We start from the raw sequence: 71326 nt of genomic DNA on the forward strand, positions 1-71326 counted from the left end.
AGAACTCAGAGGGCTTCCATAGCCTTGGAAACTCATGACTGGAGCATAGGGAGATTACTGATGCCATAGACAGGAGTGTCAATTGGTAAAGTCAACAACAGGAGTCACTGTGCACTTACTCCTCATGTAGGATCTCTGTCCCTAATATGCTGTACATTGAGATTTAATGCTATAACGAGTACTCAAACAGTATATTTCACTTTGTGTTTCTATGGGGGTGCAAACTGTTGAAATCTTTACTTAATGCATACTAAACTGATCTTCTGTTAAAAAAAAAAAAAGAAATTATCAATTCCCAGCTTGACTCTCATTGAGATTAAACATGACAATAGGTCTGATCTGATTTCATCATCATTTAAAAAATCATCTATTATTTTTCACTTTATGTTTCTGTGTGGGAGAAAACTGTTGAAATCCTTACTTAATGTATACTAAGCTGATCTTCTGTATATTAAGAGAATCGAAAATGAATCTTGATGTGAATGGAAGGGGAGAGGGAGTGGGAAAGGGGAGGGTTGCGGGTGGGAGGGACGTTATGGGGGGGAAGCCACTGTAATCCATAAGCCGTACTTTGGAAATTTATATTCATTAAAAGTTAAAAAAATCTAAGATTCTTCAATTCTTTGAAACATTATAAAATGAGTTTCTCCAATGTTCAATCCAAGTAAAGGTTTGAAATTGTGCAATATCTTTTTTTGATGTAACCAATAAAAACTTGACACCACCTGGCCTTGTAAAAAAAAAAAAAAGAGCTAGGAGATAGGTGAGCCTGGAACATCCCTTGCTGAGTGTCCCTTTGCTACATTGCATATCTGGGGACCCCAAAAGGATGGCAGTTATTAGGCATCAAAGACCCCTTTGAAGGACACATTTTCTCTAACTCAAGTCTATTGTGATCCTGCAGGAGGCTGGGCACTCCTGTTGCTGATCCTCTAACAATATATATATTTCATGCTACCCAAAGCTTATCATGTATCTCTAAAACCTAATAAATTGTACTTACAATGTATGCATCTCCCTAGAATTTGTCAAGTATTTCTTGCAGTAAGTATCGTGATTGTTAAATGTTCAGTAATTGGCCTTATGTCCTTCTGGCTCAGTAATCAAATGAAATTTGAACTCTCCATAAAAGAAAAGAAATATGTTGCAGGGATCATGTGGGTCAATGACACTAGCTAATATGATAACTATTGACTCAGTGCCTGGGGAGAGCTGAGACAGGTTCTGTGCAAAGTGTGCAGGTCTGGACAACTTCACAACAGGTGCATCAGAGGCTGTCAACCAGGTGTTTTGGCAGCCGTTCCTCTAGGGTCTGTAAACCCAAGGACATGTGCTGCCGAAAAGCATGTCGAGTGGAGTGTGTGGTGAAGTGTGGCAGCCCCCATTGGAACAGGGCTCCCTGCTACACTCTGTTAGGGATGAAGCTACTGGCACTTGTGCAGACCTGGGTCTTAGAAAGGAGTGCCAGACCCCACTACACCCAGGACTCCCCATTCTGCCTGAGACCCCTCAGACCTAAGGACAGACTTGGACATCAAGCAGATTTCCCATTGCCATGGCCTTAGAACACTCCTCCCTGAGGGTGCTTGGGCTTGGCTGACTGAAAACTCATCCCAATAAATACTGATGCATCCACTAGGTGGCAGCAGTGACCTAGCCCATGAGAAGTTTGTGTGAAGTGACTGAATAAAAGCTTACAGTTGGCCGGCACTGCGGCTCACTAGGCTAATCCTCTGCCTTGAGGCGCCGGCACAGCGGGTTCTAGTCCCAGTCGGGGCGCCAGATTCTGTCCAGGTTGCCCCTCTTCCAGGCCAGCTCTCTGCTGTGGCCAGGGAGTGCAGTGGAGGATGGTCCAAGTGCTTGTGCCCTGCACCCCATGGGAGACCAGGATAAGTACTTGGCTCCTACCTTCGGATCAGCGCAGTGCACAGGCCACAGTGCGCTGGCCAAGACGGCCATTGGAGAATGAACCAATGGCAAAGGAAGACCTCTCTCTCTCTCTCACTGCCCACTCTGCCTGTCCAAAAAAAAAAAAAAATTCTTACAGCTTACAGTCCATGAGCTAGACAGACAGCCAGTGCTCCTGCCTTGGGTCACACTCCTGAGGGATAGGCTGCCCCCTTCACCTTCTCTTGTGAATGACTAGGTGTCACTGGGAGATGACTGCTGTGTTGGGGACACTCTACAGTGGGGCTGCAAGCCATGGCTGTCCATCACTACTGCAGCCTGTCAAGCCTTTCTTTGTACCTTATGTGGATGCCCATGGGAATAGTGATACCACCAGAAGATTGAATGGGACAATGAAGATGATTGGGCCTGCATATCCTGGAGATTATCATCGTTACTTCAGTCCACTGTGGGACTGGGTAAGAGCATTTCTGCCAATAACATATGGATGCCTAATAGGGCATCCAGCTGTGTGTTGTGGCGATTGTAACGGCCTAACATGACTGTGCCCCTCTTTTCAGCTGATAGGTCTGTGGTTGGCTGAAGGGGTAGGCCTGACCCTCCCTGCGAAATACATGTTGTTCTTGGGTTGCCATCTGGTGGCACCAAGTCCTGTAGGGTACTTGACTCAGTGTCATAATGGAGTTGCTCTCTGTGATGTGGCAGAATCTGGCCATATTACAGGTGCATTGAGAACCTGCTCCACCATAGTTTTGACTACCTGGTTCACTCAGAGTTAGATGATGGTATACTGTGCACTTAAAATGGCCCCTATAGTGGCTCACAGCCAGGACACTCAGGGGCCACTTCAAGCCCCTTGTCATTACCGGGTAGGTGGCATCCCCAGGCCATGGAGTGGACTTTTAATGACTTGACTGCCCTATTGGCTGTGACTGCCATCTCACAGTAATTCACCAAGATGACCAACACCACGGGAAGCAGGAGGGACACCAGATCCATGTTCCCCCGGCCTTTTAGAGAATATGGTGCTGTGTCCCAGGCCACATACACATGATCTACAAGGAACGTGATATTGCAGATAGCTGGGGAGCAGGAACCCTGTGCACTGCAATGCCATGTACATGTTCCCATGGTGAATGCAGTGGTGAACCTGAAGAGTCTACAGTGATTCCCAGCTTGCTGCAGGCATCGTTGTAAAGAAACAATCAAGGACAAGATTCTGAACAAGAGAATTAATGTGGCTTTTGAGCATATTGAGCACTCCAAGAACTGAGCTAGCTTCCTGAAGTGTTGAAGGAAAACGATCAGAAAGAGAAGGAAGCAGAGAGCAAGGTACCAGCTTCTATGAGCCCCAGCCTGCTCCACTCAGAGAAGCCACTTTGTCAGGAGCAGTGGAAAGGACCCAAGCTGCCGAGACCTGTTCCCTGAGATTCATGGTGTGATATCTGTAAGATTAAAAAAGACCTCTGGATTACTAAAGAAAAGCTTGACTGAAAAATAAGCTGACCTACGGTGTTGTTAGCACTGTGGCTTGGGTCTCAGTCAGAGTGCATGAGCATTAATGCAGCTGGACTCTGAGAGAGGACTCCCATTGTTGAAACTGGAACAGAAAAGGTTGCATTTCAGAAAGACCTGCTCTCTGTATCCCTCTCAGCCCAGAATCCCTCAACCATTGCTCTGTTTTGTTTTGTTGTGTTGTGTTTCTTGATCCTATTGGTAACATATGAAGGGACATACTGGGTGACTCCAAGGAGTTGTAGACTCAAATGGGTTTCTTCTACCAGTACCTGGTTTTGGTTATTGGATATGAAAGATTTCAGAGCATGAGATAATGATGATTTGATAGAATCTGTCAACTCGGGTGGACTCCCACAGCGGTTCCACTGGGAAGTAAGAGGGGACAACATTGAACTTGGCACGTTCTCCCATTACATCTGTCTATGAATACTGACCTCTCTATAAGGGAGGTTTGGCTGTGGGTGGGTAGTTGAGTGGCAAAGGGAGGTTCAGTGATAGGGCATTTGAACAAACAGGCTAGGTTACCATGCAAGGAAAGTCAGATTCCCAAAACCTACAGAGTTGTGTTTAGATATATAGTCCAATTTCAGGTTACTTTTTGTACAGAATGAAGTAATGGTTGGTTGTCTTGTTTTCTTTTGGATGTTCAGTTATGCTGCCATCATTTGAGGAAAAGATTTTTTAAACTTTCTTTGAAATTGTAGTAAAAGGCACGTAATTTTTATCATTATCGCCTTTTTTAGATAGATTAGAACTATCAACTTTTTGCATATTATTATATAAATATCACTCCCATCATCCTGCATAACTTCTAATATCATACAATGATGAACGTATAACTGTATAAATGCTAATGTTAAATTTCACTTCACCCAAGTCCCTGGCAACCAGCATTCAACTTCCTGTCTCTAACAGTTCCCTCTGGTTACACATGTAGGTGGCATGGTACAATATTATTCTCTGTGAAGGCTTCTTTCACTGTGTGTAACATCCTCTTAGTTGTCATCTGTGCCATGGATGTCAGAATCTCCTTTTCAGAAGACCTGAATAATACTCTAGAATTTCTGTACCATGTGTTACCTGTCCTTTCACCACCAGTGCACACGAGGGTGCTTCTCTGAGCTACAGCTCCTGAGAACACACTGCTGTGCGTGTGAAGTGCTAATACCTAGTAGGGACTGTGCCTTCTGACTTGTGGGGTGTACATCACTAGCAGAATCCCAACACAAAATTGCAGTTCATGGTGAATTAATCAAAGTGCCCACAGTCTCAACAACACAGTGTTTCTGCAGAGCTTCCATACAAATGGTTTTGAGGTTGTCTCTCAATGAGAGTTTGAATTCTATTTCTTTAGAGGGAGGGAGAGAGGGAGTGAATGCCTGGTCCCTGGGAAGAACTCAGCACAGTACCTGGTACACAGCAAGTGAGAGACAGATGTTGGTGTCAGTGGAGGTGGTGTGATACCCAAATGTCCCTGTGAGGCTGTCACCCTGCTCATTGACCCCTATAAACCTCAGGGTGGGCTGGTGAGTGCACAGTGTATCCCTGTCCCCCACCTGCCCATCCTCCTGGCTCCTATCAGAGGCACCAAAAGCAGCAGTGTTACTACCCTGCTTCCTCAGGTTTCCTTCTTGGTGGTGTGGTGACAAGGGCCTGACAGCAGTTCTTCTGCTCCTCCCAACTCTTCAGTTAAAACACAGCAGATCTATTATACTAGTGTGTGAATGACTACAGGCACCCCTGCGCCCCTCCCTCTTGACCTCGCCCAGCTTCTGCCACTCTCACATCCCTTGGCTGCCCTGTGCCAGCTTGGTTCCCGTTACCCCATTCCATTCCTGAGATGCTCAGGAGGGCGGCTCCAGTCTGTTTCTGTTCATCTCAGCCCCAAGTCTCCCAGCACTTTCTGCCTGCACTGCCCATATGTTTGCTCAGGTTTTTTTTTTTTTTTAATTATTGATTGGGAGAGAGAAATAGATTGAGCTCTGCTTCCACAGGTTAACTCCCCAAATACCTGCTGTACAGCAAATGGGGGTCAAACATGGAGCTGGAAACTCAACCAACTTCTCCCACATGGGGGTTGGGAACCCAGTTCCATTAGTCACCGCCACTGCACACCAGGGCCTGGATGGGCAGGAATTGAGAAGGAGCAGAGCCAGTGTTGGACCCAGGCGCTGTGACTGAGCCCTGGGCATCTTGGCCTCTAGGACAAATGCCTGCAGCTCCCTCCTCCTTCCATTACAGCCTCCTCGCAGGCTGCTGTGTGTACCCAGGCCTCTCTCCTACTGCCCAGGAAGGAGCTCTGCAAGTCGGGGGCCATGCATATGGCAGGGCTTGGCTGGACTAACTTGAGTGAGGACAGGGGGTCCTCTAGCTGGTGGTCTCGGCTGCCAGATTTCCTGGGTCACTCTTGCTTCTCCCATACAAACGATGCAACCTTGACCATATCAAAACCCCGCAGTACACTGGGTTCCCCTCCTGGAATCTGCACACTGTATACCATTCAAACACCACAGTCCAGTGGACCAATTTATGAAGACAGGGACATAAGACCGGGTCACATCAGGGGACCACTGAGGATGGGTGGGGAGGTCCCACCCTGGCTGTTCCACCCACTGATATTCTGGTTTAGGTTGATGAGATCATGTGGGACCAGACAAAGACACACACAGAATGAACGTATTTTGAAATAGCACCTGAGTTTATTACGCTTGTGAATTCAGCGGGAATGTACCATCCGCTGATACTCCGGTTTTTTGATGAGATAAGGGAGGAACAGACACAGAGACACAAATACTGGGTGAACGTATTTTGAAAGAGCTCCTGAGTTTATTATGCTTGTGAATTCAGCAGGAAGTGCAGGTGTCTCCCTAAAATCACCACGCTGACTCCTTCAGCTCAGAGACAGCACTGGGGGCCCAGGGGCAGGCGCCCAGGTCACAGCCTCTGCCAACCACACCTCAGGAAGTGAGCATCAGCAAAGGGCAGGACACAGACTCTGTCCCAACACCGCCCTGCGCTCTCCTAGCACAGACGTCCCTGCCTGATGGGAACCTGGGAGCTGCACACACACAGAGGAGCCTAAGACACCACCTGCCTGAAGCACCTGCTCTTCTCACCCAGGAGGAAGACTGGGGCTGAGGGCGACGCTGTAGCACAAGCTGCGGGAGGCCCGTCACTCCCGGGTCATCTACTGGAACTTCTGCTGGAACCAGTGCTCGCCCTCCTGCTGGGGTGGCTGTGTCTGGTGCTGCTGTTCCTGCAGGCCCTAGTGCTGACCTGTCTTCTGGGATGCAGTCTTGGATTGATGGGCGTGGCTTATGTTGTTTTGACTTGTGGTGGGGGCGGGCCTTTTGCTCTGCATTGCCTCCATGGAGAACTCTTAATGTGTGTCTTTGGATGGCTCTGCCTGGGATGGCTGCTTCCCCTTGACTGACACCGTGGGGGTGGGCTCCCTGACAGACGTCTTGGAAGCCAGAGTGGAGCTCAGCAGCGTGAGACTGGATTCTGGATACTTGGTACCACACACCCTGGTATTCAAGATGGCCTTGGAGTCCTCACAGATGCGGTTCAAATGGCGCAGGCGCCAGCCAATTTGTCTCCAGTAGACCTTGTCGTTGTTCAAGCAGTGCAGGCACGCCGTGGGGTTGCCCGCAAAGACACAGGAGAACTCGTGGTGCAGTCGAACACAATGGGCCTGCAGATGGACTCCTTCCTCCTGCCTGGTCACGGTCACATTGCATTTGGCCTGGTCTCTGCTGACAAAGCTGCCAGTGACAATGACCTGGGTTGGCGGGCTTGTGGACACTATCACAGGCTTCTCCAGAGGAACCCACCCATCCTGCTCCGCCTCCAAATTCACGTCATCCTGTTCTCCACTTTGGGCCTCTGTCAGGAGTCCCTGAGCAGCCAGCAGGAGGACGGAGAGCAGGGTGAGAGTGCGGGTCCACATGGCTCACACCTGTGGACAAAAGGCAGGGTCAGTGTCAGGTCAGTGGTGCAGGGTTCAGGGTTCAAGGTCAGTGGTGCAAACTTTAGTGGCTCAGGGTCATGTACATGTCAGGGTTACAGGGGTCTGGGTCAGGGTCAGGATCAGGGTACATGGTCAGTGGTGCAGGGTCAGGGGTGCAGTGTCAGTGGTGCAGGGTCCAGGTACAGGGTCAGGGTTCAGGGTCACTAGTACTGGGTCAGTCGTGCAGAGTGAGTGTGCAGGGTTTGGATGGGGGTCAGTAGTGCACGGTCAAGGTGCAGGTTTCCATTGTGCAGGGTCAGAACAATGGAGGTGAAGAGTTATAGGGTGGCCTCCCTCCTCCCTGCAAAAGTCCTGCCTGATATAGGAGGAGACAAGCATCCTCTGGCTCTGGGATGCAGGGCAAGCAGCCCAACCTCTCCCACGTGCACCTGACCTGAGACTGCAGTGACCGAGGCTGCCAGTCCTCACCTGCCCTCTGCACTCACTGAGCCTTGTTAGCTCTCAGTCCCTCGTCCCCTCACTCACCCACTCCTGCTCCTCTCACCCACTCGTCCTGCAGCACTCACTCAGCAAGCACTTACTGAGCACCTACTGCATGCCGTGCACTAGTTAGGTTGTCTACACACTGAGGTGAACGAAAAAGTCTTGGGTGCTGCTCACCATAGACCAGGTCTCCTGCAGTGGATAAATGGGGAGAGGAAATCTATGTGTTCACATGGACATAGACATAGACATACAGGGAAGCATGACCAGGGCAAAATAAATAACAAATTCTGTCATTTGTGGCAATGTAGATAGAAATAACGGAGGTATATTAAGAGAAACAAGATAGACACAGAAAGATTAATACCACATGTTCTCCGCTAACAGTGGAAGCTGAAAAAGTTGATCTGAAAGAGAAGTGGAGAGTAAACAGTGGTCCCCAGGGACTGAGAAGATGGAGAGAGGAGTGGGGAAGGGGTGAGGAGCGAGCACAAAATGACAGCGCACTTGAGGGCTCAGCTCTAACGCCCTGTAGCACAGTGGGGGGACTGCTGTGGACAATAATTTATTTCTAAATATTGGAAGAGAGGATTTGAATGCTCCCAAAACAAATATTTTTGAAGTGATGCATTGGCTAATACCCTGGTTTTACAACTGCATATTTATGTGCTAAACTACTCATTTTATCCCTATATGAGTACAATTCTCAATGGTGAGCTAAATTTTTAAAATATATTAACTCAATCATCTGACAGAATTCAATGAGATAATTAATCTTAGAATCAGAACTTAAACCATCCAAAATTTGAACTAGTTTTCCTATCTAACTGTTACGATCCTGCTGATTAGTTTTACTTCCTTCCCAGACTGATGAAGGACACCTGCTGTAGTTTCCAGAGGAATTGGTGACTCCATGGTGACATCGTGCACTGACCTCATCCCGAGAGACAAGCCCTGGGGTGAGCAGAGTTGGCTCCTTGCCCTTGGTCGGGAGATCTCCTTCCAGCTGACTGATAAGCACACCACCTGCACAGCACAGGGCATCTGCAAGTCTTTCCCAGCCTGGTCACAGCAGATCTTTATGGCCTCTGTGCTGGTGTGGCCATTGCTATCCCCTGCAATGCAAGAGTGCTTCAAAATCATGGGAAAAGAATGCAATTAAGAGATCAATTTGTTTTGGTTCAAAAAAGCTTGAGGGTCAGGCATTGTGTCATCGTGGGAAAAACTTTTCCCTGGAACCTCAGCATCCCTCATGGGGGTCAGTTTGAGTCCCAGCTGTTCCACTTCCAATGCTGCTCCCTGCTAATGGCCTGGGAAAGCAACCGAAAAACCCCAAGTAGGATGGTCCCTCCACCATTTGGAGACCCTGAGAAGTCTCTTGGATCCTGGCTTCAGCCTGGGACAGACATGGCCATTGTGGTTATTTAGTTAGTGAACTGGCAGAAGGAAGATCTCGCTCTGTCTCTCCTGCTCTCTCTATAATTCTGACTTTCAAATCAATAAATAAGTCATTAAAAAGTTGTGAATCCATGTGTAAATTTTTTCACAGCACGCATTTTCTATGAATTTTTTGACAGTCCAATTCATCCTTTGAATAAAAGAGTTAGGAGATAGGTGAGTCTGGAACAGCCCTTCTTGAGTGTCCCTTTGCTACATTGCATATCTGGGGACCCCAGAACAATGGCAGTAATTCAGCATCAAAGACCCCTTTGAAGGACACATTTTTCTCTAACTCAAGTCTATTGCCAAGTTGTAGGAGGCTGGGCACTCCAGTTGCTGATTCTCTAACAATATATATATTTCATGCTACACAAAGGATATCATATATCTCCTAAAACGTAATAAATTATACTTACACTATATGCATCTCCCTAGAATTTGTCAAGTATTTCTTGCAGTAAGTATCGTGATTTTTTAATGTTCAGTCATTTGCCCAATGTCCTTTTGGCTCAGTAATCAAATGAAATTTGAACTCTGCATGTAAAAACAGGAATATGTAGCAGGGATTATGTGGGTCGATGCCACTAGTTAATATGATAACTATTGGCTCAGTGCCTGGATAGAGCTGAGACAGATTCTGTGCAAAATGTGCAGGTCTGGACAACTTCACAACAGGTGCATCAGAGGCTGTCAAACAGGTGTTTTGGCTGCCGTACCTCCAGGGTCTGTAAACCCAATGACATGTTCTGCTGAAAACATGTAGAGTGGAGTGTGTGGTGAAGTGTGGCAGCCCCCATTGGAACAGGGCTCCTGCTACACTCTGTTAGGGACGAAGGTACGGGCACTTAATGGAGACTTGGGGTCTTAGAAAGGAGTGCCAGACCCCCACTGCACCCAGGTGTCCCCATCTGCCTGGGACCCCTCAGACCTAAGGACAGACTTGGACATCAAGCAGATTTCCCATTCCCAAGGCCTTAGAACACTCCTCCCTGAGGATGCCTGGGCTTGGTTGACTGAAAACTCAGCTCAATAATACTGATGCTTCCACTAGGTGGCAGCAGTGACCTAGCCCATGAGAAGTCTGTGAGAAGAGACTGAGTAAAAGCTTGCAGTCCATGAGCTAGACAGACAGCCAGTGCTCCTGCCTCGGGTCACTCTCCTGAGGGACAGGCTGCCCTTTCACCTTCTCCTGTGAATGACTAGGTGTCGCTGGGTTCTATGATCCCCAGCCTGCTCCACTCAGAGAAGCCACTTTGTCAGGAGCAGTGGAAAGGACCCAAGCTGCCGAGACCTGTTCCCTGAGATTCATGGTGTGATATCTGGAAGATTAAAAATGACCTCTGGACTATTAACAAAACTTGACTGAAAAATAAGCTGACCTACGGTGTTATTAGCACTGTGGCTTGGGTCTCAGTCAGAGTGCATGAGCATTAATGCAGCTGGACTCTGAGAGAGGACTCCCATTGTTGAAACTGGAACAGAAAAGTTTGCATTTCAGAAAGACCTGCTCTCTATATCCCTCTCAGCCCAGAATCCCTCAACCATTGCTCTGTTTTTTTTTTGTTGTTGTTGTTGTTGTGTTTCTTGATCCTATTGGTGACATGCAAGGGGACATATGGGGACAAGAAGGAGTCGTGGGCTAAAATTGGTTTCTTCTAGCTCCACGACCTTCTACCTATTGGAAAAAGGTTGCAGATCATGAACTCAGGATGAGTTATTAGAATTTCTACACTCTGGAGGACTTTCACTGCAGCTCTACTGGGAAGTGAGAGGGGACATTGAGCTTGGCAAGTTCTCCCATTACATCCATCCATGAATACTGGCCTCTCTATAAGTGACGTCTGCCTGTGGGTGGGTGGTTGAGTGGCAAAAGGAGATTCAGTGACTACTGGATTTGAACAAACAGTCTAGACCACCATGGGAGGGAAGTCACACCCCCAAAACCTACAGAATAAACCCCTGTTGTGTTTAGATATATAATCCACTTTCAGTTTACTTTTTGTACAGAATGAAGTAATGCTTTGTTCTCATGTTTTCTTTTGGATATTCAGTTATGCTAGTCTCATTTGAGGAAAAGATTTATAAATGTCATTGAAATTACAGTAAAACACATATCATCTTAGCCATTTTTAGACAGATTAGTCCTATCAAAATTTTCCATATAGTTTCATAAATATTACTATCATCCACCTCATAACTCATAGTCTCACACAATGATGAACATATAAATGTATAAATGCTAATGTTCAATTTCACCTCACCCAAGTCCCTGGCAGCCAGTATTCACCTTGCTGTCTCTAACAGTTCCCTCTAGGTCTCTCATGAGGTGGCTGGTACAATATTAGTCTCTGTGAAGGCTTCTTTCACTGTGTGTAACATCCTCATAGCTGTTCTCTGTGCCATGAATGTCAGAATCTCCTTTTCAGAAGACCTGAATACTACTCTAGAATTTCTGTACCATGTGCTACCTGTCCATTCACCACCAGTGCACACGAGGGTGCTTCTCTGAGTTACAGCTCCTGAGAATACACTGCTGTGCGTGTGAAGTGCTAATACCTAGTAGGGACTGTGCCCTCTGTCATATGGGGTGTATGCCACCAGCAGAATTCCCACACCAAATCCTAGTTCATTTCAAATTGCTCAAAGTCCCCACAGCCTCATAACACTGTGTTTTTCAGAGCTTCCATACAAACGGTTTTGAGTTGTCTCTCAATGAGATTGTGAATTCTATTTCCTTAGAGGGAGGGAGAGAGGGAGTGAATGCCTGGTCCTGGGAAGAACTCAGCACAGTACCTGGTACGTAGCAAGTGAGAGACAGATGTTGGTTTCTGTGGAGTTGGTATGATACCCAAATGTCCCTGTGAGGCTGTCACCATGTGCATTGACCCCTCAAACCTCAGTGTGTCCTGGTGTTCTGGTGAGTGCACAGTGCTGTCCTGTCCCCCACCTGCCCATCCTCCTGGCTCCTGTCAGAGGCACCAAAAGCAGCAGTTACTACCCTGCTTCCTCACATTTCCTTCTTGGTGGTGTGGTGACAAGGGCCTGACAACAGTTCTTCTGCTCCTCCCAACTCTTCAGTTAAAACACAGCAGATCTATTGTACTAGTGTGTGAATGACTACAGTCACCCCTGCACCCCTCCCTCTTGACCTCGCCCAGCTTCTGCCACTCTCATATCCCTTGGCTGCCCTGTGCCAGCTTGGTTCCCGTTACCCCATTCCATTCCTGAGATGCACAGGAGGGCGGCTCCAGTCTGTTTCTGTTCATCTCAGCCCCAAGTCTCCCAGCACTTTCTGATTGCACTGCCCATGTGTTTAATTTTTTTGAATTATTCATTGGGAGAGAAAAAGATTGAGCTCATTCTACTGCTTAACTACAATACCTGCCATGCCTCAAACAAGAGTCAATCATGAAGCTGGAAACTGAACCAAGGTCTCCCACATGGGTGGTGGAAATCCAATTTCTTTACTCACGACCACTGCACACCAGGGCTTGCATAGGCAGGAAGCTGATTAAGGAGAAGAGCCAGGTATTGAACCCAGGCACTGTGACTGAGCCCTGGGCATCTTGGCCCCTAGGAAAATGCCTTCAGCTTCCTCCTCCTTTGCTAACAGCCTCCTCTCAGGCTGCTGTGTGTACCCAGGCCTCTCTCCCCCTGCCCAGGAAGGAGCTCTGCAAAGTGGGAGCCATGCCTATGGCAGGGGTGGGCTGCTCTGACTTGAGTGAGGACAGGGAGTTCCTCTAGTTTGTAGACACAGCTACCAGAACTCCTGGGTTCCAGTCGTGCTTCTCCCTTACGAGCTATGCAACCCTGACCATGACCAAACCCCACAGTATTCTGGGTTCCCTTCCTGAAATCACCACACTCTATACAGTTCAAACACCACAGTCTAGTGGACGACTCTATGAAGAAAGGGAAAATGGAATGGGTCCCATCAGGGGACCACTGAGGATGGCTGGGGAAGGCCCACCCTGGCTGTTCCATCCACTGACACTCTGGTTTAGGTTGATGAGATCATGTGGGACCAGATACAGAGACACAAACACCGAGAGAACATATTTTGAAACAGCACCTGAGTTTATTATGCTTGTGAATTCAGCAGGAAGTGCAGGTGTCTCCCTGAAATCACCAGGCTGACTCCTTCAGCTCAGAGACAGCACTGGGGGCCCAGGGGCAGGCGCCCAGGTCACAGCCTCTGCCATCCACACCTCAGGAAGTGAGCATCAGCAAAGGGCAGGACACAGACTCTGTCCCAACACCGCCCTGCACTCTCCTAGCACAGACGTCCCTGCCTGATGGGAACCTGGGAGCTGCACACACACAGAGGAGCCTAAGACACCACCTGCCTGAAGCCCCAGCTCTTCTCCCCCAGGAGGAAGACTGGGGCCGAGGGCGACGCTGCAGCACAAGCTGCGGGAGGCCCGTCACTCCCGGGTCATCTACTGGAACTTCTGCTGGGACCAGTGCTCGTCCTCCTGCTGGGCTGGCTGTGTCTGGTGCTGCTGTTCCTGCTGGCCCTCGTGCTGACTTGTCTTCTGGGATGCAGTCTTGGATTTGATGACTGTTGTACTCACAAAGGTGAGTTTAGTGGTGCTGGAGGCTTGTGTCTGGGCTTGGCTGGTGGTGGTCACTGATGGCCCTTTTGTCTGAGTATGGTGGTCTCCCGATCCAGCTGTGTGTTGTCTGGTTGTTTCAATCTTGACCTGCTCTGTGGGAGTGGTTGTGTTGTTTTAACTTGACTGGTGATGGTGGGCCTGTTACTCTTGGTTGCCTCTTAGGAGAAGACGTGCTATTTGCCTTTGGATGGCTCTGTCTGGGATGGCTGCTTCCCCTTGACTGACGCTGTGGGGGTGGGCTCCCTGACAGACGTCTTGGAAGCCAGAGTGGAGCTCAGCAGCGTGAGACTGGATTCTGGATACTTGGTACCACACACCCTGGTCTCCAGGATGGCCTTGGAGTCCTCACAGATGTGGTTCAAGCGGCGCAGGTGCCAGCCAATTTGTCTCCAGTAGACCTTGTCACTGCTCAAATAGAGTAGGCACTCAGTAGGGTCACCGCCAAAGACACAGGAGAACTCGTGGTCCAGTCGAACACAATCAATCTGGAGATGGACTCCTTTCTCCTGCCTGGTCACGGTCACATTGCATTTGGCTTGGTCTCTGCTCACAAAGCTGCCAGTGACAATGACCTGGGTTGGCGGGTTTGTGGACACTATCACGGGCTTCTCCAGAGGAACCCACCCATCCTGCTCCGCCTCCAAATTCACTTCATCCTGTTCTCCACTTTGGGCCTCTGTCAGGAGCCCCTGAGCAGCCAGCAGGAGGACGGAGAGCAGGGTGAGAGTGCGGGTCCACATGGCTCAGCTGGGTGGGCACCTGTTGGACACAAGGCAGGCTCAGTGGTGCAGGGTCAGGGTGCAGGTGTCAGAGTGCAGGTTAAGTTTGCAGGGTCAGTGGTGCAGGTTCAGGGTGAAGGGTCAGTGGTGCAATGTCGAGGTATATGGTCAGGTTGCAGGGTCAATAGTACTGGGTCAGCATTGCAGGGTCATGGTGAAGGGTCAGTGGTGCAGTGGTCAGGGTGAAGGGTCAGGAGAAAGTGGAGGTGAAGAGTTACAGGGTGGCCTCCCTCCTCCCTGCCACAGTCCTGCCTGATTTAGGAGGAGACAAGCATCCTCTGGCTCTGGGATGCCAGGGCAAGCAGCCCAACCTCTCCCACGTGCACCTGACCTGAGACTGCAGTGACCCAGGCTGCCAGTCCTCACCTGCCCTCTGCACTCACTGAGCCTTGTGAGCGCTCAGTCCCTCGTCCCCTCACTCACCCACTCGGTCCTGCAGCACTCACTCAGCAAGCACTTACTGAGCACCTACTGCATGCCATGCACTAGTGAGGATTTCCACACACTGAGGTGAATGAGAAAGCCTTGGGTCTTTAAGAATTTGAGACTGATCCCTGGGATATGTAAATAGCACTGACCAGGGATTCTATCCCATCTGTGTCCTCAATCTCTTCCTGGAAATGTCACTTTCTCCTCTGTGCCTCAGTTCCTGCACCTGGCACTCAAGGTCTGCATGAATTCATCACCAACTCCTCCTGCTGCCCCACACTTGGTCTCTATCTCATTGTTCCACAGACATCCAGGACCCAAGATGCAAAGGGGGCAGGGAGAGTGCTGAAGGTGCCAGGAGGTGACCCAGAGGCTGAACCCCACGGAGGCTGACACAGGGGCTGTGGGTGGGGAAGCTGTCTGGGGGGAAGTAAGAGCTCAGGAAGTGCATGAATGTGTGAGCTCATCTGATCCCAGCAGGGTAAGAGAAAAGGGAGGGGAGCAGCCAGTTTCAGACAGCGTTTGGAGTGCAGGTGGAAAACAAGAATGCTACCTGATTGGGTTCTGTGACCTGAGTGCTGAGCATACAAACACCCTTAACCAATCCTTGAAAAAATTGCAGAATTCATAGCAAGGCTTTCAGCTCAATAGAAACCATGCATAAATGCATGTCCCTTCCCTACTTCACATCGTAACTAACCAGAACCAACTACCAGGCTGGTGACTCCTCCCTTACTAGTCCTGGACTTCAACTGTTCTCCAGGACTTAAGGACCCATTGTCCCCCCTGTCCTCCACAGCTGCCCTGTCTCCCTTACAATCATCCTGCAGGCTTGCACAGGGGAACAGCTTGTTCTGGACTAAGGCACCTGCTTCATCCCGGGCCACTCTGTAACACCTCGTCTCCCTGCCCATCTCCTCTCTGCCCAGTGTGGAGCAAGTGGTCTACTTCCTTCCCAGGAACATCAGTTACTGCACAGATTACTTGAATCAATCCACACTGGGAGGAAGAAGAGAAGTCCAATTCTATCAGACACCTACTGCACGCTGAGCACTGGTGCAGCGTTCCAGTCTCACCTTGTTTAATCCACAGAAAACCCTGCAACCAGGCTGATTATAGGAACAGCCCCAAGAAGGAGTCCTGGCAGTGAGGCCCGGCCAGGTAAGTAACTGTGCTGGTCCCGTGTGTGCAGGAACAGAGACCCGCAGGGAGTGAACCCATCTCCCCACCCCTTCCTGCCACCTCTTGTAGTCACCCCTGCTCTGCACTGCTCACCTAACTTTGAGACAATGCTGGCAAAAGGAAGACAACTGTGAACCAAGCAGGATTTAGCACTGATAAGTTGATTCACGTAAGCTGAGATCTTTTCCCAAAATGAAAGAATTGTGGAGCTCGTGCAGTGGCGCAATGGGTTAATCCTCCTCTTGTGGCGCCAGTATCCCATATGGCACTGGTTCTAGTCCCGGCTGCTCCTCTTCCAATCCAGCTCTCTGCTGTGGCCTGGGAAAGCAGTTTAAGATGGCCCAAGTGCTTGCGTCCCTGTACCCACATGGGAAACCAGGAAGGAGAACCTGGCTCCTGGCTTCGGATCAGCACAGTTCCAGCCCTTGAACCATTGGGGGAGCGAACCAAAGGAAGGAAGACCTTCCTCTCTGTCTCTGCCTCTCACTATCTGTAACTCTACCTGTCAAATATAATAAATAAAATCTTAAAAAAGATGGAAATTTGTTTATAAAGGGGGCAGGCCCAGAAAATGGCACTGTCCACATTTCCTCCTTGGTTTGGGCCGCGTCCAGGGATTGGGAGTGGGCCAGAGCCACGGTGGGTGGGACAGAAAGACTAATACTCCAGCTGATGGCTCACTCATGTCCCACAGCCTCCTCCTACCCCACTGGGATCCTCAATCTGGGATGTGGGGCAGGAAATGAAGCTCTGGAGAGAGAGAGAGAGAGAGAGAGAGAGAGAGAGAGAGAGAGAGAGGCTCTTACCAGTCCTGCGTCTGCAGATCCAGCGCAATCCCCGAAGCCAGGCGAGGTGCAGGTTGCTCTGTCTCAGGGGAAGTGCAGGGCAGGGTCTGCTATTTGTACAGGAGCCAAAGCCCACAGGGGTTACAGCTCACATACCTGAGGAGCTGAGCTCACACTGCCCCCGGGCCATGTCCCTTCTCCTTAGGAACCAGGCAGGTCCTGCAGGAAAGTGCTTAGGGGCATACTATCCACTGTTACCTGAAATGAGCTTCACATTGATCTAACACACATGTTGCTAATTGAATGGCTTTTGTATCCCAAAGAGCACATCTGCTTCTGCTCCTATGCCCTGCACATTCTCCCACCACTGCCATTTCTCAGATCTGAGGTCCTTGGGGACACTGATTAGAAAATCTTGGGATAACAACACTATACTATAAATGACAAGGAACAGGAATTCCACTAGAGGACTGGATTAGGGCACAGGGTGGACCCAGCAGGTTGAGGACCTGGCAGAGCCCATCACTGACATTGACAGTTCACGCGGGTCTCTGGGTGTGACACTGGGAGGAATGGAGGATCTGACTCCAGCCAACAGGGCTCAGCTTTGCTGGGAAGCAGGCCCCCCTCTTTACCTTCACAGGGACTAAAACGTCTTTCAGGTTCTCTCTGAAGCAATCATCTGACCGATGTCTGGCAGATTTCTCAAAAGAATGCATAGACAGGACCTCCAGGTACATAGGGAAATGCTCACCATCACCATCCTCAGGGAAAGGTCAGTCAAAGCCCCAGTCAGTTCTCATCCCACCCCAGTCAGAATAACGATTATCAGAAAGACACAGAGTCACAGCTGTGGCAGGGTCGCAGTGGAAGGAGGACTTCACACACGGCTGGTGGAAATGTAAACTAGCATGGCCACTATGGAGAGCAGTGTGAGGGCTGTTCAGACCCTGAAGACAGATCTACCCCAGATCCAGCAACCCCACCCCTGGGTGTGTGTGCACAGCACCGGACGTGAGCTGGGGAAGAGATGTGAGTGCAGCACTTACTGCTCAGCATAGACCAGGGCCCTTCATTGGATGAACAGGGAGAGGAAATCTGATGTGTTCACAGGGACATAGACATAGACATAGAGTGAATCATGATCAGGGCTAAAATAAATAATGAAATACTGTCATTGGTGGAATGTGGGTGGAATTAAAGGACAGCATATTAGGAGAAACAAGACAGACACAGAAAGAAAGATACCACATGTTCTCCTCTAACAGTGGAAGCTGAAATTTTTGATCTGAAAGAGAAGTGGAGAGTAAAGAGTGGTCCCCAGGGACTGAGAAGATAGAGATAGGAAGGGGTGGGGCAGGGGTGAGGAGTGAGCACAAAATGGCAGTGCACTTGAGGCCTCAGCTCTAACGTCCTGCAGCACAGTGGGGGGACTGCTGTGGACTATAATTTATTGTTTGTATCTAAATATTGGAAAAGAGGATTTGAATGCTCCCCAAAAAAGAAAATATTTTTGAAATGACCCATTTGACAATACGCTGGTTTACAACTGCATATTATATCTATGTGTCAAACTACTCATATACCCAATATAAGTAAAATTCTCAAGTGTCAGTTAAAATTCTCAAATATATTAACTCAATCATATGAAGAATTCAATGAGCTAATTAATCTTAGACTCAGAACTTAAACCATCCTAAACTTGAACAAGTGTTCCTATCCAGCAGTTAGATTCCAGCTCAGTTGGTTTTACTTCCTCCCAGACTGATGAAGGACACCTGCTGTAGCTTCCAGAGGAATTGGTGACTCCATGGTGACATCGTGCACTGACCTCATCCCCAGAGACAAGCCCTGGGGTGAGCAGAGTTGGCTCCTTGCCCTTGAGCGAGGAGATCTCCTTCCAGCTGACTGATAAGCACACCACCTGCACAGCACAGGGCATCTGCAAGTCTTTCCCAGCCTGGTCACAGCAGATCTTTATGGCCTCTGTGCTGGTGTGGCCATTGCTATCCCCTGCAATGCAAGAGTGCTTCAGAAGTCATGGGAGAAGAATGCAATTAAGAGATCAATTGATTTTGGTTCAACAATGTTTGAGAGTCTGGGATTGTGTTGTCCTGGGAAAGACTTTCCCCTGGGACCTCAGCATCCTACATGGGGGCCAGTCTGAGTCCCAGCTGTTCCACTTCCAATGCTGCTCCCTGCTAATGGCCTGGGAAAGCAGCAGAAATAGCCCAAGTACGAGGGTCCCTCCTCCCATTTGGAGACCCTGAGAAGGCTCCTGGCTCCTGGCTTCAGAGTGGGCCAGCCATGGCCATTGTTGACTTTTAGTTAGTGAACTGGCAGAAGGAAGATTTCTCTCTGTCTCTCCTGCTCTCTCTATAATTCTGATTTTCAAAGCAATAAATAAGTATTTAAAAAATTTTATAATCCATGTGAACATTTTTCATAGCATGCATTTTCTATGAATTTTTTAACTATCAGTCCAATTCATACTTTGAATAAAAGAGCTAGGAGAAAGGTGAGCCTGGAGCATCCCTTGCTGAGTGTCCCTTTGCTGATATTGCAGATCTGGGTGCCCCAAAACGATGGCAGTTTGGCAGCATCAAAGACCCCCTTGAAGGACATATTTTCTCTAACTCAAGTCTATTGCCAACCTGTAGGAGGCGGGGCACTCCTGTTGCTGATCCTCTAACAATAAATCTTTCTTGCTACCCAAAGCTTATCATAGATCTCCTAAAACCTAATAAATTATACCTATAGTGTGTGCTTTTTTTGTTTTTTGACAGGTAGAGTGGACAGTGAGAGAGAGAGACAGAGAGAAAGGTCTTCCTTTTGCTGTTGGTTCACTCTCCAGTGGCCGCCGCGGCCGGTGCGCAGCGGCTGGCGCACCACGCTGATCTGAAGTCAGGAGCCAGGTGCTTCTCCTGGTCTCCCATACGGGAGCAGGGCCCAAGAACTTGGACCATCCTCCACTGCACTCCCGGGCCACAGAAGAGAGCTGGCCTGGAAGAGGGGCAACCAGGACAGAATCCGGCGCCCCGACCAGGACTAAAACATGGTGTGCTGGTGCCACAGGTGGAGGATTAGCCTATGGAGCCGCGGGGCCGGCCAACCTGCATAACTTCTAATCTCACACAATGATGAACATATAAATGTATAAATGCTAACGTTCAGTTTCACCTCACCCACGTCCCTGGCAGCCATAATTCAACTTGCTGTCTCTAACAGTTCCCTCTAGGTCTCTCAGGTAGGTGGCATGGTACAACATGAATGTATGTGATGGCATTTTTCACTGTGTGTAACATCCTCATAGTTGTTCTCTGTACCATGAATGAAAGAATCTCCTTTTTTGGAAGACCTGAATAATACTCTAGAATTTCTGTACCATGTGTTACCTGTCCTTTCACCCACCAGTGCACACGAGGATGCTTCTCTGAGTTACAGCTCCTGAGAATACACTGCTGTGCGTGTGAAGTGCTAATACCTAGTAGGGACTGTGCCCTCAGTCAAATGGGGTGTACACCAGCAGCAGAATTCCCACACCAAATCCTAGTTCAGTTTTGAATTGCTCAAAGTTCCCAATTTTCCCGCAGTCTCAACAACACTGTGTTTTTACAGATTTTCCCTAGAAATGGTTTTCTCTCAAGGAGAGAGGTTGTCTCTCAATGAGATTTTGAATTCTATTTCCTTAGAGGGAGGGAGAGAGGGAGTGAATGCATGGTCCTGGGAAGAACTCAGCACAGTACCTGGTACATAGCAAGTGAGAGACAGATGTTGGTGTCAGTGGAGGTGGTGTGATACCCAAATGTCCCTGTGAGGTTGTCACCTTGTCATTGGCCCCTACAAACCTCAGTGTATGTCCTGGTGTTCTGGTGAGTGCACAATGCTTTCCTGTCCCCCCACCTGCCCATCCTCCCAGCTCCTGTCAGAGGCACCAAAAGCAGCAGTTACTACCCTGCTTCCTCACGTTTCCTTCTTGGTGGTGTGGTGACAAGGGACTGACAACAGTTCTTCTGCTACTCCCAACTCTTAAGTAAAAACACCTCAGATCTATTATACTAGTGTGTGAATGACTACAGTCACCCCTGCACCCCTCCCTCTTGACCTCGCCCAGCTTCTGCCACTCTCACATCCCTTGGCTGCCCTGTGCCAGCTTGGTTCCCGTTACCCCATTCCATTCCTGAGATGCTCAGGAGGGCGGCTCCAGTCTGTTTCTGTTCATCTCAGCCCCAAGTCTCCCAGCACTTTCTGCCTGCACTGCCCATGTGTTTGCTCAGTTTATTTGTTTATTTCTTAAATTTTTTCACTGGGAAAGAGAAAGAGATTGAGCTCTGTTTCAACAGGTTAACTCCTAATCTGGCCATGCCTCAAACTGGAGTCTATTATGGAGCTGGAAACTCAACCAACTTCTCCCACGTTGGTTGGGGGAACCCAGTTACTTTAGTCACCACCACTGTACACCAGGGCCTGGATGGGCAGGAACTGAGAAGGAGCAGAGCCAGTGTTGGACCCAGGCGCTGTGACTGAGCCCTGGGCATCTTGGCCACTAGGACAAATGCCTGCAGCTCTTCCTGCTCCCCTTACAGCCTCCTCTCAGGCTGCTGTGTGTAGCCAGGCCTCTCTCCCACTGCCCAGGAAGGAGCTCTGCAAGTCGGGGGACCTGCACATGGTAGGGGCTGAGCAGCTCTGACTTGCGTGAGGAGAGGGGGTTCCTCTAGCTTGTGTCTCAGCTGCCAGAACTCCTGGGATCCCCCAGTCTTGCTTCTCCCTTAAAGCTATGCAACCCTGACCATGACCAAATACACAGTACACTGGGTTCCCCTCCTGAAATCACCACAGTGCATACCAATCAAACACCATAGTCCAGTGGATGACTTTATGAAGCAAGGTCCCTGGATTGGATCATAACAGGGGACCACTGAGGATGGGTGGGGAAGTCCCACCCTGGCTGTTCTACCCACTGATATTCTGGTTTAGGTTGATGAGAGCCTGTTGAACCAGAAACAAAGAGACACAAACACGGGTTGAATCCCTATGAGCATGCCTCCTTCTACTCTAAACTCTGCACATTTTCCCACCGTTGCACTTTCTCAGCTCTGGGGTCTTTTGGGGCCACTGATTAGAAAATTTTGAGATAACAACACTGCCACTGTAAATGGCAAAGCCATAGGAATTCCACTGCGGAACGGAAAGAGGGCACAGGTAGGACCCAGAGTTTGAGGACGTGGCAGAGCCCAGCACTGACATTGACAGTTCACGTGGGTCTCTGGGTGTGACACTGGGATAAACGGAGGATCTGAGTCCAGCCAACAGGGCTCAGCTTTGCTGGGAAGCAGGACCCCTTCTTTCACCTTCAGAGGGACTAAATCCTCTTTCAGTTTCTCTCTGAAGAAATCATTTGTCCGATTTCTTAAAAGAAGGCATAGACGTGGCCACCAGGCACATTGGAAAATGCTCACCATCACCATCTCCAGGGAAGAGCAATCAAAGCCACAGTCAGTTCTCATCCCACCCCAGTCAGAATAATGATTATCACAAAGACACAGAGTCACCGCTGTGGCAGGGTCGCAGTGGAAGGAGGACTTCACACACTGCTGGTGGAAATGTAAACTAGCATGGCCACTATGGAGAGCAGCATGGGGGCCTTTCAGACCCTGAAGACAGATCTACCCCAGATCCAGCAACCCCACCCCTGGGTGTGTGCACAGGACAGGACGTGAGCTGGGGAAGAGATGTGAGTGCAGCACTCACTGCTCACCATAGACCAGGTGTCCTGCAGTGGATGAACGGGGAGAGGAAATCTATGTGTTCACAAGGACATAGACATAGAGTGAAGCATGATCAGGGCAAAATAAATAATGAGAAACTGTCATTGGTGGAATGTGGGTGGAATTAAAGGACAGTATATTAAGAGAAACAAGACAGACAGATAAAGACAAATACTACACATTCTCCCCTAACAGTGGAAGCTAAAAATTTTGATCTGAAAGAGAAGTGGAGAGTAAAGAGTGGTCCCCAGGGACTGAGAAGATAGAGAGAGGAAGGGGTGTGGAAGGGGTGAGGAGGGAGCACAAAATGACAGCAGCACACTTGAGGGCTCAGCTCTAACGCCCTGCAGCACAGTGGGGGGACTGCTGTGGGCAATAATTTATTGTCCATTTCTAAATTTGGAGAGAGGATTTGAATGTACCCAACCAAAGAAAACTCTATCAGGTGATGCATTTGCTAATAACCATGTATTACCACTTCATATTACATCTGTGTGTCAAAATACCAGTTTTAATCTATAAATACATACAATTCTCATGTGTAGGCTAAGATTTTACAATATATTTCTTTTTTTTTTTTTTTTGACAGACAGAGTGGACAGTGAGAGAGAGAGACAGAGAGAAAGGTCTTCCCTTGCCGTTGGTTCACCTCCAATGGCCGCCGAAGCCGGCGTGCTGCGGCCAGCGCACCGCGCTGATCCAATAGCAGGAGCCAGGTACTTATCCTGGTCTCCCATGAGGTGCAGGGCCCAAGACTTGGGCCATCCTCCACTGCACTCCCTGGCCACAGCAGAGAGCTGGCCTGGAAGAGGGGCAACCGGGACAGAATCTGGTACCCGACCAGGACTAGAACCCAGTGTGCCGGCGCCGTAAGGCTGGGATTAGCCTAGTGAGCCGCGGCGCTGGCTAGATTTTACAATATATTTCTAAACTCAATCATTTGACAGAATTCAATGAGCTAATTAATCCTAGACTCATAACATAAGCCATCCAAAACTTGAACAAGTGTTCCTATCCAGCAGTTAGGAGCCAGCTCAGTTGGTTTTACTTCCTTCCCAGACTGATGAAGGACACCTGCTGTAGCTTCCAGTGGAATTGGTGACTCCATGGTGACATCGTGCACTGACCTCATCCCCAGAGACAAGCCCTGGGGTGAGCAGAGTTGGCTCCTTGCCCTTGGTCGGGAGATCTCCTTCCAGCTGACTGATAAGCACACCACCTGCACAGCACAGGGCATCTGCAAGTCTTTCCCAGCCTGGTCACAGCAGATCTTTATGGCCTCTGTGCTGGTGTGGCCATTGCTATCACCTGCAATGCAAGAGTGCTTCAGAAGTCATGGGAAAAGAATGCAATCAAGAGATAAATTGATTTTGGTTCAACAATGTTTGAGAGTCTGGGATTGTGTTGTCCTGGGAAAGACTTTCCCCTGGGACCTCAGCATCCCACATGGGGGCCAGTTTGAATCCCAGCTGTTCCACTTCCAATGTTGCTCCCTCCTAATGGCCTTGGAAAGCAGCAGTAATGGCCCAAGTACGAGGGTCCCTCCTCCCATTTGGAGACGCTTGATTAGGCTTCTGGCTGCTGGCTTCATCTTGGGCCAGACATGGCCATTGTAGATCTTTAGATAGTGAACTGGCAGGTGGAAGATCTCTTTCCCTGTCTCTGCTGCTCTCTCTATAATTCTGATTTTTCAAAGCAATAAATTAATCTCTAAAAAATTTTTATAATCCATGTGTAGATTTTTCACAGCATGCATTTTCCATGAATTTTTTGATAATCAGCCGAATTCCTACTTTGAATAAAATTCCTGAGAGAAAGATGAGCCTGACACACCCCTTGCTGAGTGTCCCTTTGCTAATATGCGGATCTGGTTGCCCCAGAACAGTTGCAGTTATCAGCATTAAAGACCCCTTTGAAGGACACATTTTCTCTAACTCAAGTCTACTGCCATCCAGAAGGAGGCTGGGCACTCTTGTTGCTGATCTTATTTCAATGTATCTTTTATATTATATACCAACTGAAACCTAATAAATTATGCTTGCAGTCTATACTTCTCTCTAGACTTTGCCATATCCTTTCTGCAGAAAGTAATTTGATTGTTAAATGTTCAATAATTGACCAAATATCCTCTTGACTCAGTGATCCAATGACATTTGAATATTGCATGTGAAGACAGGAATATGTACCAGAGATCTTGTGGGTCAATGCCACTAGTTAATATGATAACTATTGACTCAGTGCCTGGGTAGAGCTGAGACAGGTTCTGTGCAAACTGTGCAGGTCTGGACAACTTCACAACAGGTGTATCAGAGGTGGTCAAACAGGCATTTCAGCAGCTGTAACTCTAGGATCGATAAACCCCAGGACATGTTCTGCTGAAAAGCATGTTGAGTGGAGTGTGTGGTGAGGTGTGATAGGGGGCCCCAAATCCCCATTGCAGCAGGGCTCCCTGCTACACTGTTAGGGAGGAAGCTACTGGCACTTGTGCAGACCTGGGGTCTTAGAAAGGAGTGCCAGACCCCACTGCACCCAGGACTCCCCATCCTGCCTGGGACCCCACAGACCTAAGGACAGACTTGGACATCAAGCAGATTTCCCCTTCCCAAGGCCTTAGAACACTCCTTCCTGAGGATGCTTGCCTTGGTTGACTGAAAACTCAGCTCAATAAATACTGATGCATCCACTAGGTGGCAGAAGTGACCTAGCCCATGAGAAGTCTGTGTGAAGTGAGTAAAAGCTTGCAGTCCATGAGCTATATAGACAGCCAGGGCTCCTGCCTCGGGTCACTCTCCTGAAGCACAGGCTGCCCCTTTCACCTTCTCTTGTGAATGACTAGGTGTCACTGTGAGATGACTGCTGTGTTGGGGACACTCTACAGTGGGGCTGCAAGCCATGGCTGTCCATCACTACTGCAGCCTGTCAAGCCTTTCTTTGTACCTTATGTGGATGCCCATGAGAATAGTGATACCACCAGAAGATTGAATGGGACAATGAAGATGATTGGGCCTGCATATCCTGGAGATTATCATCATTACCTCAGTCCACTGTGGGACTGGGTAAGAGCATTTCTGCCAGTAACATCTGGATGCCTAATAGTGCCTCTAGCTATGTACTGTGGTGACTGTAATGGCCTACCACGACTGTGCACCTGTCAGCACTTGATAGGTCTGTGTTCGGCTGAGGGGTAGACCTGACCCTCCCTGTCAAATACGTGTTGTTCTTGGGTTACCATCTGGTGACACGAAGTCCTGTAGGGTACTTGACACAGTTCATCAAAGAATTGCTTTCTGTGATGTGGCAGAATCTGGCCATATTACAGGTGCATTGAGAACCTGCTCCACCATAGTTTTGACTACCTGGATCACTCAGAGTTAGATGATGCCACACTTAAAAGGGGCCCCTATAGTGGCTCACAGCCAGGACACTCAGGGGCCACTTCATGCCCCTTGTCATTCCCAGGTAGGTGGCATCCCCCAGCAGTGGAGTGGACTTTTCATGACTTGACTGCCCTATTGGCTGTGACTACCATCTCATAGTAATTCACCAAGATGACCAACACCAAGGGAAGCAGGAGAGACACCAGATCCACGATCTTCCGGCCTTTTAGAGAATATGGTGCTGTGTCCCAGGCCACATACACATGATCTACAAGGAACGTGATATTCCAGATAGCTGGGGAGCAGGGACTCTGTGCACTGCAATGCCATGTACATGTTCCCATGGTGAATGCAGTGGTGAACCTGAAGGGTCTACAGTGATGCCCAGCTTGCTGCAGGCATATTGTAGAGAAACAGTCAAGGACAAGATTCTGAACAAGAGAATTAATGTGGCTTTTGAGCATATTGAGCACTCCAAGAACTGAGCTAGCTTCCTGAAATGTTGAAGGAAAACGATCAGAAAGAGAAGGAAGCAGAGAGCAAGGTACCAGCTTCTATGAGCCCCAGCCTGCTCCACTCAGAGAAGCCACTTTGTCAGGAGCAGTGGAAAGGACCCAAGCTGCCGAGACCTGTTCCCTGAGATTCATGGTGTGATATCTGCAAGATTAAAAAAGACCTCTGGATTACTAAAGAAAAGCTTGACTGAAAAATAAGCTGGACCTACGGTGTTGTTAGCACTGTGGCTTGGGTGTCAGTCAGAGTGCATGAGCATTAATGCAGCTGGACTCTGAGAGAGGACTCCCATTGTTGAAACTGAAGCAGAAAAGGTTGCATTTCAGAAAGACCTGCTCTCTGTATCCCTCTCAGCCCAGAATCCCTCAACCATTGCTCTGTTCTGTTTTGTTGTGTTGTGTTTCTTGATCCTATTGGTAACATATGAAGGGACATACTGGGTGATCCAAGGAGACATAGACTCAAATGGGTTTCTTCTACCAGTACCTGGTTTTAGTTATTGGATATGAAAGATTCCAGAGCATGAGATCATGATGATTTGATAGAATCTGTCAACTCTTGTGGACTCCCACAGCGGTTCCACTAGGAAGTTAGAGGGGACAACATTGAACTTGGCACGTTCTCCCATTACATCTGTCCATGAATACTGACCTCCCTATAAGGGAGGTTTGCTGTGGGTGGGTAGTTGAGTGGCAAAGAGAGATTCAGTGCTAGGGCATTTGAACAAACAGGCTACACCACCATGCAAGGAAAGTCAGATTCCCAAAACCTACAGAGTTGTGTTTAGATATATAGTCCAATTTCAGGTTACTTTTTGTACAGAATGAAGTGATGGTTGGTTGTCTTGTTTTCTTTTGGATATTCAGTTATGCTGCCATCATTTGAGGAAAAGATTTTTTAAACTTTCTTTGAAATTACAGTAAAAGGCATGTAATTTTTATCATCATCGCCTTTTTTAGATAGATTAGTCCTATCAACTTTTTGCATATTATTGTATAAATATCACTCCCATCATCCTGCATAACTTCTAATCTCATAGGATGATGAACGTGTAACTGTATAAATGCTAATGTTAAATTTCACTTCACCCAAGTCCCTGGCAACCAGCATTCAACTTCCTGTCTCAAACAGTTTCCTCTAGGTCTCACATGTAGGTGGCATGGTACAACATGAATCTATGTGAAGGCTTCTTTCACTGTGTGTAACATCCTCATAGTTGTCATCTGTGCCATGGATGTCAGAATCTACATTCTCTGAAGACCTGAATAATACTCTAGAATTTCTGTACCATGTGTTACCTGTCCTTTCACCACCAGAGCACACGAGGGTGCTTCTCTGAGTTACAGCTCCTGAGAACACACTGCTGTGCGTGTGAAGTGCTAATACCTAGTAGGGACTGTGCCCTCTGTCATGTGGGGTGTACACCAGCAGCAGAATTCCCACACCAAATCCTAGTTCATTTTGAATTGCTCAAAGTTCCCACAGCCTCAACAACACTGTGTTTTTTCAGAGCTTCCATACAACTGGTTTTGAGGTTGTCTCTCAAATAGATTTGGAATTCCATTTCCTTAGATGGAGGGAGAGAGGGAGTGAATGCCTGGTCCCTGGGAAGAACTCAGCACAGTACCTGGTTCACGGCAAGGGAGAGACAGATGCTGGTTTCTGTGGAATTGGTGTGATACCCAAATGTCCCTGTGAGGCTGTCACTATGTGCATTGACCCCTCAAACCTCAGTGTGTCCTGGTGTTTTGGTGAGTACACAGTGTTGTCCTGTCCCTCACCTGCCTTCCCCCCCAGCTCCTGTCAGAGGCACCAAAAAGCAGCAGTGTTGCTACCCTGCTTCCACTCGTTTCCTTCTTGGTGGTGTGGTGACAAGGGACTGACAACAGTTCTTCTGCTCCTCCCAACTCCCAAGTTAAAACACAAGATCTATTATACTAGTGTGTGAATGTCTACAGTCACTCCTGTGCCCCTCCCTCTTGACCTCGCCCAGCCCTGCCACTCTCACATCCCTTTGCTGCCCTGTGCCAGCTTGGTTCCTGTTACCCCATTCCATTCCTGAGATGCTCAGGAGGGCGGCTCCAGTCTGTTTCTGTTTATCTCAGCCCCAGTCTCCCAGCACTTTCTGCCTGCACTGCCCATGTGTTTAATTTTTTTTTAATTATTCTTTGGGGGAGAAAAAGATTGAGCTCATTCTACTGCTTAACTTCAATACCTGCCAGGCCTCAAACGAGAGTCAATCATGAAGCTGGAAACTCAATCAAGTTCTCCCACGTGGGTTGGGGGAACCCAGTTTCTTTAGTCACCACCACTGCACACCAGGGCTTGCATGGGCAGGAAGCTGATTAAGGAGAAGGGCCAGGTATTGAACCCAGGCACTGTGACTGAGCCCTGGGCATCTTGGCCCCTAGGAAAATGCCTGCAGCTCCCTCCTCCTTTGCTAACAGCCTCCTCTCAGGCTGCTGTGTGTACCCAGGCCTCTTCCCACTGCCCAGGAAGGATCTCTGCAAAGTGGGAGCCATGCCTATGGCAGGGGTGGGCTGCTCTGACTTGAGTGAGGACAGGGAGTTCCTCTAGTTTGTAGACACAGCAACCAGAACTCCTGGGGTCCAGTCGTGCTTCTCTCTGACTATGACCAAACCCCACAGTATTCTGGGTTCGCCTCCTGAAATCACCACACTCTATATAGGTCAAACACAAAGTTCAGTGGATGACTCTATGAAGACAGGGAAAATGGAATGGGTCCCATCAGGAGACCACTGAGGATGGCTGGGGAAGGCCCACCCTGGCTTTTCCATCCACTGACACTCTGGTTTAGGTTGATGAGATCATGTGGGACCAGACACAGAGACAGAAACACTGAGAGAACATATTTTGAAACAGCACCTGAGTTTAATTTGCTTTTAATTCAATAGGAAATGTAAGTATCTCGAAGAAATCACCAGGCTGACTCCTTCAACTCAGAGACAGCACTGGGGGCCCAGGGGCAGGCGCCCAGGTCACAGCCTCTGCCAACCACACCTCAGGAAGTGAGCATCAGCAAAGGGCAGGACACAGACTCTGTCCAACAGCACCCTGCACTCTCCTAGCACAGGCGTCCCTGCCTGATGGGAACCTGGGAACTGCACACACACAGAGGAGCCTAAGACACCACCTGCCTAAAGGACCTTCTCTTCTCACCCAGGAGGAAGACTGGGGCCGAGGGCGACGCTGCAGAACAAGCTGCGGGAGGCCCCGTCACTCCCGGGTCATCTACTGGAACTTCTGCTGGAACCAGTGCTCATCCTCCTGCTGGGCTGGCTGTGTCTGGTGCTGCTGTTCCTGCTGGCCCTCGTGCTGACTTGTCTTCTGGGATGCAGTCTTGGATTTGATGACTGTTGTAGTCACAAAGGTGAGTTTAGTGGTGCTGGAGGCTTGTGTCTGGGCTTGCCTGTGGTGCTCACTGATGGCCCTTTTGTCTGAGTATGGTGGTCTCCTGGGCCAGCTGTGGTGTTGTCTGGTTGTTTCAGTCTTGACCTGCTCTGTGGGAGTGGTTGTGTTGTTTTAACTTGACTGTGATGGTGGGCCTTTCACTCTTGGTTGCCTCTTAGGAGAAGACGTGCTGTTTGCCTTTGGATGGCTCTGTCTGGGATGGCTGCTTCCCCTTGACTGACACCGTGGGGGTGGGGTCCCTGGACAGACGTCTTGGAAGCCAGAGTGGAACTCAGCAGCGTGAGACTGGATTCTGGATACTTGGTACCACACACCCTGGTATTCAAGATGGCCTTGGAGTCCTCACAGATGTGGTTCAAATGGCGCAGGCGCCAGCCAATTTGTCTCCAGTAGACCTTGTCGTTGTTCAGGCAGTGCAGGCACGCCGTGGGGTTGCCCACAAAGACACAGGAGAACTCGTGGTGCAGTCGAGCACAATGGACCTGCAGATGGACTCCTTCCTCCTGCCTGGTCACGGTCACATTGCATTTGGCCTGGTCTCTGCTGACAAAGCTGCCAGTGACAATGACCTGGGTTGGCGGGCTTGTGGACACTATCACGGGCTTCTCCAGAGGAACCCACCCATCCTGCTCCGCCTCCAAATTCACTTCATCCTGTTCTCCACTTTGGGCCTCTGTCAGGAGCCCCTGAGCAGCCAGCAGGAGGACGGAGAGCAGGGTGAGAGTGCGGGTCCACATGGCTCAGCTGGGCGGGCACCTGTTGGACACAAGGCAGGGTCAGTGTGCAGGTTCAGTATTGCATGGTCAGTGGTGCAGGTCAGGGTGCAGGGTCCATGGTTCAGGGTCAGGGGTGCTGGATTCCGTTATGTAGGGTCAGAACAAATGGTGGTGAAGAGTTTCAGTGTGCACTCCCTTCTCTGTACCACAGCCCTGCCTACTTAAGGAGGAGACAAGCATCCTCTGGCTCTGGGATGCCAGGGCAAGCAGCCCAACCTCTCCCACGTGCACCTGCCCTGAGACTGCAGTGACCCAGGCTGCCAGTCCTCACCTGCCCTCGGCACTCACTGAGCCTTGTGAGCGCTCAGTCCCTCCTCCCCTCACTCACCCACTCCTGCTCCTCTCACCCACTCGTCCTGCAGCACTCACTCAGCAAGCACTTACTGAGCACCTACTGCATGCCATGCACTAGTTAGGTTGTCTACACACTGAGGTGAATGAGAGAGCCTTGGGTCTTTAAGAATATGAGACTGATCCCTGGGACCTATAAATAGCACTGACCAGGGATTCTGTCCCATCAGTGTCCTAATCTCTTCTAGGAAATGTCATTTCCTCCTCTGTGCCTCAGTTCCTGCACCTGGCATTCAAGGTGTACACAGATTCATCACCAACTCCTCCTGCTGCCCTGTGCTTGGTCTCTATCTCATTGTTCCACAGACACCCAGGACCCAAGATGGAAAGGGGGCAGGAAGAGTCCTGAAGGTGCCAGGAGGTGTCCCAGACACTGAACTATGGAGCCTGACACAGGGGCTGGGTGGGGTAGGGGTCACGTTAGAGCTGTTTGGGAGGAGTAAGAGCTCAGGAAAGGCATGTAGGGGGAGATCTTCTGACCACAGTGGGGAAGAGAAAAAGGAAGGGGAGCGGCGATTTTTCAGACAGTGTTTAGAGTGCAGGTGACAAGAAACGGACCTGATTGGGTTCTGGACCTGGGTGCTGAGCATACAGATGTTGTTACTGATCCTTGACAAAAATCACTTAATGAATATCAAGGCTGTCAGTGCCAACAGAAACGATATGCAAATGCATTTCTCTTCCCTCTTCACATCATAACTAACCAGAACCAACTAGTAGGCTGGTGACTCCTCCCTTACTAGTCCTGGACTTCAACTGTTCTCCTAAGAACTTCAGGACCCATTGTCCCCCCGTCCTCCCACAACTGCCCTTTCTCCCTTAAAAATCATCCTGCAGGCTTGCACAGGGGGTACATTTCATTCTGGACCAAGGCACCTGCTTCCCCCGGCCCACTGTGTAAACACCTTATCTCACTGCTCAGTCTCCTCTCTGCCCTAGTCACTGTACAGTGTGGAGCAGGGGGCCTGACTCCATACGGGCACAGCAGTTAATGCACCAAGTTTACCAGGTGAACTATCAAGCCACACTGGGCAGAAGAAAAGTCCAATTCTATGTAACACTGACTACACGCTGAGCACTGGTCCAGCGTTCCAGTCTCACCTTGTTTAATCCACACAAGAACCCTACAACCAGGCTGATTACAGGAACAGCCCCAAGGAAGAGCCCGACCGTGATGCCCCGCCAGGTAAGTATGTGTGCTGGTCCTGTTGTGTGGAGGAACAGAGCCCTGCTGGGAAAGACCCCAGTGCCTTGTCCCTTTCTGCCACCTCTTCTAGATCACCCTGCTCTGCACCACCAGAAAATACTGGCAAAAAGATAACAACATCGAAGCAGGTTGGAATTAGCACTGAGGATAAGATGATTCACAATGGCTGTGAACTTACCCAGAAAGAAAGTAGTTTGTTTGAAAATGGGGCAGGCCATGAAAATGGCCCTGTCCACAATTCCACCTAGGTGTTGGAGCAACTCCAGGGATTGGGAGTGGACCAGAGCCACGGAGGATGGGACAGAAAGACTAATATACCAGATGATGGCCCAGTCATGACCCACAGCCTCCTCCTACCACACTGGGGCCCCTCAGAGCCTGGGAAGTGGGGCAGGAAATGAAGCTCTGGAGAGAGAGAGAGAGAGCGAGGCTCCTACCAGTCCTGCGTCTGCAGATCCAGCACAATCCCCGATGCCAGGCGAGGTGCAGGTTGCAGCTGTCTCAGGGGAGGTGCAGGGCAGGGTCTGCTATTTGTGTGGGAGCCCAAGCCCACAGGGGTTACAGCTCACATACTTGAGGAGCTGAGCTCACACTGCCCCGGGCCATGTCCCTTCCCCTTCCCAGGCAGCCAGGTCCTTTAGGTAAAGTGCTGTGTGGAACATTATCCACTGTTACCTGAAATGAACGTCACATGGATTCAACACACATGTTGCTAATTGAATGGCTTTAAAATCCCTACTAGCACTCCTCCTTCTACTCCTAAGCCCTGCACATTCTCCCACAACTGCCCTTTCTCAGCTCTGGGGTCCTTTGGGAACATTGATTAGAAAATTTTGAGAAAACAACACTGCCACTGTAAATGACAAAGGCACAGGAATTCCACTGAGGAACAGGAAGAGGGCACAGGGTGGACCCAGCAGGTTGAGGACCTGGCAGAGCCCAGCACTGACATTGACAGTTCACGCGGGTCTCTGGGTGTGACTCTGGGAGGAACGGAGGATCTGACTCCAGCCAACAGGGCTCAGCTTTGCTGGGAAGCAGGCCCCCCTCTTTCACCTTCACAGGGACTAAAACGTCCTTCAGGTTCTCTCTGAAGCAATCATCTGACCGATGTCTGGCACATTTCTCAAAAGAAGGCATGGACATGGCCTCCTTGTACATAGGGAAATGCTCACCATCACCATCCTCATGGAAAGAGCAATCAAAGCCACAGTCAGTTCTCATCCCACCCCAGTCAGAATAATGATTATCACAAAGACACAGAGTCACTGCTGTGTCAGGGTCACAGTGGAAGGAGGACTTCACACACTGCTGGTGGAAGTATAAACTAGCATGGCCACTATGGAGAGCAGCATGGGGGCTGTTCAGACCCTGAAGACTGATCTACCCCAGATCCAGCAACCCCACCCCTGGGTGTGTGTGCACAGCACCGGACGTGAGCTGGGGAAGAGATGTGAGTGCAGCACTCACTGCTCAGCATAGACCAGGTGTCCTGCAGTGGATGAACGGGGAGAGGAAATCTGATGTGTTCACAGGGACATAGACCTAGACATAGAGTGAAGCATGACCAGGGCAAAAATAAATAATGAGAAACTGTCATTGGTGGAATGTGTGTTGAATTAAAGGACAGTATATTAAGAGAAACAAGACAGACACAGAAAGAAAGATACCACATGTTCTCCTCTAACAGTGGAAGCTGAAAATTTTGATCTGAAAGAGAAGTGGAGAGTAAACAGTGGTCCCCAGGGACTGAGAAGATAGAGAGAGGAAGGGGTGGGGAAGGGGTGAGGAGTGAGCACAAAATGAGAGTGCACTTGAGGGCTCAGCTCTAACGCCCTGCAGCACAGTGGGGGACTGCTGGGGACAATAATTTATTGTCGATTTCTAAATATTGGAAGAGAGGATTTGAATGCTCCCCAAAAAGAAAATATTTTTGAAGTATTGCATTTGCTAATACCCTGGTTTTACAACTGCATATTATATCTATGTCAAACTACTCATCTTACCCAATATAAGTATAATTCTCAAGTGTCAGTTAAAATTCTCAAATATATTAACTCAATCATCTGAAGAATTCAATGACTAATTAATCTTAGACTCATAACATAAGCCATCCTAAACTTGAACAAGTGTTCCTATCCAGCAGTTAGGAGCCAGATGAGTTGGTTTTACTTCCTTCCCAGACTGATGAAGGACACCTGCTGTAGTTTCCAGAGGAATTGGTGACTCCATGGTGACATCGTGCACTGACCTCATCCCCAGAGACAAGCCCTGGGGTGAGCAGAGTTGGCTCCTTGCCCTTGGTCGGGAGATCTCCTTCCAGCTGACTGATAAGCACACCACCTGCACAGCACAGGGCATCTGCAAGTCTTTCCCAGCCTGGTCACAGCAGATCTTTATGGCCTCTGTGCTGGTGTGGCCATTGCTATCCCCTGCAATGCAAGAGTGCTTCAGAAGCCATGGGAAAAGAATGCAATTAAGAGATAAATATATTTTGGTTCTCGAAAGTTTGAGAGTCAGGCGTTGTAACATTCTGGGAAAGACTTCCCACTAGGACCTCAGCATCCCACATGGGGGCTAGTTTGAGTCCCAGCTGTTCCACTTCCAATGCTGCTCCCTGCTAATGGCCTGGGAAAGCAGCAAAAATGGCCCAAGTACGAGGGTCCCTCCACCATTTGGAGACCCTGAGAAGGCTCTTGGATCCTGGCTTCAGCCTGGGACAGACATGGCCATTGTGGATATTTAGTTAGTGAACTGGCAGAAGGAAGATCTCTCTCTGTCTCTCCTGCTCTCTCTATAATTCTGACTTTCAAATCAATAAATAAGTCATTAAAAGTTGTGAATCCATGTGTAAATTTTTTCACAGCATGCATTTTCTATGAATTTTTTACAGTCAAATTCATCCTTTGAATAAAAGAGTTAGGAGATAGGTGAGCCTGGAACATCCCTTGCTGAGTGTCCCTTTGCTACATTGCATATCTGGGGACCCCAGAACAATGGCAGTAATTCAGCATCAAAGACCCCTTTGAAGGACACATTTTTCTCTAACTCAAGTCTATTGCCAAGTTGTAGGAGGCTGGGCACTCCAGTTGCTGATCCTCTAACAATATATATATTTCATGCTACCCAAAGGATATCATAGATCTCCTAAAACCTAATAAATTATACTTACAATGTATGCATCTCCCTAGAATTTGTCAAGTATTTCTTGCAGTAAGTATCGTGATTTTTTTATTGTTCAGTCATTTGCCCAATATCCTTTTGGCTCAGTAATCAAATGAAATTTGAACTCTGCATGTAAAAACAGGAATATGTAGCAGGGATTCTGTGGGTCGATGCCACTAGTTAATATGATAACTATTGGCTCAGTGCCTGGATAGAGCTGAGACAGATTCTGTGCAAAATGTGCAGGTCTGGACAACTTCACAACAGGTGCATCAGAGGCTGTCAAACAGGTGTTTTGGCAGCTGTACCTCCAGGGTCTGTAAACCCAATGACCTGTTCTGCCGAAAGCATGTAGTGTGTGATGGTGTGTGTGATGAAGTGTGGCATGTGGGCCCCGAGCCCCCATTGGAACAGGGCTCCTGCTACACTCTGTTAGGGACGAAGGTACGGGCACTTAATGGAGACTTGGGGTCTTAGAAAGGAGTGCCAGACCCCCACTGCACCCAGGTGTCCCCATCTGCCTGGGACCCCTCAGACCTAAGGACAGACTTGGACATCAAGCAGATTTCCCCTTCCCAAGGCCTTAGAACACTCCTCCCTGAGGATGCCTGGGCTTGGTTGACTGAAAACTGAGCTCAATAATACTGATGCTTCTACTAGGTGGCAGCAGTCATCTAGCCCATGAGAAGTCTGTGTGAAGAGTCTGAGCAAAAGCTTGCAGTCCATGAGCAAGACAGCCAGCCAGTGCTCCTGCCTCAGGTCACTCTCCTGAGGGACAGGCTGCCCTTTCACCTTCTCCTGTGAATGACTAGGTGTCTCTGGGTTCTATGAGCCCCAGCCTGCTCCACTCAGAGAAGCCACTTTGTCAGGAGCAGTGGAAAGGACCCAAGCTGCCGAGACCTGTTCCCTGAGATTCATGGTGTGATATCTGGAAGATTAAAAAAAGACCTCTGAACTATTAAAGAAAAACTTGACTGAAAAATAAGCTGACGTATGGTGTTGTTAGCACTGTGGCTTGGGTCTCAGTCAGAGCTCATGAGCATTAATGCAGCTGGACTCTGAGAGAGGACTCCCATTGTTGAAACTGGAACAGAAAAGGTTGCACTTCAGAAAGACCAGCTCTCTGTATCCCTCTCAGCCCAGAATCCCTCAACCATTGCTCTGTTCTGTTTTGTTCTGTTGTGTTTCTTGATCCTATTGGTAACATATGAAGGGACATACTGGGTGATCCAAGGAGACATAGACTCAAATGGGTTTCTTCTACCAGTACCTGGTTTTGGTTATTGGATATGAAAGGTTTCAGAGCATGAGATCATGATGATTTGATAGAATCTTCAAGTCTTGTGGACTCCCACAGCGGTTCCACTGGGAAGTAAGAAGGGACAACATTGAACTTGGCACGTTCTCCCATTACATCTGTCCATGAATACTGACCTCTCTATAAGGGAGGTTTTGCTGTGGGTGGGTAGTTGAGTGGCAAAGGGAGGTTCAGTGATAGGGCATTTGAACAAAGAGGCTAGGTTACCATGCAAGGAAAGTCAGATTCCCAAAACCTACAGAGTTGTGTTTAGATATATAGTCCAATTTCAGGTTACTTTTTGTACAGAATGAAGTAATGGTTGGTTGTCTTGTTTTCTTTTGGATATTCAGTTATGCTGCCATCATTTGAGGAAAAGATTTTTTAAACTTTCTTTGAAATTACAGTAAAAGGCATGTAATTTTTATCATCATAGCCTTTTTAGATAGATTAGTCCTATCAACTTTTTGCATATTATTGTATAAATATCACTCCCATCATCCTGCATAACTTCTAATATCATACAATGATAACGTATAACTGTATAAATGCTAATGTTAAATTTCACTTCACCCAAATCCCTGGTAACCAGCACTCAACTTCCTGTCTCTGACAGTTTCCTCTAGGTCTCACATAGGTGGCATGGTACAATATTACTCTCTGTGATGGCTTCTTTCACTGTGTGTAACATCCTCATAGTTGCTCTCTGTGCCATGGATGTCAGAGTCTGCTCTTTCTGAAGACCTGAATAATACTCTAGAATTTCTGTACCATGTGTTACCTGTCCTTTCACCACCAGTGCACACCAGGGTGCTTCTCTGAGTTACAGCTCCTGAGAACACACTGCTGTGCGTGTGAAGTGCTAATACCTAGTAGGGACTGTGCCCTCTGTCTTGTGGGGTGTACATCACTAGCAGAATCCCAACACAAATTTGTAGTTCATGGTGAATTAATCAAAGTGTCCACAGTCTCAACAACACAGTGTTTCTGCAGAGGTTCCATTAAATGGTTTTGCGGTTGTCTCTCAATGAGAGTTTGAATTCTATTTCCTTAGAGGGAGGGAGAGAGGGAGCGAATGCCTGGTCCCTGGGAAGAACTCAGCACAGTACCTGGTACATAGCAAGTGAGAGACAGATGTTGGTGTCAATGGAGTTGGTGTGATACCCAAATGTCCCTGTGAGGTTGTCACCCTGCTCACTGATCCCTATAAACCTCAGGGTGGGCTGGTGAGTGCACAGTGTTGTCCTGTCCCCCACCTGCCCATCCTCCTGGCTCCTATCAGAGGCACCAAAATCAACAGTGTTGCTACCCTGCTTCCTCACGTTTCCTTCTTGGTGGTGTGGTGACAAGGGACTGACAACAGTTCTTCTGCTCCTCCCAACTCTTCAGTTAAAACACGTCAGATCTATTATACTAGTGTGTGAATGACTACAGTCTCCCCTGCACCCCTCCCTCTTGACCTCGCCCAGCTTCTGCCACTCTCACATCCCTTGGCTGCCCTGTGCCAGCTTGGTTCCCGTTACCCCATTCCATTCCTGAGATGCTCAGGAGGGCGGCTCCAGTCTGTTTCTGTTCATCTCAGCCCTAATTTCCCAGCACTTTCTGCCTGCACTGCCCATGTGTTTGCTCAGGTTTTTTTTTAATTATTGATTGGGAGAGAGAGATTGAGCCTGTTTCAGCAGGTTAACTCCAAATACCTGCCGTGCCTCAAATGGGGTTCAAACATGGAGCTGAAACTCAACCAAGTTCTCCCACGTGGGTGGGGGGAACCCAGTTCCTTTAGTCACCACCATTGCACACCAGGGCCTGGATGGGCAGGAACTGAGAAGGAGTAGAGCCAGTGTTGGACCCAGGCGCTGTGACTGAGCCCTGGGCATCTTGGCCTCTAGGACAAATGCCTGCAGCTCTTCCTGCTCCCCTTACAGCCTCCTCTCAGGCTGCTGTGTGTAGCCAGGCCTCTCTCCCACTGCCCAGGAAGGAGCTCTGCAAGTCGGGGGACCTGCTCATGGTAGGGGGTGGCTGGACTAACTTGAGTGAGGACAGCGGGTTCCTCTAGCTTGTGGTCTCGACTGCCAGATCTCCTGGGTCAGTCTTATTTCTCCCATACAAACGATGCAACCTTGACCATATCCAAACCCCGCAGTACACTGGGTTCCCCTCCTGAAATCACCACACTGCATACCATTCAAACACCACAGTCCAGTGGACGACTCTATGAAGACAGGGGCACAAGACCGGGTCATATCAGGGGACCACTGAGGATGGGTGGGGAGTTCCCACCCTGGCTGTTCCACCCACTGATATTCTGGTTTAGGTTGATGAGATCATGTGGGACCAGACACAGACACACAAACACTGGTTGAATGTATTTTGAAACAGCACCTGAGTTTATTATGCTTGTGAATTCAGCAGGATGTGCAGGTGTCTCCCTGAAATCACCAGGCTGACTCCTTCAGCTCAGAGACAGCACTGGGGGCCCAGGGGCAGGCGCCAGGTCACAGCCTCTGCCAACCACACCTCAGGAAGTGAGCATTAGCAAAGGGCGGGACACAGACTCTGTCCCAACACCGCCCTGCACTCTCCTAGCACAGACGTCCCTGCCTGATGGGAACCTGGGAGCTGCACACACACACAGAGGAGCCTAAGACACCACCTGCCTGAAGCCCCTGCTCTTCTCACCCAGGAGGAAGACTGGGGCCGAGGGCGACGCTGCAGAACAATCTGCGGGAGGCCCCGTCACTCCCGGGTCATCTACTGGAACTTCTGCTGGAACCTGTGCTCGTCCTCCTGCTGGGCTGGCTGTGTCTGGTGCTGCTGTTCCTGCTGGCCCTCGTGCTGACTTGTCTTCTGGGATGCAGTCTTGGATTGGTGGGCGTGGCTCATCTTGTTTTGACTTGTGGTGGGGGTGGGCCTTTTGCTCTGCCATGCCTCCATGGAGAACTCTTAATGTGTGTCTTTGGATGGCTCTGTCTGGGATGGCTGCTTCCCCTTGACTGACACCGTGGGGGTGGGCTTAAGTCCCTGCACAGATGTCTTGGAAGCCAGAGTGGAGCTCACCAGCGTGAGACTGGATTCTGGATACTTGGTACCACACACCCTGGTATTCAAGATGGCCTTGGAGTCCTCACAGATGCGGTTCAAATGGCGCAGGCGCCAGCCAATTTGTCTCCAGTAGACCTTGTCGTTGTTCAAGCAGTGCAGGCACGCCGTGGGGTTGCCCGCAAAGACACAGGAGAACTCGTGGTGCAGTCGAACACAATGGACCTGCAGATGGACTCCTTCCTCCTGCCTGGTCACGGTCACATTGCATTTGGCCTGGTCTCTGCTGACAAAGCTGCCAGTGACAATGACCTGGGTTGGCGGGCTTGTGGACACTATCACGGGCTTCTCCAGAGGAACCCACCCATCCTGCTCCGCCTCCAAATTCACGTCATCCTGTTCTCCACTTTGGGCCTCTGTCAGGAGCCCCTGAGCAGCCAGCAAGAGGACGGAGAGCAGGGTGAGAGTGCGGGTCCACATGGCTCAGCTGGGCGGGGACCTATGGACAAAAGGCAGGGTCAGTTGTGCAGGGGTCAGGTTGCAGGTTAAGTGTGCAGGGTCAGGGTGAAGGGTCAGTGTGCAGGGTCAGCTGTGCAGGGGTCAGGGTGCAGGTTAAGTGTGCAGGGTCAGGGTGAAGGGTCAGTGTGCAGGGTCAGTGGTGCAGTGGTCAGGGTGCAGGTTAAGTTTGCAGGGTCAGTGTGCAGGTTCAGGGTGAAGGGTCAATGGTACAATGTCGAGGTATAGGGTCAGGTTCCAGGGTCAATAGTACTGGGTCAGTAGTGCAGGGTCAGGGTGTAGGTTGTGTGGTGCAGGGTCAAAGATGCAGGTTTCCATTAAGCAGGGAAATAACAAGTGGAAGTGAAGAGATACAGGGTGGCCTCCCTCCTCCCTGTCTTAGTCTTGCCTGATTTAGGAGGAGACCAAACATCCTCTGGCTCTGGGATGCCAGGGCAAGCAGCCCAACCTCTCCCACGTGCACCTGCCCTGAGACTGCAGTGACCCAGGCTGCCAGTCCCCACCTGCCCTCGGCACTCACTGAGCCTTGTTAGCTCTCAGTCCCTCGTGCGCTCACTCACCCACTCCTGCTCCTCCCACCCACTCCGTCCTGCAGCACTCACTCAGCAAGCACTTACTGAGCACCTACTGCATGCCGTGCACTAGTTAGGTTGTCCACACACTGAGGTGAATGAGAAAGCCTTGGGTCTTTAAGAATATGAGACTGATCCCTGGGAACTGTAAATAGCACTGACCAGGGATTCTATCCCATCTGTGTCCTAATCTCTTCTAGGAAATGTCATTTCCTCCTCTGTGCCCCAGTTCCTGCACCTGGCACTCAAGGTGTGCATGAATTCATCACCAACTCCTCCTGCTGCCCTGTGCATGGTCTGTATCTGATTGTTTCACAGACACCCAGGACCCAAGATGGAAAGAGGGCAGGGACAGTCCTGAAGGTGCCAGGAGGTGTCCCAGACATTGAACTCCTTGGAGCCTGACTCAGGGGCTGGGTGGGGTGGGGGTCACGTTAGAGCTGTTTGGGAGGAGTGAGAGCTCAGGAAAGGCATGAAGAGGGGAGATCTTCTAACCACAGTGGGGAAGAGAAACAGGAAGGGGAGCGGCGATTTTCAGACAGTGTTTAGAGTGCAGGTGACTAGAAACGGACCTGATTGAGTTCTGGACCTGAGTGCTGAGCATACAAATGTTGTTACTGACCCTTGACAAAAATTACTGAATGAATATCAAGGCTGTCAGTGCCAACAGAAACGATGTGCAAATGCATTTCCCTTCCCTCTTCACATCGTAACTAACCAGAACCAACTACCAGGCTGGTGCCTCCTCCCTTACTAGTCCTGGACTTAACTGTTCTCCTAAGAACTTCAGGACCCATTGTCCCCCCGTCCTCCCACAACTGCCCTTTCTCCCTTAAAAATCATCCTGCAGGCTTGCACAGGGGGTACATTTCATTCTGGACCAAGGCACCTGCTTCCCCCGGCCCACTGTGTAAACACCTTATCTCACTGCTCAGTCTCCTCTCTGCCCTAGTCACTGTACAGTGTGGAGCAGGGGGCCTGACTCCATACGGGCACAGCAGTTAATGCACCAAGTTCACCAGGTGAACTATCAAGCCACACTGGGCAGAAGAAAAGTCCAATTCTATGCAACACTGACTACACGCTGAGCACTGGTCCAGCGTTCCAGTCTCACCTTGTGTAAACCACACAAGAACCCTACAACCAGACTGATTACAGGAACAGCCCCAAAGAAGAGCCCGATCGTGACGCCCCGCCAGGTAAGTAAGTGTGCTGGTCCTGTTGTGTGGAGGAACAGAGCCCTGCTGGGAAAGACCCCAGTGCCTTGTCTCTTTCTGCCACCTCTTCTAGATCACCCCTGTTCTGCACCACCAGAAAATACTGGCAAAAAGATAACAACATCGAAGCAGGTTGGAATTAGCACTGAGGATAAGATGATTCACAATGGCTGTGAACTTACCCAGAAAGAAAGTAGTTTGTTTGAAAATGGGGCAGGCCATGAAAATGGCCCTGTCCACAATCCCACCTAGGTGTTGCAGCAACTCCAGGGATTGGGAGTGGACCAGAGCCACGGAGGGTGGGACAGAAAAACTAATACACCAGCTGATGGCTCACTCATGTCCCACGGCCTCCTCCTACCACACTGGGGCCCCTCAGAGCCTGGGAAGTGGGGCAGGAAATGAAGCTCTGGAGAGAGAGAGAGAGAGCGAGGCTCCTACCAGTCCTGCGTCTGCAGATCCAGCGCAATCCCCGAAGCCAGGCGAGGTGCAGGTTGCAGCTGTCTCAGGGGAGGTGCAGGGCAGGGTCTGCTATTTGTACAGGAGCCCAAGCCCACAGGGGTTACAGCTCACATACCTGAGGAGCTGAGCTCACACTGCCCCCGGGCCATGTCCCTTCTCCTTCCCAGCCAGCCAGGTCCTTTAGGTAAAGTGCTGTGTGGAACATTATCCACTGTTACCTGAAATGAACGTCACACGGATTCAACACACATGTTGCTAATTGAATGGCTTTAAAATCCCTACTAGCACTCCTCCTTCTACTCCTAAGCCCTGCACATTCTCCCACCACTGCCCTTTCTCAGCTCTGGGGTCCTTTGGGAGCACTGATTAGAAAATTTTCAGAAAACAGTGCTGACAGTGAAAATGACAAAGGCACAGGAATTCCACTGAGGGACTGGAAGAGGGCACAGGGTGGACTCAGCAGGTTGAGGACCTGGCAGAGCCCAGCACTGACATTGACAGTTCATGCGGGTCTCTGGGTGTGACACTGGGAGGAACGGAGGATCTGAGTCCAGCCAATAGGGCTCAGCTTTGCTGGGAAGCAGGCCCCCCTCTTTACCTTCACAGGGACTAAAACGTCTTTCAGGTTCTCTCTGAAGCAATCATCTGACCGATGTCTGGCAGATTTCTCAAAAGAAGGCATGGACATGGCCTCCAAGTATATAAGGAATAGCTCACCATCACCATCATAAGGGAAACGTGAGTCAAAGCCACAGAAAGATCTCATCCCACCCCAGTCAGAATAATGATTATCAGAAAGACCCAGAGCCACAGCTGTGGCAGGGTTGCAGTGGAAGGAGGACTTCACACACTGCTGGTGGAAATGTAAACTAGCATGGCCACTATGGAGAGCAGCATGGGGGCTGTTCAGACCCTGAAGACAGATCTACCCCAGATCCAGCAACCCCACCCCTGGGTGTGTGTGCACAGCACCGGACGTGAGCTGGGGAAGAGATGTGAGTGCAGCACTCACTGCTCAGCATAGACCAGGTGTCCTTCAGTGGATGAACGGGGAGAGGAAATCTGATGTGTTCACAGGGACATAGACATAGACATACAGGGAAGCATGACGAGGGCAAACATAAATAATGAGAAACTGTCATTGGTGGAATGTGGGTGGAATTAAAGGACAGTATATTAAGAGAAACAAGACAGACACAGAAAGATTAATACCACACTTTCTCCCCTAACAGTGGAAGCTGAAACAGTTGATCTGAAAGAGAAGTGGAGAGTAAACAGTGGTCCCCAGGGACTGAGAAGATAGAGAGAGGAAGGGGTGGGAAAGAGGTGAGGAGTGAGCACAAAATGGCAGCACACTTGAGGGATCAGCTCTAATGCCCTGCAGCACAGTGGGGGGACTGCTGTGGACAATAATTTATTGTCCATTTCTAAATATTAGAAGAGAGGATTTGAATGCTCCCCCAAAAAGAAAATATTTTTGAAGTGTTGCATTTGCTAATACCCTGGTTTTACAACTGCATATTATATCTATGTCAAACTACTCAGCTTACCCAATATAAGTACCATTCTCAAGTGTCAGTTAAAATTCTCAAATATATTAACTCAATCATCTGAAGAATTCAATGACTAATTAATCTTAGACTCAGAACTTAAACCATCCTGAACTTGAACAAGTGTTCCTATCCAGCAGTTAGGAGCCAGATGAGTTGGTTTTACTTCCTTCCCAGACTGATGAAGGACACCTGCTGTAGTTTCCAGAGGAATTGGTGACTCCATGGTGACATCGTGCACTGACCTCATCCCCAGAGACAAGCCCTGGGGTGAGCAGAGTTGGCTCCTTGCCCTTGGTCGGGAGATCTCCTTCCAGCTGACTGATAAGCACACCACCTGCACAGCACAGGGCATCTGCAAGTCTTTCCCAGCCTGGTCACAGCAGATCTTTATGGCCTCTGTGCTGATGTGGCCATTGCTATCACCTGCAATACAAGAGTGCTTCAAAATCATGGGAAAAGAACGCAATTAAGAGATAAATTTGTTTTGGTTCATGAAAGTTTGAGGGTCTGGGATTGTGTTGTCCTGGGAAAGACTTCCCCCTGGGACATCAGTATCCCACATGGGGGCCAGTTTGATTCCAATGCTGCTCCCTGCTAATGGCCTGGGGAAGCATCAGAAAAGGCCCAAGTATGAGGGTCCCTCCACCCATTTGGAGACCCTGAGAAGGCTCCTGGCTCCTGGCTTCAGAGTGGGCCAAACATGGCCATTATAGACAGTTAGCAAGTGAACTGGCAGAAGGAAGATCTCTCTCTGTCTCTCCTGCTCTCTCTATAATTTTGATTTTCAAAGCAATAAATGTCTTTAAAAATTTTTATAATCCATGTGTATATTTTTCATAGCATGCATTTTCTATGAATTTTTTACAATCAGTCCAATTCATACTTCGAATAAAAGAGCTAGGAGAACTGAACACCAAAAAGGAAACCTCCTGAAGTGAAATGGACACTATGAGAAATGGTGACTTGATCAGCATAGCCCTGACTGTTAATGAACAACTTAATACATTATCCCTCTTAGTAGTTTTTTTGTCTGTTCTACTTAATATGACTGGTTTAATTCTGTAATTATCACACAGTTATTCTTAAGTGTTGAAAATTAACTGAAATGTGATCCCTGTTAAACATAAGAGTGGGAATAAGAGAGGGAAGAGATGTATAATTTGGGACATGCTCAAGCTGACTTGCCCCAAATGGTAGAGTTAGAAACATACCAGGGGATTCCAATTCAATCCCATCAGGGTGGCATGTACCAATGCCATCTCACTAGTCCAAGTGATCAATTTCAGTTCACAATTGATCATAATGAAAGGACTAAGAGTCAAAGGGAGCACATAAACAAGTCTAGTACCTGCTAACACTAACCGGTAGAATAAATAAAGGGGAGAGTGATCCAACATGGGAAGCGAGATACTCAGCAGACTCATAGAATGGCAGATGTCCTAAATAGCACTCTGGCCTCAGAATCAGCCCTAAAGCCATTCGGATCTGGCTGAAAAGCCCATGAGAGTATTTCAGGCATGGAAAGCCAAGACACTCTGGCAAAAAGATCTCTGTGAGTGAGATCCCAGTGGAAAGAACAGGTCTTCAAAGAAGGAGGTACCTTTCACTGAAGGGAGGAGAGAACCTCCACTTTGACTATGACCTTGTCTAAACAAGATAAGAGTCGGAGAACTCAGAGGGCTTCCATAGCCTTGGAAACTCATGACTGGAGCATAGGGAGATTACTGATGCCATAGACAGGAGTGTCAATTTGTAAAGTCAACAACAGGAGTCACTGTGCACTTACTCCTCATGTAGGATCTCTGTCCTTAATGTGCTGTACATTGAGATTTAATGCTATAACGAGTACTCAGACAGTATATTTCACTTTGTGTTTCTATGGGGGTGCAAACTGTTGAAATCTTTACTTAATGCATACTAAACTGATCTTCTGTAAAAAAAAAAAAAAAAGAAATTATCAATTCCCAACTTGACTCTCATTGGGATTAAACATGACAATAGGTCTGATCTGATTTCATCATCATTTAAAAAAATCATCTATTATTTTTCACTTTATGTTTCTGTGTGGGAGCAAAGTGTTGAAATCCTTACTTAATGTATACTAAGCTGATCTTCTGTATATTAAGATAATCGAAAATGAATCTTGATGTGAATGGAAGGGGAGAGGGAGTGGGAAAGGGGAGGGTTGCGGGTGGGAGGGACGTTATGGGGAGAAAGCCATTGAAATCCATAAGCTGTACTTTGGAAATTTACATTCATTAAATAAAAGTTAAAAAAAATCTAAGATTCTTCAATTCTTTGAAACATTATAAAATGAGTTTCTCCAATGTTCAATCCAAATAAAGGTTTGAAATTGTGCAATATCTTTTTTTGATGTAACCAATAAAAACTTGACACCACTTGGCCTTGTAAAAAAAAAAAAAAGAGCTAGGAGATAGGTGAGCCTGGAACATCCCTTGCTGAGTGTCCCTTTGCTAATATTGCAGATCTGGGTGCCCCAAAAGGATGGCAGTTATTAGGCATCAAAGACCCCTTTGAAGGACGCATTTTCTCTAACTCAAGTCTATTGTGATCCTGCAGGAGGCTGGGCACTCCTGTTGCTGATCCTCTAACAATATATATATTTCATGTTACCCAAAGCTTATCATGTATCTCTAAAACCTAATAAATTATACTTACAATGTATGCATCTCCCTAGAATTTGTCAAGTATTTCTTGCAGTAAGTATCGTGATTGTTAAATGTTCAGTAATTGGCCTTATGTACTTCTGGCTCAGTAATCAAATGAAATTTGAACTCTCCATAAAAGAAAAGAAATGTGTTGCAGGGATCATGTGGGTCAATGACACTAGCTAACATGATAACTATTGACACAGTGCCTGGAGAGAGCTGAGACAGGCTCTGTGCAAAGTGTGCAGGTCTGGACAACTTCACAACAGGTACATCAGAGGCTGTCAACCAGGTGTTTTGGCAGCCGTTCCTCTAGGGTCTGTAAACCCAAGGACATGTGCTGCCGAAAAGCATGTCGAGTGGAGTGTGTGGTGAAGTGTGGCAGCCCCCATTGGAACAGGGCTCCCTGCTACACTCTGTTAGGGATGAAGCTACTGGCACTTGTGCAGACCTGGGTCTTAGAAAGGAGTGCCAGACCCCACTGCACCCAGGACTCCCCATTCTGCCTGAGACCCCTCAGACCTAAGGACAGACTTGGACATCAAGCAGATTTCCCATGCCATGGCCTTAGAACACTCCTCCCTGAGGGTGCTTGGGCTTGGCTGACTGAAAACTCAGCCCAATAAATACTGATGCATCCACTAGGTGGCAGCAGTGACCTAGCCCATGAAAAGTTTGTGTGAAGTGACTGAATAAAAGCTTACAGTTGGCCTGTGCTGCGGCTCACTAGGCTAATCCTCTGCCTTGAGGCGCCGGCACAGCGGGTTCTAGTCCCAGTCGGGGCGCCAGATTCTGTCCAGGTTGCCCCTCTTCCAGGCCAGCTCTCTGCTGTGGCCAGGGAGAGCAGTGGAGGATGGTCCAAGTGCTTGTGCCCTGCACCCCATGGGAGACCAGGATAAGTACTTGGCTCCTACCTTCGGATCAGCGCAGTGCGCAGGCCACAGTGCGCTGGCCAAGACGGCCATTGGAGAATGAACCAACGGCAAAGGAAGACACCTCTCTCTCTCTCTCTCTCTCTCTCACTGCCCACTCTGCCTGTCAAAAAAAAAAAAAAATTCTTACAGCTTACAATCCATGAGCTAGACAGACAGCCAGTGCTCCTGCCTTGGGTCACACTCCTGAGGGATAGGCTGCCCCTTTCACCTTCTCTTGTGAATGACTAGGTGTCACTGGGAGATGACTGCTGTGTTGGGGACACTCTACAGTGGGGCTGCAAGCCATGGCTGTCCATCACTACTGCAGCCTGTCAAGCCTTTCTTTGTACCTTATGTGGATGCCCATGGGAATAGTGATACCACCAGAAGATTGAATGGGACAATGAAGATGATTGGGCCTGCATAGTCCTGGAGATTATCATTTTTCCTTCAGTCCATTGTGGGACTGGGTAAGAGCATTTCTGCCAATAACATATGGATGCCTAATAGGGCATCCAGCTATGTGTTGTGGCGATTGTAACGGCCTAACATGACTGTGCCCCTCTTTTCAGCTGATAGGTCTGTGTTTGGCTGAAGGGGTAGGCCTCACCCTCCCTGCCAAATACATGTTGTTCTTGGGTTGCCATCTGGTGGCACTGAGTCCTGTAGGGTACTTGACTCAGTGTCATAATGGAGTTGCTCTCTGTGATGTGGCAGAATCTGGCCATATTACAGGTGCATTGAGAACCTGCTCCACCATAGTTTTGACTACCTGGTTCACTCAGAGTTAGATGATGGTATACTGTGCACTTAAAAAGGGCCCCTATGGTGGCTCACAGCCAGGACACTCAGGGGCCACTTCAAGCCCCTTGTCATTCCCAGGTAGGTGGCATCCCCCAGCAGTGGAGTGGACTTTTCATGACTTGACTGCCCTATTGGCTGTGACGACCATCTCACAGTAATTCACCAAGATGGCCAACACCAAGGGAAGCAGGAGGGACACCAGATCCACGTTCTCCCGGCCTTTTAGAGAATATGGTGCTGTGTCCCAGGCCACATACACATGATCTACAAGGAACGTGATATTCCAGATAGCTGGGGAGCAGGGACTCTGTGCACTGCAATGCCATGTACATGTTCCCATGGTGAATGCAGGGGTGAACCTGAAGAGTCTACAGTGATACCCAGCTTGCTGCAGGCATCGTTGTAAAGAAACAGTCAAGGACAAGATTCTGAACAAGAGAATTAATGTGGCTTTTGAGCATATTGAGCACTCCAAGAACTGAGCTAGCTTCCTGAAATGTTGAAGGAAAACGATCAGAAAGAGAAGGAAGCAGAGAGCAAGGTACCAGCTTCTATGAGCCCCAGCCTGCTCCACTCAGAGAAGCCACTTTGTCAGGAGCAGTGGAAAGGACCCAAGCTGCCGAGACCTGTTCCCTGAGATTCATGGTGTGATATCTGGAAGATTAAAAAAGACCTCTGGATTACTAAAGAAAAACTTGACTGAAAAATAAGCTGACCTATGGTGTTGTTAGCACTGTGGCTTGGGTCTCAGTCAGAGTGCATGAGCATTAATGCAGCTGGACTCTGAGAGAGGACTCCCATTGTTGAAACTGGAACAGAAAAGGTTGCATTTCAGAAAGACCTGCTCTCTGTATCCCTCTCAGCCCAGAATCCCTCAACCATTGCTCTGTTTTGTTGTGTTGTGTTGTGTTTCTTGATCCTATTGGTAACATATGAAGGGACATCCTGGGTGATCCAAGGAGACATAGACTCAAATGGGTTTCTTCTACCAGTACCTGGTTTTGATTATTGGATATGGAAGATTCCAGAGCATGAGATCATGATGATTTGATAGAATCTGTCAACTCTGGGGGACTCCCACAGCGGTTCCACTAGGAAGTAAGAGGGGACAACATTGAACTTGGCACGTTCTCCCATTACATCTGTCCATGAATACTGACCTCTCTATAAGGGAGGTTTGCTGTGGGTGGGTAGTTGAGTGGCAAAGAGAGATTCAGTGATAGGGCATTTGAACAAACAGGCTACACCACCATGCAAGGAAAGTCAGATTCCCAAAACCTACAGAGTTGTGTTTAGATATATAGTCCAATTTCAGGTTAATTTTGGAACAGAATGAAGTAATGGTTGGTTGTCTTGTTTTATTTTTGGTATTCAATTATGCTGCCATCATTTGAGGAAAAGATTTTTTAAACTTTCTTTGAAATTGTAGTAAAAGGCATGTAATTTTTATCATCATCGCCTTTTTTAGATAGATTAGTCCTATCAAAATTTTGCATATTATTGTATAAATATCACTCCCATCATCCTGCATAACTTCTAATATCATACAATGATGAACGTATAACTGTATAAATGCTAATGTTAAATTTCACTTCACCCAAGTCCCTGGCAACCAGCATTCAACTTCCTGTCTCTAACAGTTTCCTCTAGGTCTTAGATGTAGATGGCATGGTACAATATTACTCTCTGTGAAGGCTTCTTTCATTGTGTGTAACATCCTCTTAGTTGCTCTCTGTGCCATGGATGTCAGAATCTACATTCTCTAAAGACCTGAATAGTACTCTAGAATTTCTGTACCATGTGTTACCTGTCCTTTCACCACCAGTGCACACCAGGGTGCTTCTCTGAGTTACAGCTCCTGAGAACACACTGCTGTGCGTGTGAAGTGCTAATACCTAGTAGGGACTGTGCCTTCTGTCTTGTGCGGTGTACATCACTAGCAGAATCCCAACACAAAATTGTAGTGCATGTTGAATTAATCAAAGTACCCAGTGTCTCAACAAAACAGTGTTTTTTTCAGAGCTTCCATACAAATGGTTTTGAGGTTGTCTCTCAATGAGATTTTGAATTCTATTTCTTTAGAGGGAAAGAGAGAGGGAGTGAATGCCTGGTCCCTGGGAAGAACTCAGCACAGTACCTGGTACATAGCAAGTGAGAGACAGATGTTGGTGTTAGTGGAGTTGGTGTTAAATTCCAAATGTCCCTGTGAGGTTGTCACCCTGTGCATTGACCTCAGCAAACCTCAGGGTGGGCTGGTGAGTACACAGTGTAGCCCTGTCCCCCACCTGCCCATCCTCCTGGCTCCTATCAGAGGCACCAAAAGCAGCAGTTACTACCCTGCTTCCTCACGTTTCCTTCTTGGTGGTGTGGTGACAAGGGACTGACAACAGTTCTTCTGCTCCTCCCAACTCTTCACATTAGATCTATTATACTAGTGTGTGAATGACTACAGTCACCCCTTCACGCCTCCCTCTTGACCTCGCCCAGCTTCTGCCACTCTCACATCCCTTTGCTGCCCTGTGCCAGCTTGGTTCCCATTACCCCATTCCATTCCTGAGATGCTCAGGAGGGCGGCTCCAGTTTGTTTCTGTTCATCTCAGCCCTAATTTCCCAGCACTTTCTGCCTGCACTGCCCATGTGTTTGCTCAGGTTTTTTTTTTTTTAATTATTGATTGGGAGAGAGAAATAGATTGAGCTCTGCTTCCACAGGTTAACTCCCCAAATACCTGCCGTACAGCAAATGGGGTTCAAACATGGAGCTGGAAACTCAACCAACTTCTCCACATGGGGGTGGGGAACCCAGTTCCTTTAGTCACCACCACTGCACACCAGGGACTGGATGGGCAGGAACTGAGAAAGGAGCAGAGCCAGTGTTGGACCCAGGCGATGTGACTGAGCCCTGGGCATCTTGGCCTCTAGGACAAATGCCTGCAGCTCCCTCCTCCTTCCATTACAGCCTCCTCTCAGGCTGCTGTGTGTACCCAGGCATCTCTCCTACTGCCCAGGAAGGAGCTCTGCAAGTCGGGGGCCCTGCCTATGGCAGGGCTTGGCTGGACTAACTTGAGTGAGGACAGGGTGTCCTCTAGGTGGTGGTCTCGGCTGCCAGATTTCCTGGGTCACTCTTGCTTCTCCCATACAAACGATGCAACCTTAACCATATCCAAACCCCGCAGTACACTAGGTTCTCCTCCTGGAATCACCACACTGCATACCATTCAAACACCACAGTCCAGTGGACCAATCTATGAAGACAGGGGCACAAACCGGTCATATCAGGGGACCACTGAGGATGGGTGGGGAGGTCCCACCCTGGCTGTTCCACCCACTGATATTCTGTTTTAGGTTGATGAGATCATGTGGGACCAGACACAGAGACACAAACACTGGGTGAACGTATTTTGAAACAGCACCTGAGTTTATTATGCTTGTGAATTCAGCAGGAAGTGCAGGTGTCTCCCTGAAATCACCAGGCTGACTCCTTCAGCTCAGAGACAGCACGGGGGGCCCAGGGACCAGGGCCCAGGTCACAGCCTCTGCCAACCACACCTCAGGAAGTGAGCATCAGCAAAGGGCAGGACACAGACTCTGTCCCAACACTACCCTGCACTCTCCTAGCACAGACGTCCCTGCCTGATGGGAACCTGGGAGCTGCACACACACAGAGGAGCCTAAGACACCACCTGCCTGAAGCCCCTGCTCTTCTCCCCCAGGAGGAAGACTGGGGCCGAGGGTGACGCTGCAGCACAAGCTGCGGGAGGCCCGTCCCTCCCGGGTCATCTACTGGAACTTCTGCTGGAACCAGTGCTCATCCTCCTGTTGGGGTGGCTGTGTCTGGTGCTGCTGTTCCTGCTGGCCCTCGTGCTGACTTGTCTTCTGGGATGCTTACTTGGATTGGTGGGCGTGGCTCATCTTGTTTTGACTTGTGGTGGGGCGGGCCTTTTGCTCTGCATTGCCTCCATGGAGAACTCTTAATGTGTGTCTTTGGATGGCTCTGTCTGGGATGGCTTCTTCTCCTTGACTGACACCGTGGGGGTGGGCTTAAGTCCCTGCACAGACGTCTTGGAAGCCAAAGTGGAGCTCAGCAGCGTGAGACTGGACTCTGGATACTTGGTACCACACACCCTGGTATTCAAGATGGCCTTGGAGTCCTCACAGATGTGGTTCAAATGGCGCAGGCGCCAGCCAATTTGTCTCCAGTAGACCTTGTCGTTGTTCAGGCAGTGCAGGCACGCCGCGGGGTTGCCCGCAAAGACACAGGAGAAGTCGTGGTGCAGTCGAACACCATGGACCTGCAGTTGGACTCCTTCCTCCTGCCTGGTCACGGTCACATTGCATTTGGCCTGGTCTCTGCTGACAAAGCTGCCAGTGACAATGACCTGGGTTGGTGGGCTTGTGGACACTATCACGGGCTTCTCCAGAGGAACCCACCCATCCTGCTCCGCCTCCAAATTCATTTCATCCTGTTCTCCACTTTGGGCCTCTGTCAGGAGCCCCTGAGCCGCCAGCAGGAGGACAGAGAGCAGGGTGAGAGTGCGGGTCCACATGGCTCAGCTGGGCGGGCACCTGTGGACAAAAGGCAGGGTCAGTGTCAGGTCAGTGGTGCAGGGTTCAGGGTTCAGGGTCAGTGGTGCAGACGTTAGTGGCTCAGGGTCATGTACATGTGAGGGTTACAGGGGTCTGGGTCAGGGTCAGGATCAGGGTACATGGTCAGTGGTGCAGGGTCAGGGGTGCAGTGTCAGTGGTGCAGGGTCCAGGTACAGGGTCAGGGTTCAGGGTCAATAGTACTGGGTCAGTCGTGCAGAGTGAGTGTGCAGGGTTTGGATGGGGGTCAGTAGTGCACGGTCAAGGTGCAGGTTTCCATTGTGCAGGGTCAGAACAATGGAGGTGAAGAGTTATAGGGTGGCCTCCCTCCACCCTGCAAAAGTCCTGCCAATATATAGGAGGAGACCAAGCATTCTCTGGCTCTGGGATGCCAGGGCAAGCAGCCCAACCTCTCCCAAGTGCACCTGACCTGAGACTGTAGTGACCCAGGCTGCCAGTCCTCACCTGCCCTCTGCACTCACTGAGCCTTGTTAGCTCTTAGTCCTTCGTCCCCTCACTCACCCACTCTGCTCCTCTCACCCATTCAGTCCTGCAGCACTCACTCAGGAAGCACTTACTGAACACCTACTGCATGCCATGCACTAGTTAGGTTGTCTACACAAGGAGGTGAACGAAAAAGTCTTGGGTGCTGCTCACCATAGACCAGGTCTCCTGCAGTGGATAAATGGGGAGAGGACACAGGAACATAGACATAGACATACAGGGAAGCATGACCAGGGCAAAATAAATAACAAATTCTGTCATTTGTGGCAATGTAGATAGAAATAACGGAGGTATATTAAGAGAAACAAGATAGACACAGAAAGATTAATACCACATGTTCTCCGCTAACAGTGGAAGCTGAAAAAGTTGATCTGAAAGAGAAGTGGAGAGTAAACAGTGGTCCCCAGGGACTGAGAAGATGGAGAGAGGAAGGGGTGGGGAAGGGGTGAGGAGCGAGCACAAAATGGCAGTGCACTTGAGGGCTCAGCTCTAACGCCCTACAGCACAGTGGGGGACTGCTGTGGGCAATAATTTATTGTTTATATCTAAATATTGGAAGAGAGGATTTGAATGCTCCCAAAAAAAATATTTTTGAAGTGATGCATTGGCTAATACCCTGGTTTTACAACTGCATATTTATGTGCTAAACTACTCGTCTTGTCCTATATGAGTACCATTCTCAAATGTCAGCTAAATTTTTAAAATATATTAAGTCAATCGTCTGACACAATTCAATGAGATAATTAATCTTAGACTCAGAACTTAAACCATCCAAAATTTGAACAAGTTTTCCTATCTAACTGTTACGATCCTGCTGATTAGTTTTACTTCCTTCCCAGACTGATGAAGGACACCTGCTGTAGCTTCCAGAGGAATTGGTGACTCCATGGTGACATCGTGCACTGACCTCATCCCCAGAGACAAGCCCTGGGGTGAGCAGAGTTGGCTCCTTGCCCTTGAGCGAGGAGATCTCCTTCCAGCTGACTGATAAGCACACCACCTGCACAGCACAGGGCATCTGCAAGTCTTTCCCAGCCTGGTCACAGCAGATCTTTATGGCCTCTGTGCTGGTGTGGACATTGCTATCACCTGCAATGCAAGAGTGCTTCAAAAGTCATGGGAAAAGAATGCAATTAAGAGATCAATTTGTTTTGGTTCTTGAAAGTTTGAGAGTCAGGCATTGCAACATTCTGGGAAAGACTTTCCCGTGGGACCTCAGCATCCCAAATGGGGGTCAGTTTGAGTCCCAGCTGTTCCACTTCCAATGCTGCTTCATGCTAATGGCCTGGGAAAGCAGCTGAAAAACCCCAAGTAGGATGGTCCCTCTACCATTTGGAGACCCTGAGAAGGCTCTTGGATCCTGGCTTCAGCCTGGGACAGACATGGCCATTGTGGATATTTAGTTAGTGAACTGGCAGAAGGAAGATCTCGCTCTGTCTCTCCTGCTCTCTCTATAATTCTGACTTTCAAATCAATAAATAAGTCATTAAAAAGTTGTGAATCCATGTGTAAATTTTTTCACAGCATGCATTTTCTATGCATTTTTTTTACAGTCAAATTCATCCTTTGAATAAAAGAGTTAGGAGATAGGTGAGCCTGGAACATCCTTGCTGAGTGTCCCTTTGCTACATTGCATATCTGGGGACCCCAGAACAACGGCAGCAATTCAGCATCAAAGACCCCTTTGAAGGACACATTTTTCTCTAACTCAAGTCTATTGCCAACCTGTAGGAGGCTGTACACTCCAGTTGCTGATTCTCTAACAATATATATATTTCATGCTACCCAAAGCTTATCATATATCTCCTAAAACCTAATAAATTATACTTACACTGTATGCATCTCCCTAGAATTTGTCAAGTATTTCTTGCAGTAAATATCGTGATTTTTAATGTTCAGTCATTTGCCCAATGTCCTTTAGGCTCAGTAATCAAATGAAATTTGAACTCTGCATGTAAAAACAGGAATATGTGGCAGGGATTATGTGGGTCGATGCCACTAGTTAATATGATAACTATTGGCTCAGTGCCTGGGTAGAGCTGAGACAGGTTCTGTGCAAAGTGTGCAGGTCTGGACAACTTCACAACAGGTGCATCAGAGGCTGTCAAACAGGTGTTTTGGCAGCCGTACCTCCAGGGTCTGTAAACCCAATGACATGTTCTGCTGAAAGCATGTTAAGTGGAGTGTGTGGTGAATTGTGGCAGCCCCCATTGGAACAGGGCTCCTGCTATACTCTGTTAGGGACGAAGGTACGGGCACTTAATGGAGACTTGGGGTCTTAGAAAGGAGTGCCAGACCCCCACTGCACCCAGGTGTCCCCATCTGCCTGGGACCCCTCAGACCTAAGGACAGACTTGGACATCAAGCAGATTTCCCCTTCCCAAGGCCTTAGAACACTCCTCCCTGAGGATGCCTGGGCTTGGTTGACTGAAAACTCAGCTCAATAATACTGATGCTTCTACTAGGTGGCAGCAGTCATCTAGCCCATGAGAAGTCTGTGTGAAGAGACTGAGTAAAAGCTTGCAGTCCATGAGCTAGACAGCCAGCCAGTGCTCCTGCCTCGGGTTACTCTCCTGAGGGACAGGCTGCCCTTTCACCTTCTCCTGTGAATGACTAGGTGTCTCTGGGTTCTATGATCCCCAGCCTGCTCCACTCAGAGAAGCCACTTTGTCAGGAGCAGTGGAAAGGACCCAAGCTGCCGAGACCTGTTCCCTGAGATTCATGGTGTGATATCTGGAAGATTAAAAAAAGACCTCTGAACTATTAAAGAAAAACTTGACTGAAAAATAAGCTGGACCTACAGTGTTGTTAGCACTGTGGCTTGGGTCTCAGTCAGAGTGCATGAGCATTAATGCAGCTGGACTCTGAGAGAGGACTCCCATTGTTGAAACTGGAGCAGAAAAGGTTGCACTTCAGAAAGACCTGTTCTCTGTATCCCTCTCAGCCCAGAATCCCTCAACCATTACTCTGTTTTGTTTTGCTGTGTTTCTTGATCCTATTGGTAACATATGAAGGGACATACTGGGTGATCCAAGGAGACATAGACTCAAATGGGTTTCTTCTACCAGTACCTGGTTTTGGTTATTGGATATGAAAGATTCCAGAGCATGAGATCATGGTGATTTGATAGAATCTGTCAACTCTGGTGGACTCCCATAGCGGTTCCACTGGGAAGTAAGAAGGGACAACATTGAACTTGGCACGTTCTCCCATTACATCTGTCCATGAATACTGACCTCTCTATAAGGGAGGTTTGGCTGTGGGTGGGTAGTTGAGTGGCAAAGGGAGGTTCAGTGATAGGGCATTTGAACAAACAGGCTACACCACCATGCAAGGAAAGTCAGATTCCCAAAACCTACAGAGTTGTGTTTAGATATATAGTCCAATTTCAGGTTAATTTTGGAACAGAATGAAGTAATGGTTGGTTGTCTTGTTTTCTTTTGGGTATTCAGTTATGCTGCCATCATTTGAGGAAAAGATTTTTTAAACTTTCTTTGAAATTACAGTAAAAGGCATGTAATTTTTATCATCATCGCCTTTTTTAGATAGATTAGTCCTATCAACTTTTTGCATATTATTGTATAAATATCACTCCCATCATCCTGCATAACTTCTAATCTCATACAATGATAACGTATAACTGTATAAATGCTAATGTTAAATTTCACTTCACCCAAATCCCTGGCAACCAGCACTCAACTTCCTGTCTCTGACAGTTTCCTCTAGGTCTCAGATGTAGATGGCATGCTACAATATTACTCTCTGTGAAGGCTTCTTTCACTGTGTGTAACATCCTCATAGTTGTCATCTGTGCCATGAATGTCAGAATCTCCTTTTCAGAAGACCTGAATACTACTCTAGAATTTCTGTACCATACGTTACCTGTCCTTTCACCACCAGTGCACACGAGGGTGCTTCTCTGAGTTACAGCTCCTGAGAACACACTGCTGTGCGTGTGAAGTGCTAATACCTAGTAGGGACTGTGCCTTCTGTCTTGTGGGGTGTACATCACTAGCAGAATCCCAACACAAAATTGTATTTCATGCTGAATTAATCAAAGTGCCCACAGTCTCAACAACACAGTGTTTCTGCAGAGGTTCCATACAAATGGTTTTGAGGTTGTCTCTCAATGAGACTTTGAATTCTATTTATTTAGAGGGAGGGAGAGAGGGAGTGAATGCCTGGTCCTGGGAAGAACTCAGCACAGTACCTGGTACATAGCAAGTGAGAGACAGATGTTGGTGTCAATGGAGTTGGTGTGATACCCAAATGTCCCTGTGAGGCTGTCACCCTGCTCATTGACCCCTATAAAGCTCAGGGTGGGCTGGTGAGTGCACAGTGTAGCCCTGTCCGCCACCTGCCCATCCTCCTGGCTCCTGTCAGAGGCACCAAAAGCAGCAGTGTTGCTACCCTGCTTCCTCACGTTTCCTTCTTGGTAGTGTGGTGACAAGGGACTGACAACAGTTCTTCTGCTCCTCCCAATTCCCAAGTTAAAACACATCAGGTATTTTATACTAGTGTGTGAACGACTACAGTCACCCCTGCACCCCTCCCTCTTGACCTCGCCCAGCTTCTGCCACTCTCACATCCCTTGGCTGCCCTGTGCCAGCTTGGTTCCCGTTACCCCATTCCATTCCTGAGATGCTCAGGAGGGCGGCTCCAGTCTGTTTCTGTTCATCTCAGCCCCAAGTCTCCCAGCACTTTCTGCCTGCACTGCCCATGTGTTTGCTCGTTTTTTTTTTTTTTTAATTATTGATTGGGAGAGAAAAATAGATTGAGCTCTGCTTCCACAGGTTAACTCCCCAAATACCTGCTGTGCCTCAAATGGGGGTCAAACATGGAGCTGGAAACTCAACCAACTTCTCCCACGTGGGTGGGGGGAACCCAGTTCCTTTAGTCACCACCACTGCACACCAGGGCCTGGATGGGCAGGAACTGAGAAGGAGCAGAGCCAGTGTTGGACCCAGGCACTGTGACTGAGCCCTGGGCATCTTGGCCTCTAGGGCAAATGCCTGCAGCTCCCTCCTCCTTCCGTTACAGCCTCCTCGCAGGCTGGTGTGTGTACCCAGGCCTCTCTCCTACTGCCAGGAAGGAGCTCTGCAAGTCGGGGGCCCTGCCTATGGCAGGGCTTGGCTGGACTAACTTGAGTGAGGACAGGGGGTCCTCTGGCTGGTGGTCTCGGCTGCCAGATCTCCTGGGTCACTCTTGCTTCTCCCATACAAACGATGCAACCTTAACCATATCCAAACCCCGCAGTACACTGGGTTCCCCTCCTGGAATCTGCACACTGCATACCATTCAAACACCACAGTCCAGTGGACGGCTCTATGAAGACAGGGGCACAAGACCGGGTCACATCAGGGGACCACTGAGGATGGGTGGGGCGGTCCCACCCTGGCTGTTCCACCCACTGATATTCTGTTTTAGGTTGATGAGATCATGTGGGACCAGACACAGAGACACAAACACTGGGTGAATGTATTTTGAAACAGCACTTGAGTTTATTATGCTTGTGAATTCAGCAGGAAGTGCAGGTGTCTCCCTGAAATCACCAGGCTGACTCCTTCAGCTCAGAGACAGCACTGGGGGCCCAGGGGCCAGGCGCCCAGGTCACAGCCTCTGCCAACCACACCTCAGGAAGTGAGCATCAGCAAAGGGCAGGACACAGACTCTGTCCCAACACTGCCCTGCACTCTCCTAGCACAGACGTCCCTGCCTGATGGGAACCTGGGAGCTGCACACACACACAGAGGAGCCTAAGACACCACCTGTCTGAAGCCCCTGTTCTTCTCCCCCAGGAGGAAGACTGGGGCCGAGGGCGACGCTGCAGAACAAGCTGCGGGAGGCCCGTCACTCCCGGGTCATCTACTGGAACTTCTGCTGGAACCTGTGCTCATCCTCCTGCTGGGCTGGCTGTGTCTGGTGCTGCTGTTCCTGCTGGCCCTTGTGCTGACTTGCCTTCTGGGATGCATTCTTGGATTGGTGGGCGTGGCATATGTTGTTTTGACTTGTGGTGGGGGCGGGCCTTTTGCTCTGCATTGCCTCCATGGAGAACTCTTAATGTGTGTCTTCGGATGGCTCTGCCTGGGATGGCTGCTTCCCCTTGACTGACACCGTGGGGGTGGGCTTAAGTCCCTGCACAGACGTCTTGGAAGCCAGAGTGGAGCTCAGCAGCGTGAGACTGGATTCTGGATACTTGGTACCACACACCCTGGTATTCAAGATGGCCTTGGAGTCCTCACAGATGTGGTTCAAGCGGCGCAGGCGCCAGCCAATTTGTCTCCAGTAGACCTTGTCGTTGTTCAGGCAGTGCAGGCACGCCGTGGGGTTGCCCGCAAAGACACAGGAGAACTCGTGGTGCAGTCGAACACAATGGACCTGCAGATGGACTCCTTCCTCCTGCCTGGTCACGGTCACATTGCATTTGGCCTGGTCTCTGCTCACAAAGCTGCCAGTGACAATGACCTGGGTTGGCGGGCTTGTGGACACTATCACGGGCTTCTCCAGAGGAACCCACCCATCCTGCTCCGCCTCCAAATTCACTTCATCCTGTTCTCCACTTTGGGCCTCTGTCAGGAGCCCCTGAGCAGCCAGCAGGAGGATGGAGAGCAGGGTGAGAGTGCGGGTCCACATGGCTCAGCTGGGCGGGCACCTGTTGGACAAAAGTCAGGGTCAGTGGTGCAGGGTCAGTGGTGCAGGTCAGTGGTGCAGGGTCAGGGTGCCGGGTCCATGGTGCAGAGGTTAGTGCTGCAGGTCAGGCACAGGACAGAGTGCAGGGTCGGTGGTTCAGGGTCAGAGGTGCTGGTTTCCGTTGTGTAGGGTCAGGGACAAGTGCAAGTGATACAGGGTGGCCTCTCCCCTCCTGCCACAGTCCTGCCTACATAAAGGAGACAAGCATCCTCTGGCTCTGGGATGCCAGGGCAAGCAGCCCAACCCCTCCCACGTGCACCTGAGCTGAGGCTGCAGTGACCCAGGCTGCCAGTCCTCACCTGCCCTCGGCACTCACTGAGCCTTGTGAGCACTCAGTCCCTCCTCCCCTCACTCACCCACTCCTGCTCCTCCCACCCACTCCGTCCTGCAGCACTCACTCAACAAGCACTTACTGAGCACCTACTGCATGCCATGCACTAGTTAGGTTGTCTACACACTGAGGTGAATGAGAACGCCTTGGGTGTTTAAGAATATGAGACTGATCCCTGGGAACTGTAAATAGCACTGACCAGGGAGTCTGTCCCATCTGTGTCCTCAATCTCTTCTAGGAAAAGTCATTTCCTTCTCTGAGCCTCAGTTCCTGCACCTGGCACTCAAGGTCTGCATGAATTCATCACCAACTCCTCCTGCTGCCCCACGCTTGGTCTCTATCTCATTGTTCCACAGACACCCAGGACCCAAGATGGAAAGGGGGCAGGGAGAGTGCTGAAGGTGCCAGGAGGTGACCCAGAGGCTGAACCCCATAGAGGCTGACACAGGGACTTGGTGGGGTGGGAGTGGGGTGGAGCTGTCTTGGAGGAGTAATAGCTCAGGGAAGGTATGAAGAGGGGAGCTCGTCTGACCCCAGTGGGAAAGAGAAACAGGGAGGGGAGCGGCGAGTTTTAGACAGTGTTTGAGTGCAGGTGACAAATTGCACCTGACTGGGTTCTGGGCCCTGCGTGCTAAGCATACACATGTTCTTTACCGATCCATGACAAAAGTTACTGAATTCATAGCAAGGCTGTCAGTGCCAACAGAATCCATACACAAATGCATGTCCCTTCCCTACTTCACATCGTAACTAACCAGAACCAACTACCAGGCTGGTGACTCCTCCCTTACTAGTCCTGGACTTCAACTGTTCTCCTAAGAACTTCATGACCATTGTCCCCCCTTTCCTCCACAACTCCCCTTTTTCCCTTAAAAATCATCCTGCAGGCTTGCACAGGGGAACAGCTTATTCTGGACCAAGGCACCTGCTTCCTCCCAGGCCACTCTGTCACACCTTTTTTCGTTGCTAGGTCCCCTCTCTTCCCAGTGTGGAGCAAGGGGTCTACTTCCTTCCCGGGATCACCAGATACTGCACAGATTTCATCAATCAGTCCACACTGGCCAGAAGAAGAGAAGTCCATTTTTATCAGAAACAGACGACACGCTGAGCACTGGTCTAGTGTTCCAGTCTCACCTGGTTTAATCCACACAAGAACCCTACAACCAGGCTGATTACAGGAACAGCCCCAAGGAAGAGCCCGACTGTGATGCCCCGCCAGGTAAGTAACTGTGCTGGTCCCGTGGTGTGGAGCAACAGAGCCCCGCAGGGAGCCACCGCATCTCCCTGTCCTTTCTTGCCACCTCTTGTAGATCCGCCTACACTGCACCTATTGCCTAACCTTCAGACAATGCTTCAAAAAGATGACAACTATGAACCACGTGGGATTTAGCACTGATAAGATGATTCACGTAAGCTGAGATCTTTTCCCAAAAAGAAAGAATTGTGGGGCTGGCGCCGTGGCGCAATGTATTAGTCCTCCACTTGTGGCACCAGCATCCCATATGTCTCTGGTTCTAGTCCCGGCTGCTCCTCTTCCAATCCAGCTCTCTGCTGTGGCCTGGGAAAACAGTAGAAGATGGTCCAAGTGCTTGCGTCCCTGTGCCCACATGGGAGACCAGGAAGGAACCTGGCTCCTGGCTTCGCATCAGCGCAGTTCCCGCCCTTGAACCATTTGGGGAGTGAACCAATAGAAGACCCTTCTCTCTGTCTCTCTCACTGTCTGTAACTCTACTTATCAAATAAATAAACAATTTTTTAAAAAAAAATGACATTAGTTTATAGAGGGAGCAGGCCTAGAAAATGGCCCTGTCCCCATTTCCACCTGAGTTTGGGCCACCTCCAGGGAATGGGAGTGGGCCAGAGCCACGGAGGGTGGATGTTAGACCTAATACACCAGCTGACGGCTCAGTCATGTCCCACAGCCTCCTCCTCCTACCACACTGGGATCCTCAATCTGGGAAGTGGGGCAGGAAATGAAGCTCTGGAGAGAGAGAGAGAGAGAGAGAGAGAGAGAGAGAGCGCGAGCGAGGCTCTTACCAGTCCTGCGTCTGCAGATCCAGCGCAATCCCCGAAGCCAGGCGAGGTGCAGGTTGCAGCTGTCTCAGGAGTGGTGCAGGGCAGGGTCTGCTATTTGTACAGCAGCCCAAGCCCACAGGGGTTACAGCTCACATACCTGAGGAGCTGAGCTCACACTGCCCCCAGCCATGTCCCTTCCCCTTAGGAACCAGGCAGGTCCTGCAGGAAAGTGCTTGGGGGCATACTATCCACTGTTCCCTGAAATGAGCTTCACATTGATTAACACACATGTTGCTAATTGAATGGCTTTTGAATCCCTATGAGCACGCCACCTTCTACTTCTAAACTCTGCACATTCTCCCACCATTGTACTTTCTCAGCTCTGGGGTCCTTGGTGGACACTGATTAGAAAATTTTGAGATAACAACACTGCCACTGTAAATGACAAAGTCATTGAATCCACTGAGGGACAGGAAGAGGGCACAGGGTTGACACTGCAGGTTGAGGACCTGGCAGAGCCCAGCACTGACATTGACAGTTCATGCGGGTCTCTGGGTGTGACACTGGGAGGAACGGAGGATCTGACTCCAGCCAACAGGGCTCAGCTTTGCTGGGAAGCAGGCCCCCCTCTTTCACCTTCACAGGGACTAAAACTTCTTTCAGGTTCTCTCTAAGAAATCATTTGTCTGATTTCTCAAAAGAAGGCATAGACATGGCCTCCAAGTATATAAGGAAATGCTCACCATCACCATCTCCAGGGAAGAGCAATCAAAGCCACAGTCAGTTCTCATCCCACCCCAGTCAGAATAATGATTATCACAAAGACACAGAGTCACAGCTGTGGCAGGGAAGCAGTGGAAGGAGGACTTCACACACTGCTGGTGGAAATGTAAACTAGCATGGCCACTATGGAGAGCAGTGTGGGGGCTGTTCAGACCCTGAAGACAGATCTACCCCAGATCCAGCAACCCCACCCCTGGGTGTGTGCACAGCACAGGACGTGAGCTGGGGAAGAGATGTGAGTGCAGCACTCACTGCTCAGCATAGACCAGGTGTCCTGCAGTGGATGAACGGGGAGAGGAAATCTGATGTGTTCACAGGGACATAGACCTAGACATAGAGTGAAGCATGATCAGGGCAAAAATAAATTATGAGAAACTGTCATTGGTGGAATGTGGGTAGAATTAAAGGACAGTATATTAAGAGAAACAAGACAGACACAGAAAGAAAGATACCACATGTTCTCCCCTAACAGTGGAAGCTGAAAATTTTGATCTGAAAGAGAAGTGGAGAGTAAAGAGTGGTCCCCAGGACTGTGAATACAGAGAGAGGAAGGGGTGGGGGAGGGGTGAGGAGCGAGCACAAAATGGCAGCACACTTGAGGGCTCAGCTATAACGCCCTGCAGCACGGTGGGGGGACTGCTGTGGGCTATAATTTATTGTTATTTAATAGTAGTTTGAATAGAGGATTTGAACGTTCCCAACCAAAGAAAACTCTATCAGGTGATGCATTTGCTAACTACCCTCGTTTTACCACTGTATGTTACATCCATGTGTCAAAATACCAATCTTAATCTATAAATATGTACAATATGTACAATATGTTCTCATGTGTCAGCTAGATTTTTACAATATATTCCTAAACTCAGTCATCTGAGAGAATTCAATGAGCTAATTAATCCTAGACTCAGAACTTAAACCATCCAAAATTTGAACAAGTATCCTATCTAGCAGTAGGATCCTGCTGATTAGTTTTACTTCCTTCCCAGACTGATGAAGGACACCTGCTGTAGTTTCCAGAGGAATTGGTGACTCCATGGTGACATCGTGCACTGACCTCATCCCCAGAGACAAGCCCTGGGGTGAGCAGAGTTGGCTCCTTGCCCTTGGTCGGGAGATCTCCTTCCAGCTGACTGATAAGCACACCACCTGCACAGCACAGGGCATCTGCAAGTCTTTCCCAGCCTGGTCACAGCAGATCTTTATGGCCTCTGTGCTGGTGTGGCCATTGCTATCACCTGCAATGCAAGAGTGCTTCAGAAGTCATGGGAAAAGAATGCAATTAAGAGATAAATTGATTTTGGTTCAACAATGTTTGAGAGTCTGGGATTGTGTTGTCCTGGGAAAGACTTTCCCCTGGGACCTCAGCATCCTACATGGGGGCCAGTCTGAGTCCCAGCTGTTCCACTTCCAATGCTGCTCCCTGCTAATGGCCTGGGAAAAAAGCAGAAATGGCCCAAGTACGAGGGTCCCTCCTCCCATTTGGAGACCCTGAGAAGGCTCCTGGCTCCTGGCTTCAGCCTGGGCCAGACATGGCCATTGTAGATCTTTAGATAGTGAACTGGCAGGTGGAAGATCTCTTTCCCTGTCTCTGCTCTCCCTGTAATTCTGATTTTTCAATGCAATAAATTAATCTCTAAAAAAATTTTTATAGTCCATGTGTAGATTTTTCACAGCATGCATTTTCCATGAATTTTTTGATAATCATCAAATTCCTACTTTGAATAAAATTCCTGAGAGAAAGATGAGCCTGACACACCCCTTGCTGAGTGTCCCTTTGCTAATATGCGGATCTGGTTGCCCCAGAACAACTGCAGTTATCAGCATTAAAGACCCCTTTGAAGGACACATTTTTCTCTAACTCAAGTCTACTGCCATCCAGCAGGAGGCTGGGCACTCCTGTTGCTGATCTTATTTCAATGTATCTTTTATGTTATATACCAACTGAAACCTAATAAATTATGCTTGCAGTCTATACTTCTCTCTAGACTTTGCCATATCCTTTCTGCAGAAAGTTATTTGATTGTTAAATGTTCAATAATTGACCAAATATCCTCTTGACTCAGTGATCCAATGACATTTGAATATTGCATGTGAAGACAGGAATATGTACCAGAGATCTTGTGGGTCAATGCCACTAGTTAATATGCCTGGGTAGAGCTGAGACAGGTTCTGTGCAAACTGTGCAGGTCTGGACAACTTCACAACACGTGCATCAGAGGTGGTCAAACAGGCATTTCAGCAGCTGTAACTCTAGGATCTATAAACTCCAGGACATGTTCTGCTGAAAAGCATGTTGAGTGGAGTGTGTGATGAAGTGTGATAGGGGGGCCCCAAATCCCCATTGCAGCAGGGCTCCCTGCTACACTGTTAGGGAGGAAGCTACTGGCACTTGTGCAGACCTGGGGTCTTAGAAAGGAGTGCCAGACCCCACTGCACCCAGGACTCCCCATCCTGCCTGGGACCCCTCAGACCTAAGGACAGACTTGGACATCAAGCAGATTTCCCCTTCCCAAGGCCTTAGAACACTCCTCCCTGAGGATGCTTGGGCTTGGTTGACTGAAAACTCAGCTCAATAATACTGATACATCCACTAGGCGGCAGAAGTGACCTAGCCCATGAGAAGTCTGTGTGAAGTGAGTAAAAAAGCATGCAGTCCATGAGCTAGACAGCCAGCCAGTGCTCCTGCCTCGGGTCACTCTCCTGAGGCACAGGCTGCCCTTTCACCTTCTCCTGTGAATGACTAGGTGCTGGGTTCTATGAGCCCCAGCCTGCTCCACTCAGAGAAGCCACTTTGTCAGGAGCAGTGGAAAGGACCCAAGCTGCCGAGACCTGTTCCCTGAGATTCATGGTGTGATATCTGGAAGATTAAAAAAGACCTCTGGATTACTAAAGAAAAGCTTGACTGAAAAATAAGCTGGACACGTGGTGTTGTTAGCTCTGTGGCTTGGGTCTCAGTCAGAGTGCATGAGCATTAATGCAGCTGGACTCTGAGAGAGGACTCCCATTGTTGAAACTGGAGCAGAAAAGGTTGCACTTCAGAAAGACCAGCTCTCTGTATCCCTCTCAGCCCAGAATCCCTCAACCATTGCTCTGTTTTGTTTTGTTGTGTTGTGTTTCTTGATCCTATTGGTAACATATGAGGGGACATCCTCGATGACCCCAAAGAGTCGTAGACTCAAATGGGTTTCTTCTACCAGTACCTGGTTTTGTTTATTCGATATGGAAGATTCCAGAGCATGAGAATCAAGATGAGTTGATATTATCTGTCAACTCTGGTGGACTCCCACAGCGTTCCACCTGGAAGCAAGAGGGGACAGCATTGAACTTGGCAAGTTCTCCCATTACATACATCCATGATACTGAAATTCTATAAGTGAGGTGTTGCTGTGGGTGAATAGTTGAGTGGCAAAGGGAGATTCAGTGACTACTGGATTTGAACAAAGAGGCTAGGTTACCATGCAAGGAAAGTCAGATTCCCAAAACCTTCAGAGTAAACACCTGCTGTGTTTAGATATATAGTCAACTTTCAGGTTCCTCTCAGTACAGAAGGAAGTAATGGTTGGTTGTCTTGTTTTCTTATAGAGATTAGTTATGCTGGTCTCATTTGAGGAAAAGATTTTTTAAACTGTCTTTGAGATTACAGTAAAAGACATATAATTTTTATCACCATAGCCATTTGTAGATAGATTAGTCCTATCAAAATTTTGCATATAGTTGAATAAATATCACTACACTCAACCTGCATAACTTCTAACCTCACACAATGATGAACGTATAAATGTATAAATGCTAACGTTCAATTTCACCTCACCCAAGTCCCTGGCACCAGCATTCACCTTGCTGTCTCTAACAGTTCCCTCTAGGTCTCTCATGTAGGTGGAATGGTACAACAGTAATCTATGTGATGGCTTCTTTCACTGTGTGTAACATACAGCTATGTGTGCCATGAATGTCAGAATCTACATTCTCTAAAGACCTGAATACTACTCTAGAATTTCTGTACCATGTGTCACCTGTCCTTTCACCACCAGTGCACACGAGGGTGCTTCTCTGAGTTACAGCTCCTGAGAACACACTGCTGTGCGTGTGAAGTGCTAATACCTAGTAGAGACTGTGCCTTCTGTCTTGTGGGGTGTACACCACCAGCAGAATCCCCACACCAAATCCTAGTTCATTTTGAATTGCTCAACGTTCCCACAGCCTCAACAACACTGTGTTTTTTCAGAGTTTCCATACAAATGGTTTTGAGGTTGTCTCTCAAGGAGATTTTGAATTCTATTTCCTCAGAGGGAGGAGAGAGGGAGTGAATGCCTGGTCCCTACAGAAGAACTCAGCACAGTATCTGGTACACAGCAAGTGAGAGACAGATGTTGGTTTCAGTGGAGGTGGTGTGATACCCAAATGTCCCTGTGAGGCTGTCACCATGTCATTGGCCCCTACAAATCTCAGTGTATGTGGTGTTCTGGTGAGTGCACAATGCTGTCCTGTCCCCCACCTGCCCATCCTCCCAACTCCTGTAAGAGGCACCAAAAGTAGCAGTTACTAACCTGCTTCCTCACATTTCCTTCTTGGTGGTGTGGTGACAAGGGACTGACAACAGTTCTTCTGCTCCTCCCAACTCTTCAGTTAAAACACGTCAGATCTATTATACTAGTGTGTGAATGACTACAGTCACCCCTTCACCCCTCCCTCTTGACCTCGCCCAGCTTCTGCCACTCTCACATCCCTTTGATGCCCTGTGCCAGCTGGGTTCCCGTTACCCCATTCCATTCCTGAGATGCTCAGGAGGGCGGCTCCAGTCTGTTTCTGTTCATCTCATCCCCAAGTCTCCCAGCACTTTCTGCCTGCACTGCCCATGTGTTTGCTCAGTTTATTTGTTTATTTCTTAAATTTTTTCACTGGGAAAGAGAAAGAGATTGAGCTCTGTTTCAACATGTTAACTCCTAATCTGGCCATGCCTCAAACTGGAGTCTATTATGGAGCTGGAAACTCAACCAACTTCTCCCACGTGGGTGGGGGGAACCCAGTTGCTTCACTCACCACCATTGCACACCAGGGCCTGGATGGGCAGGAACTGAGAAGGAGCAGAGCCAGTGTTGGACCCAGGCACTGTGACTGAGCCCTGGGCATCTTGGCCACTAGGACAAATGCCTGCAGCTTCTTGCTGCTCCCCTAACAGCCTCCTCGCAGGCTGCTGTGTGTACCCAGGCCTCTCTCCCACTGCCCAGGAAGGAGCTCTGCAAGTCGGGGGACCTGCACATGGTAGGGGCTGAGCAACTCTGACTTGCGTGAGGAGAGGGGGTTCCTCTAGCTTGTGTCTCAGCTGCCAGAACTCCTGGATTCCAGTCTTGCTTCTCCCTTACAAGCTATGCAACCCTGACCGTGACCAAATACACAGTACACTGGGTTCCCCTCCTGAAATCACCACAGTGCATACCAATCAAACACCACAGTCCAGTGCACGACTTTATGAAGCAAGGACCCTGGATTGGATCATAACAGGGGACCACTGAGGATGGGTGGGGAAGTCCCACCCTGGTGGTTCTACCCACTGATATTCTGGTTTAGGTTGATGAGATCCTGTTGAACCAGACACAAAGAGACACAAACACGGGCTGAATCCCTATGAGCATGCCTCCTTCTACCTCTAAACTCTGCACATTCCCCCACCGTTGCACTTTCTCAGCTCTGGGGTCCTTGGTGGACACTGATTAGAAAATTTTGAGATAACAACACTGCCACTGTAAATGACAAAGGCACAGGAATTCCACTGAGGGACGGGAAGTGGGCACAGGGTTGACAGTGCAGGTTGAGGACCTGGCAGAGCCCAGCACTGACACTGACAGTTCACGCGGGTCTCTGGGTGTGACTCTGGGAGGAACGGAGGATCTGACTCCAGCCAACAGGGCTCAGCTTTGCTGGGAAGCAGGCCCCCCTCTTTCACCTTCATAGGGACTAAAACCTCTTTCAGTTTCTCTCTGAAGAAATCATTTGTCCGATTTCTCAAAAGAAGTCATAGACATGGCCACCAAGCACATTGGAAAATGCTTACCATCACCACCTCCAGGGAAGAGTAATCAAAGCCACAGTCAGTTCTCATCCCACCCCAGTCAGAATAATGATTATCACAAAGACACAGAGTCACAGCTGTGGCAGGGTTGCAGTGGAAGGAGGAGTTCACACTCTGCTGGTAGAAGTATAAACTAGCATGGCCACTATGGAGAGCAGTGTGAGGGCTGTTCAGACCCTGAAGACTGATCTACCCCAGATCCAGCAACCCCACCCCTGGGTGTGTGTGCACAGCACCGGACGTGAGCTGGGGAAGAGATGTGAGTGCAGCACTCACTGCTCAGCATAGACCAGGTGTCCTGCAGTGGATGAACGGGGAGAGGAAATCTGATGTGTTCACAGGGACATAGACATAGACATAGAGTGAAGCATGATCAGGGCAAAAATAAATAATGAAATACTGTCACTGGTGGAATGTGGGTAGAATTAAAGGACAGTATATTAAGAGAAACAAGACAGAGAAAGACAAATACTACACGTTCTCCACTAACAGTGGAAGTTGAAAATTTTGATCTGAAAGAGAAGTGGAGAGTAAAGAGTGGTCCCCAGGGACTGAGAAGATAGAGAGAGGAAGGGGTGGGGAAGGGGTGAGGAGGGAGCACAAAATGACAGCGCACTTGAGGGCTCAGCTCTAACGCTGTATAGCACAGTTTGGGGACTGCTGTGGGCAATGATTTATTGTCTATTTCTAAATATTGGAAGAGAGGATTTGAATGCTCCCCAAAAAGAAAATATTTTTGAAGTGATGCATTGGCTAATACCCTGGTTTTACAACTGCATATTTATGTGCTAAACTACTCATTTTATCCCTATATGAGTACAATTCTCAATGGTGAGCTAAATTTTTAAAATATATTAACTCAATCATCTGACAGAATTCAATGAGATAATTAATCTTAGACTCAGAACTTAAACCATCCAAAATTTGAACAAGTTTTCCTATCTAACTGTTACGATCCTGCTGATTAGTTTTACTTCCTTCCCAGACTGATGAAGGACACCTGCTGTAGTTTCCAGAGGAATTGGTGACTCCATGGTGACATCGTGCACTGACCTCATCCCCAGAGACAAGCCCTGGGGTGAGCAGAGTTGGCTCCTTGCCCTTGGTCGGGAGATCTCCTTCCAGCTGACTGATAAGCACACCACCTGCACAGCACAGGGCATCTGCAAGTCTTTCCCAGCCTGGTCACAGCAGATCTTTATGGCCTCTGTGCTGGTGTGGCCATTGCTATCCCCTGCAATGCAAGAGTGCTTCAGAAGTCATGGGAAAAGAATGCAATTAAGAAATAAATATATTTTGGTTCTCGAAAGTTTGAGAGTCAGGCGTTGTAACATTCTTGTAAAGACATTCCCTGGGATCTCAGCATCCCACATGGGGGTCAGTTTGAGTCCCAGCTGTTCCACTTCCAATGCTGCTTCATGCTAATGGCCTGGGAAAGCAGCAAAAATGGCCCAAGTACGAGGGTCCCTCCACCATTTGGAGACCCTGAGAAGGCTCTTGGATCCTGGCTTCAGCCTGGGACAGACATGGCCATTGTGGATACTTAGTTAGTGAACTGGCAGAAGGAAGATCTCGCTCTGTCTCTCCTGCTCTCTCTATAATTCTGACT

General features: G+C 48.9%; 3 protein-coding genes and 2 long non-coding RNA genes across 5 annotated transcripts; all 5 read right to left on the minus strand.

Moving 5' to 3' along the window:
• Positions 1-6749: 6749 nt before the first annotated feature.
• LOC149127685 (fibroblast growth factor-binding protein 1-like) lies at positions 6750-7375 on the minus strand. Its single transcript, XM_089326953.1, has one exon. It carries the CDS (start codon positions 7373-7375, stop codon positions 6806-6808), a length of 570 nt encoding a protein of 189 aa, XP_089183079.1. The 3' UTR covers positions 6750-6805.
• Positions 7376-13377: 6002 nt separating this feature from the next.
• Positions 13378-33249, minus strand: LOC138843256 (uncharacterized). The gene is made up of 2 exons (XR_016229772.1): positions 32972-33249; positions 13378-14694 (listed from the first exon to the last, which is right to left on the minus strand). It is a non-coding gene; the product is annotated as an uncharacterized LOC138843256 (long non-coding RNA).
• Positions 33250-39939: 6690 nt separating this feature from the next.
• LOC149127686 (fibroblast growth factor-binding protein 1-like) lies at positions 39940-40515 on the minus strand. The gene has a single exon (XM_089326850.1). The coding sequence runs from the start codon at positions 40513-40515 to the stop codon at positions 39940-39942; it is 576 nt and encodes a 191-aa protein (XP_089182976.1).
• Positions 40516-52710: 12195 nt separating this feature from the next.
• Positions 52711-53286, minus strand: LOC149127687 (fibroblast growth factor-binding protein 1-like). The gene has a single exon (XM_089326851.1). It carries the CDS (start codon positions 53284-53286, stop codon positions 52711-52713), a length of 576 nt encoding a protein of 191 aa, XP_089182977.1.
• Positions 53287-59301: 6015 nt separating this feature from the next.
• On the minus strand, positions 59302-62955 carry LOC149127688 (uncharacterized). The gene is made up of 2 exons (XR_016229574.1): positions 62886-62955; positions 59302-60479 (listed from the first exon to the last, which is right to left on the minus strand). It is a non-coding gene; the product is annotated as an uncharacterized LOC149127688 (long non-coding RNA).
• Between the last annotated feature and the right edge of the window lie 8371 nt (positions 62956-71326).

Source organism: Oryctolagus cuniculus, chromosome 2 (assembly GCF_051225735.1).
Source record: "Oryctolagus cuniculus isolate XC-2025 breed Fujian yellow rabbit chromosome 2, ASM5122573v1, whole genome shotgun sequence".
NCBI lineage: Eukaryota > Metazoa > Chordata > Mammalia > Lagomorpha > Leporidae > Oryctolagus > Oryctolagus cuniculus.

Bases quoted from the DNA above. Each gene is read 5' to 3' on its own strand.
- LOC149127685 (XM_089326953.1), bottom strand. From the start codon at position 7,375: ATGTGGACCCGCACTCTCACCCTGCTCTCCGTCCTCCTGCTGGCTGCT.
- LOC149127686 (XM_089326850.1), bottom strand. From the start codon at position 40,515: ATGTGGACCCGCACTCTCACCCTGCTCTCCGTCCTCTTGCTGGCTGCT.
- LOC149127687 (XM_089326851.1), bottom strand. From the start codon at position 53,286: ATGTGGACCCGCACTCTCACCCTGCTCTCTGTCCTCCTGCTGGCGGCT.